General features: G+C 37.8%; 2 protein-coding genes across 6 annotated transcripts; one reads left to right on the top strand and one right to left on the bottom strand.

The window, feature by feature from the left end:
* Positions 1-13,085: 13,085 nt before the first annotated feature.
* Positions 13,086-21,496, top strand: Enpp5 (ectonucleotide pyrophosphatase/phosphodiesterase family member 5). Of its 3 annotated transcripts, none has more exons than XM_048805412.1 (4): positions 13,086-13,235; positions 15,761-16,624; positions 18,030-18,206; positions 20,303-21,496. In XM_048805412.1, exons 2-4 carry the CDS (start codon positions 15,790-15,792, stop codon positions 20,728-20,730), a joined length of 1,440 nt encoding a protein of 479 aa, XP_048661369.1. In that variant the 5' UTR covers positions 13,086-13,235; positions 15,761-15,789; the 3' UTR covers positions 20,731-21,496. The 3 variants fall into 3 exon arrangements, with proteins under 3 accessions (XP_048661369.1, XP_015343304.1, XP_048661370.1); XM_015487818.2 differs by lacking the exon at positions 13,086-13,235 and adding an exon at positions 13,242-13,377; XM_048805413.1 differs by lacking the exons at positions 13,086-13,235; positions 20,303-21,496 and adding an exon at positions 13,242-13,377 and having other exon boundaries at positions 18,030-18,480.
* A 9,851-nt stretch (positions 21,497-31,347) lies between these two features.
* Enpp4 (ectonucleotide pyrophosphatase/phosphodiesterase 4) lies at positions 31,348-47,215 on the bottom strand. 3 transcript variants are annotated; one of them, XM_015487816.2, is made up of 4 exons: positions 46,974-47,215; positions 37,851-38,709; positions 37,070-37,240; positions 31,348-34,892 (listed from the first exon to the last, which is right to left on the bottom strand). In XM_015487816.2, exons 2-4 carry the CDS (start codon positions 38,674-38,676, stop codon positions 34,528-34,530), a joined length of 1,362 nt encoding a protein of 453 aa, XP_015343302.1. In that variant the 5' UTR covers positions 38,677-38,709; positions 46,974-47,215; the 3' UTR covers positions 31,348-34,527. The 3 variants fall into 3 exon arrangements, with proteins under 3 accessions (XP_015343302.1, XP_048661372.1, XP_015343303.1); XM_048805415.1 differs by lacking the exon at positions 46,974-47,215 and adding an exon at positions 46,786-46,971; XM_015487817.2 differs by lacking the exon at positions 46,974-47,215 and adding an exon at positions 46,720-46,753.
* Positions 47,216-72,089: the final 24,874 nt, after the last annotated feature.

The following is a 72,089-nucleotide window of genomic DNA, read 5'->3' as shown; positions in this document are numbered from 1 at the left end:
AGAAAATATTTTCCACCTTCTGCTCCATAATGACCTTTTCTTCTTTGGCCTGATAATATCACTAAGTTGCTCATCCTCCGGTTATCAAATCAAGCTTACATTTTCTATTTATCACTTTTGTCTTAAAAAAAAAAAAGCATTATTCCTTGGATTAATTGTTTTGTGGGGACTCATTTTTTATGTCATTCATGCATTCATATTTATTGAATTTCTACATTAAGACAAGCACCGAGATGCTGCCTAGGGCAAACTCAGCTGTGGTTACTAAAAGAGCCCCAAAGCTAGTGGCTTAAAGATACGTTTGAACAGATAATGAACTCATTTATGCTTCTTTTTAAAATATCTCTTTTATAGTAAATATGTATTCTTGTTATTTTACAACTTAACAACTCCCTATGATTCTCTTTTGCCTACAGGACAAATTACAAACTGAGTCAGTCTGATTAGCTATGAGAGCCATCCACAGTTGTCTTTTTAATTTCTTCTCCCACTACTTCCCCACATGGGACTCAATATAGGATCAACTGGCCTATTTATTATAATCCAAACATAAGTTTTTCTTTCCTAAATTTGTCTGTTAAACATGTCAATCTCACATCCTGGAAACACTCAAGATAGTTCCACTAAAAATAAAATGAGTCTGTAGAAAGCTTTTATGAACATTGGCTGCCAGATGTGGCCAACCATTTATATATAAAACTCGCTGAAAATGTCATCCTCAATGTTAAAAAGCATCGAGTTCAGGACATTGAACAAGTCTCAAGTACCAGGCCTGGTACTATGCAGCAAGCCTAGTCCTTGTCCTCAATAAACACCAAAATTTACAATCCAATGAGGTAACTTCACTTGGATCTTTCAACATTCCTCTCTTCCACATTCGTTCATCCATTCATCCAATTAAATTTATTAAGCAGGTATTGGACATGCTTAATTTATCATGTCCACCTTGGCTACCTGGCACATTTACCAATAGTTATGGTATAAGAGCAATGACTGAAGTCAGGGCACACCGTAGTGCCTCATGTCCAGGCAAACTTGAGGGAAGAGCAGTTTGCTGGAGGAAGGAGAGTTTGGTCTTTAAAATTTTGACAAAGGAAGCCAGTCAAAGAAGCTGGGAAATATCTAGACTAGAATTCTCACCTAGTTTATTTCTTCTATAGCTGTGAAGATTATTGCTTTCTGGAAGCACTATATTTGCCCAAGAATGAGGGGAAGTGTTATAGGAAGGACTGGAGTTATATTTCTCAATTTTCTTCTCACTAGACTGCATAGCTTGACAAGAGAGAATGTATCTTATGAATCTTGCTTTTTTATAGTCTTTTATCATAAGTGGTAAGTCCAAGTAAAATATTTATCAATGGGACTATAGGATTCCCAAATCACCCTGGGTGGTGGTATTAAATTGAGAACTAGTCATTTCCAAAAAAAAAAAAGAAAGAAAAATTCATCTGTAAGCAGACATCAAGAAAATGTCATAATGGTGGCTTAAAAATGCAAGCCAATGAACTGCTTTACAATGTCCCTTTGTGGGCAGAGGATATAACTCAGTGGTAGAGCCCTATTCCATCATGCATAAGTCCCAAGTTCAATCCCCAGTACAGGGGGTGGAATTTCTTTGTGCTGTTAATGCCATAGGATATATAAAAGATGAGTGATAGTTTTAAAATGTGTACTTTAGAGCAAAACTTCCCAGGTCCAAGTTCTAGTTCTTATATCTCCCAGGTATGTGACCTGGGCAAATTGATCAACATCCCTCAGCCAGGTTCTTCATGCATACAATGGGCAATAATGATAGTGACCTCCTCACTGGGCCATGGTGAAAACTCTTTCATGTTTGATAGACTTTCTATCATTATTAAATTAATGAACAGCTCCTTCCAGTGAGATTTTGCCAAGTCCCATAGCATGTTACTTCTTTCACGTCCTGAATTGCCGTCAGCATAGGGGGTTAGGAATGGAATGCATTCAGTGGATCACATCCATGCTACTCTGAGAGTTGACAGGGACCCTTAGTGAGTTTATACCGCAGTTCTATTTTTTCATTAGAACAGACACTTTCACAACTTGTCCAACCAAGAGCTGAAGCAATAGGGAAGGTACAGCAGCAATTCACTCCTCCCCCAGCATGTCCAATTCCAATACCCACAACTACTTGGCCAGCTCCTGTACTCAGTCTTTGTCACATAATACCCATGAGTGTCCTATATTGTACTGAGCCAGTGACTTCCCTGGAACAACACCCCTCTTTTTTATGCATGGTTATTACATCCCCCCATTTCATTTCTGCCTTCCTCCAGGTGTACCTTCCTTCACATGCTCACTCCAGCGTGCTAGGTATTGACAGCGAGTGTAATATACAGCACCTAAAATTTCTCAGAAAAAAATGATGAACAGATGAATAGATGAGACTCCTGAGATAAGGTCAGTCCTGATTATTTTATTTTTCTGCCTGTCTTTATATAGAGGAAGATAATTCATCATTTGGGTGTGAACAGTGCTCCAATGGGGTCACCTAGCCATCATCTAGAATGCCAGAGGATTTATCTAGCATCATTTATTTAAAAAAAAAATCTCTATGGCCAGCTCTAGGCTACAAAACACATCATTAGATGTTCTACCCAATGTTGCTAAGATCCCATAGAGGAAATTAAATGTCACAAAATGCCCTCAATCATAGGAGCTGGCAAAATTGTTCTTCACAGAATACACAGCAGCCTAAAGAAGATCAGATGAGAGAGAAGAGCACACAAAGGCTTAGTGCAAGGTCAGAGATCTGGGAAGACTTTATAGGAGGGACGGTTAGTTTTATGTGTCAATTGATTAGACTAAGGGATGTCCAGAGGCTTGGTAAAACATCCTTTCTGAGTGTGTCTGTGAAAGTGTTTCTGGAAGAGATAAACATTTGAATCAGCAGGCAGAGTAAATATTTGTTCTCACTAGTAGACAGGCATCATCCAATCTGTTGAGAGCACAAGTAGAACAAAAATGTCAAGGAAGGGCTATTTCTCCCACTCTGTCATCTTGAGCTGGGACATCCACCTTTTCTTGCCCTTGAACATTGGTTCTCAAGCCTTTAGAATCTGGAACTTACACAAGAACACTGCAACCACTCCTGGTTCTCAGGCCTTTGAACTTGAACTGAATTACACCACTGACTCTCCTGGCTCTCTGGCCTGAAGACAATATATTGTGGGACTGTCCATCCTCCATAATCCATAATCACTTGATCCAATTCCCATAATAAAATCTGTAGGGTGTGCATGTATGTGTTATAGTTTGGATATGAGGCGAGTCCCCAAAAGCTCCTGTGTGAATGCAGAAATATTAAGAGATGAAATGATTGGATTGTGAGAGCTGTAACCTAATCAGTCCACCCTGGTTTAAATGAACTAACTGGGTAATAAGTAGACAGAGTATGGCTAGAAGAGGTGGGTCACTGGGGGCATTCTCCAGAAGGGTACATCTTCCCTGAGGTCCCCTCCCCTTTCTCTCTACTTCCCAGCATTCCTGAGCTGAGCAGCTTTCCTCCACTGCATAGTCAGGATGTTCTGCTTCATCTTGGGCCCAGAGCAATGGGACCAGTTGGTCATGATCTGAACCTCTGAAACAATGAGCCAAAATAATTTTTCCTCCTTTAAGTTGTTCTCATCAGGTATTTTGGTCACAGTAATAAAAAGTTCACCAACACACACACACACACACACACACACACACACACACACACTTCTATTAGTTCTGTTTCTCTGGAGATCCCTAATAAAATAAGGTGACCTGACTCTGAAATAATGAACTGTCCTGGGAGATGGCAAGGGAACAATTTTATTTTGCCTGTCCATTTCAAATTAAGGAATCTCTCAAGAAAATATTATTTGCTTCAGAGTTTGTCAAAGTCTGTCATGTTTTCCCTCACCTGCCTTCCTGCGAGCTCATATCAGTGTGGAACACCATCTTGGGTGGTGCAGGTCATAAAGAGAGGTGTCCACTGTGAGGAGGACAGAACTGCCAGGAGACAAAGCCGCTAGGGGTGAAGGAGTGTAATGTCGTCATTTGTGTTTGAACCATCTTTTGCCACAAGGGTACTTTAAGAGAAGACTGGGGTGATTATGGGAATATGCCCCTGGAAAACAAGAAAGATTATAGAAAACTAAACACAGAATAGTTGGAAGTCTGGGAATGTAAATACCAGGATTGATCGATCTATATATACAAATACATGAGTGTATATATATACATACACACACACACACACACACACAATATCCAGTTTTTTCCTTAATATTATTTCATTAAAAGTTCCAATTATTAAACATTCTTTAAAACTGTGCTTTCTAATGGATGAGTGGTAGCCATCAAATAAAAATACCAAATGTTCATAATGATTTCTTTTTACAAGATACTTGAGTTGGTTCCCACTGGGGAGTACTAGTAGTAAACTACCATGAATACCATTATAGTAAAATGTTTGCCCCCATCTCTGACAGGATTAATTCCATAAATGCAATCTTTAGGTATGAATTTATATTCTTCACTTAAATTATTTAATCATAACAATGAGTACTACAAGAAAAAAAAATACTGGAAAAACACAACTGAGTCTAAATAAGCCTACAATTTACCTGAAAGAAGCAAAAATACCAGCTGGAAATAGAATAACCAAAGTTTACAAAACCACGAGGTGGCAGTTAATAGGACTTGCAGAGGGAAAGAAGAACAAGGGGGGCCACTCTGGTTAGCCAAGGAAGGGTCATTAGAGTAGGAGCTTCTGCTACTTCCGGTTTATGACCCTAGCAAGGCTATGTGCCTCTCTCAACCTAGCTCACGTATTCTAAGTACTGGGGGTACTTGAAATGCCCATGCTAAGGAATATTTAACCTTGTAAGGTTGGCTATTCATGAATTGGAAAGTCAGACATACAGAAAATCTCTCACAAGGATAGAGAGAAAATAGAAACGCTAAGCATATTCCTCCCTGTCCTCATTATGAAGTATAGCCCTCTCCCCTTATGATAATCAGGATCACTCTAACATTACTACCCCTCCCTTTGGATCCACTGACATGAAGAGTCCAAACTGAATTGCTCTGAATTCAATAGAACACTTCTTTTGTCTGCTGGTGGACATATATCCATTATTGGGACTAGAGTCACCATCTAACCTAACAGCATCTAAGGAAGAATACATTTTCTACAAATAGTTTACCCCTGGGGAGTGACAGTACAGGGACCACTCCTTGTCCTTGGTTCCCAGACCTGTGTACTCTAACTGCTGGTGAAACAGGACTACAAATAAATCCTTGTTATAGTGCATATGCTCCAAAATGGAGAATTAATGCTCTGACTTTCAAGGTCTGTTCTCTAAGCAGGCCACTTAGCTGAGCCGTCACAGCTACTGTACCACTCAACTAGACCAGCTTTTATAAAAATAAAATAAAACTGGTGAATTCTGTGATTATTGCAATGTCTCCTTTGCAGCAAAATTGGCCCCTTGTCTGAAGAAATGTGGGATGGTATGTTGATAGCTCAGGCATTCTAAAACCCTCTGATGGCAGTGACAATTCACAACCAGTACAGATGAAGTTTCTGGTAATGACAAATTCCTGCTGTTTTCCTCAGTTGAGGCTTAACATTGGCCTCTGATGGTAGCATTCAGCAGGGGCTAGATAAGCCTTGGTGAACTGAGTCTTATTCTGCGAGGTGCTTGCATACCTCTATCCTTGCCACCATGGCTGCTTGTGGACCCATTTCACTAGTACTGCAATGACCAAGAAGAAAGTCTGGCTGGTATCCACAGGTTTAGTCATCTTGTCCACCTGATGGCTAGCTCCACTTCTGCAGAAGAGGTTTGGTGGGTATCACCCTAATAAACACCTGCATGCTTGGTGCCCAAGCCTCTAGGTCCCACATCTCTCTCACCCCTACCTTCTCATTCTCACTCTGCTAATTTTGGTCCTTTAAGGGCCCTAACAAATTACCTAAATCATTCCCCACTGCTCTTTTTCCACCTAGGGCCACTTCTCCTTCCATACAAAATAGACAATGTGGTGCTCAAAGCTCTGTTCTTGTTATATAGAGATTAAATATCAGTGATGAAGACTGTGGGAGGTGGTCTAGAACCTCTCCCAAACCCGTTCTTGTAACTACCAGTAATCCACATTAAGGCTAGTTTTCCAAAGCATTCATTTCAATGGTGAAAACCCTTAGAAGAAAGAGCCTTTGGCAGCTAAATGGAAAAAGAGGCATGTGGGGCATCACCATAAGACAGAAAATTGCATGCAGTTTCTATGTGCAGGCTGTTGAAGAAAAATAGTGAGAGAGCTCCCCATCCCCATGGTACCTGCTAAGGGAAATTAATTATTTTTCTAGCTGCAAAAACTTCAAATCTTCCTTTCATGGATCCAGGACTGGGATTAGGCACTTCTCTATGTGTTCTCAACCCCTCAGGCTCACATTGAGGACCTCCAGGCCTAGGAAGAAATCCAGAATCCCCAACTCTGACCATGAAGTCCTTGGAATACTAGTCAGCCCATTGGTTGCTCTGGAGTTAGGGTCGTATCAATCTTAAGATCCAGTTTTCTCAGAATGTCTCTTGTATCTATTCTGGGGTCTTACTAAAATTAACAATCTGGTTCTGTCACTTACAAATTGATCTTTAGTGAGTTACTCAATTTCTCTGAGATTTTCTTTTCTGAGCTGGCATAGGAAAGGATCCATTGGTATTCCACAGGGCTGTGGTAGGGACTAAGCCATAAGGGTATAAGTATTGGTGGACACAGTGCCTGGTATCTAGTTGCCACTGAATAATAACCATTGTTATGATAACTCTAATAATACTGTAATTTACCCTATCTCACCCCCATTTCCCACTTCACTTCCCATGCCTGAGTTATCATAATAGAGTTATGATAATCAAGGTTGTCCCTGTGTTACCTCTCTCTTCTATATTCCTCCTACTCCTAATACAGCTGCCTGGTGGAGTTGACTTGTTTTTTGTTTGTTTTTCTTCAGTGAGGTTATAGTACCCATTCTGGCAAGTTTTAAAATGCCCCTTCAACTTTCCTCTTTGTCTTGCATACCTTTTTCTATTGACTTTGTGATTAATAAAAAAATTGCAAACAAACTTCTGGCATATGACTATTAGGTCACCTCCCTAAATGATCAGAAAATCTACACCTATTCCTACTGACACACCTATTTCTTCTTACTCACACGCTGCAATTTAATGATAGGTTCATATCCCAAACTTGGGGAGGCACTGAAAATGAATAATCTGACAACATGTGCCACATGTATGACCTTCAGCTTTCTTGTCAATATGCATTGCTTCTCAATATCCACTAAACAAAAGGTCAAGTACTTTCACCTTTTTTAGTCAAGGGGATCACCAGAATGGGTTAGCCTGAGCTATGGCATGAGAACTGGCAGTCCCTGCCAAATGAGTTAGTCAAAGATACAATGTTAATTTCAGTATCAATTAAATATTCATAGTCATCAATGTCAAGGGGCTAGCACCACTGATCATTCAAAAATTATCTTCATGGTTCCAATCATGACATACATCCCCCCGAAAGTTTTCCACTGACCATCACTGCCCACAGGACCAAATCAAGTTCCCATCCCAGTTTTCAAGACTGTCCAGAAGGAAGGCAATCTGAAGAATGGTAATGCCCTTGAGGATTTTATATTTCATTTAAGTTTCTAGACCAAAAGCTACTCAAAATTTTATAAAGGACAAACCTTATTGTCTCCATAAGCCAAATGTCCTCTGTTGCCATGACTCCAAATCTCCCTGAAGTGGTCTGTGCGTAATGATGGCCACAGAACAGAAGTTGCCTGGAGCAGAATAGGAGGGATGCCAGCGCTGGGTTTGCTCGCCTTGCTTCCTTTTTCTGTTTCACCTTCCTCCTAAGGTGCTCCCTCTATGCACCTTCAAAGACCGATACCCATCTGCATTCCTCCCAGGAATTCTCTCCCCAGTAAATTATGCCAGTGGGAATGAATCAAATCGACTTAGTCACACACACGTGTGTATAAATGGCTAACAAAGGTGGATATGGCATCACCCCTGGGGGAAAAAAGTCTCAAAGCAAAGAGATTAATTTCCAGTTATGAAACCAAAGCCATCCAGGAACAGAGTGAGAACTTCCCATGACTTCCCCTGTGCTTTGCATGCCAACAAAGCCATAAAGACAGAGCCAATACTGTCTACTTTGCCTATTCACAGATTTTAGCTAATCAAAGAAATCAGTGTGCCCTTAAGCTACAGAATAGTTGCCAAGGGTGTTTATATTTACATTTTAAATGCAAATGGCCAGAATGGAAAAATTATTTTTTTTAATTTGAGAGGAAAATATTTGTAGATCCTCCACTCTGAGAGTCAGTTTGCAGAATAACAATACCCGTGATGAACCAATACTTTCAAAATAAAAGTGAGGTTAAACGATATCCAGGCATCTAAGGGACAAGAATGCGCTTTCCAAAGAACTGAGAATGTGGTCTGGAGTTAATGGCTTTACCCCCTGTACCACGAATACATGTGTAGTTTTGGATTTGGTTCCTTCTGAGAATAAGTCTTATAGAACAGGCCTCAAACCACATGCCAAAAGGCAATTGTCCCTTCTCTTGTATAAAGCACATTCCAGACTGATTTAGTTGTTCAACAAATGGTATTCAGTTCTAACCTAGAAAACAATTGGGGTTTTGTTGTGTAGTTTCCAGATTTTACTTCTTGAGGTTAAAAAAACCTGAAAACCAGCAGAACAGGGGTCAAAAGGAATCCTGCACAGACATGTTTCTGTGTCCTGCTGACTGGACTAACAGGCTCTCATACCCACAGAAAAATGACATTGCAAGTCAAACACCACCAGTCCTAATTCATGAACTCTTGAAGGCTGTGGGGGTGATCACAAAGTGGAAATTAGTTCATGTTGATGTTATTTATGGAGGTATAATCTCCATACAATAAGACATTAGAATGTATAATTTAATAAATGAAAAACTTAATTATATAACTACCACTGCAAAGAAAATTCAATCCATAAGGTTCCCTGTGCCCCTTTGTAGCCAGTCCTCTCCCCTACACCCTAGCTCCTGGCAATCACTAATCTGATTTCTGTTTCCATCATTTTGCCTTTTCTAGAATGTCAGATAAATTGAATCATGGAGAATTTAATCATTTGCTTCTTTCATTCAGCAAGATGCTTTTGAGATTTATCCATGATGCTTGTATCAGCTTCATCCTTTCTCTTTGATGAACAGTATTCCATTCATGACTATACCATGATTTGTTTATCAGTTCACCAATTATGAGACATCTGGGTTATTTCTAGCTTTTGGTGATCATGAGTAAAGCAGCTATAACAATTGTCTTTAGAGCCCCTGCAGGGAGCATGCCCTGCCGACAAAAGTTTTTCAGTAGACATCCATCTTCCTTTCTCTTGGATAAGTACTTAGGAGTGTGATTCCTGGGTTGCATGCCAAATGCACATTTAATGTTATAAGTCACTTTCAAACTCTATCCATAGTGGCTGTATCATTCCCAATACAATAGTTCCTATTGCTTTGAATCCTAATGAGCACTAGATGTTGGTGTGCTGGTGTTGATGTTGATTTGAGCCATTTTAATAATTCATGAACTTGTGATCTAGGCTGAGCCATAAAATTAAACATTCTGCTAGCTATGGGTACTGGGTTGAATAACTTTTTTTTTTTTAAGCCACATTCACCTAGAACCTCAGTGAACCATACTTGGAACTATGCTCTTTGCATGTGAAATTAAGTTTCAATGAAGTCATACTGGATTCAAGTGGGCCTTACTTCTAATAGCTGCTGTCTTATAAAAAGTCTGTATCACAGACACACACAGAATAGAACACTGTGTGATGAGGGAAAGACTCCTGCCATGCCGCAGCAAGCCAAGCAGCACTAAAAAATGCACAGCAGCTGAAGAGGCAAGGAAGGAATTGACTTTAGAGCCCCTGCAGAGAGCATGCCCTGCTGACATTTTGATTTCAGATTTTTAGCCTTCAAAAACTGTGAAAGAACCCATTTCTGTTCACAAGTCACCCAGTTGTGATAATTTATTATAGTCTCAGAACTAATAAGCTATGCCTACAATTTATAGAATACAATAATACAGTCTATAGTTATATTTGACTTATATAAAGCTTTCAGAGAATTAAAGCATAATAATTGCATGAAATTAGTTCAAATAAGGACAAATGTATCATTAGAAGCCTAAATTGCTACTATGAATAAGAATTCTTGGGCAAAGTCTTTGAATATTCTATAATTCAACTTTTCACTCACTGGGTTGAACTTTTGCGGAGTCTAAACCAGTGGACACCCACTGTTTACCATAAATTAAGATCAGTTCAGATCCAGAGTCCTGAGGGATATTACCTATTGTAGTTGAATATGTGAGACCACATTTTGCAGAATATTCTATAAAGGATTAAGGGAGACTTTCTTTCAGTTATTTAGTCCAACTTTAAATATTTTTTATTAAATTATAAAATAATTTGTTTGTTTTCCCTATAATGGAGCCTAGTTCTAAAAATGAAATATCCATGGTAGAGCCAGCCTTGATTATTTCATGGAGAACAGATTTTATTACGTTTTTAGCACAAAATTCTTCTAGCCCCTGAAGAAGAAAATTCACCTTCTAAACCCTTATTAGACTTGTTTAGGATCTTCAAAAGGCAAAAGGTCCTCCCCACCCTGACCTTGACCCCAAACCTGGGGGAAGGATTGATTCTGGCATTACTCCTTAATTTAGAAACATATCACTAGCTCAGTTAGGAGTCTACCAATTCAGTGGTATGGAATAAAAGAATAGTCATAGTGACGGGCTATGGCTTACTCTTCCATAACTTGTCAAGCAATAGTTGCAACTGGATAAAAATGGAGACAACAGACAAAGTACAGACGTGTAAGCAGGAATTCCATCAATGGATACTTAATATTATTCCTCTGTACTATTTAAACCAGATTTTTTCCCATTAGCAACATGAATTATATTTCAAGCCTACTAGTTGATCATCAGATGTTGTTATATGGAATCTAGGAGGTAACTCTGACATTTTCTGAGCCTACATGAGTGCTTTTCTGTGTTGTGAATTGTGGTTAACAGCTGTGCCATGCCTGTTTCACAGGGGTAGCTGGTAAACACAATCATGACTCCCATAAAAGTTGCAGAGCAAGACAGATTGTCAGCTGAACAGAGTCCTACAATATTCAATGACCCACATAAAGGCCTGTCTTCACTATCCTCTCTGAAAAGCGTAAGTTGTTCTTTCAATGTTTTGAGAGAACGAAGAATTTGTCTCTTTGAGGAAGGCAAAGCTTATAAGATTAGACCACTTCGTTCCAAGTATGAGCAGTTTCAAAGGACAGGGCTTTGGGGACTTGGAACAACCTGTTCAGCTTCATTGTCTTTGGGTCTGGCTAAACACAAAACCAGTCTGCCTTTAATCCCCATCCCACATGTTGAAAACTATAAACTCAAAAACAATAAAAGGTTGTGGCAGAGTGCCCAAATGCCCTTCAGGATGGTATGACCCAATTTGCAGGTAGCTCTGGCTGGAGTTGGGAATGCCCCTCTATTAGAAGATAAGAAAGAACAGGCAATGACTAAAAGGTTCACTTCATGTAATTAAATATCAGCAGCAATGTCTGTGCCCTTTACAGCTCCAGCACACCAGACAGGGCCTGTGAGCTGTAGACAAGAGGCCAAAGCCACTGTTGTTAGTATGCTCCCACCTTTATCAGCTACTTAAATTAGATGGTGACAGTCAAACAGATACTACTGCCCATTACAGATGAATTAGAATTCTATCTAATTAGGATTGGGACTTGAGTAGATGAACAGATCCTTCCAGAGTAGCTTGATGTCATTGGTATAATTCATGGTAAATACAGCTGGGGTCAAATTAGCAAATTATGCACCTCCCCATGACCTCTCAGACCTAAAAATATCATTGATTACTGAAAAATTGAGTCACTGCAATCCAGGAAAAGAAACAGGGCCGCTGTATTATTATTTTGTTATTGTTTTGGCACTGGGGATTGAATCCAGGGGCACTGTAACACTGAGCTACATCCCTATCCCTTCTTATTTTTTTATTTTGAGACAGGGTCTTGCTAAGCTGCCCACAGTGGCCTCTAACTTGCAATGCTCCTGGATCAACCTCCCAAATTGCTGGGATTACAGGTATGCATGGGCCACCATGCCTGGCTACTCCAAAGGCTGAGGCAGAAAGGTCACAAAATCAAGGCCATTCTAAGCAACTCAGCAAGACCCTGTCTCAAAAAATAAAAGGGCCTGGAGATTTAGTGGTAGAGGGACCCTGGGTTCAATCCCCAGAAGCACAACAAAAAATAAATAAAAGGAAGGAAGGAAATGAAAAGAAAAAAAAAAAAAAAGGCAGGGCACTAACGAACCAAAAACATCTAAGACTTATGGTAAGAGAAATCACAGGCCTGAAATTTGTAATTTTAATGCATATTGGTAGAGTCTGGAGCCTAGATGCAACCATCAGAGCAATTGTTCTGCCTCTCTCCCGGTGCTTGGCCCGGTTTAATTTGAGTGTTTTCAGGTGTTACTGCTAGATCTATCTCCACAGAACCCCCGAGATCTCAAATACAAAAACCAGGGCATCAAACAATGGGCTGCAGTAATGACTACTAAATCCCTTGAGGTAAGACATCGCAACAACTGAAGGGGAAAAGAAATTGAAGAAAATTGCAATGTCGGAGATGTGATGTAGGCGCGGGGACGGGGCTTGGGATGAGAGATCAAAGGAGAGAACAAAAGTAGCTTATAACAAAAAACAGCCTTTGAGGACACCAACCGCCGCGGTAGCGCTTTAACTTCTCTCAGCATCACTGACATAAGTGGTTGTCTAGAACAGGCACAGTGCGGAACGTTGTGTGTGTGAACAGGGACAGGCCCCGAGGGAGCGCCAAGTGACGTGCGTTTTAGCCTCTCCACCCGGTGGGGCCTACCAGTTGGGTCCTTGCAGGCTTTCTGGTCCCCCGGCTTCCCTCCCTCTCCATCCTCCAAACCCAGGCAGAGCCCGCCCCCGCTCCCACTGATTGACAGGCGGCGCAGCTACTCCTAGGAGCCTGGCTTCCGTGCTGCAGCCCCGCAGAGGTGACAATCCCGCAGCAGCCAATGGGAGCCAAGAAGCTGGGCGGTCGGCGGCGCGGGTCAGGTGCTTTGCGCGGAGGCTGCTGGCAGGTGAGCCGCTGCGGGTTCAGGGGGCTCCCCCTCGTTCCTCCCGCCACCTCCCGGCTGTGACTCGGTCTACCAGAGGGAGCCTCCTCCAGGCCCTCGCTCCTATTGTCCCCAACCGATGCGGACAGACCGGATCGCTGTGAGGGTAAGAGTCCGGGGGTGGACGGCCTGCCCCCCGGGAGCCCACACGGCTTTATGCGCCCCAGAGCTATCACCCCGCCTTGGTAGCGCGCACCCAGACAGCCCCCGAGGGAACGTTCGCCCGCCTCGGGGGAGGGAGGTCTGGGAACAGGGAACGTACCTTCCAATGCGAACCTTCTCGATTGCTAGCATGGAGCCCAGGTGGAGAAGATGAGGCGATGCAACCCCCTCCCCTTGCTGCCTACCTGCTCTATATATACCCACTCCTCCTTCACCTTCCTCTTCTGCCCTTCGATTGGTGCCCCTTCCCTCCAGGTTTCCAAGGTTGTTTGCGGGGGAAGGATTGAAGGGGAGGAGGAACCCACATCTAGAAATCCCAGGGCTTCGTGCAGCATTTATGCCGTAGAAAAGAAATATGTGATTTCTTTCATCCCCACCCCCATCTCTGTTTTTTGCTTTATGTCATCGATGTGATAATGTTGGTTCTTTCTTCTTACCAAACATCCCTAATCTCTAGACCACACTTATATTTGCTGACTGATTGCCCAAGGAAAGCAGCTTGTTTACCGCAATTATTGAATTTGTTAAAATAGATTAAAGCCAGGTGTTCCACGTAGTCGACTCTTTTGTTTAGCCTTTATTTGGTTGATAGGAGCCTTCTTTGTGTTAGGAAGGTGGGGGAGAAAATTGGTGAAGAAGGGAGAGGGAGGAACATATCCTCAGCCAGATACGTTAGTCAATAAATTCGCATTTTCCAATGTGCACTTTCCTGTTGCGGCTATTTTTAGCTTTCTTCCAGAAACGGAAAAATTAATAGTTTTAATTTTTGAGCCATTTTCTTGAGACCAATACCTAAAACAATTTCAGTTAAAGTAACGTAAAACCAGTTTTTGAAATGAAGTAGAATTATCGCCCTCAGCTAATAATATACATCATTTACAGATTGTACTTCTGAAGGCAAAGCAAACATGCCAAGCAGGTTTATTTACCTTTCTCTCTAAGATGTTAAGGCAAGACATAATCTGTTTTCCGGATTTCAGAATGTCTTCACCATGCTCAAATTAGGAAGATATCAAAAGCTGAATTCAATAAATTTCTTAGCCAACCTTTGGTTAAGTCAGGTTTTGATGGGCTTATAAGTACCTTCCTGCAAGATGGACCCGAGAGGGAGAGAACAAGATCCTTGATTGACTTAATGAGAAACAACAAAGCATACACATGAAATTGTTTCTCCATACTGCCTCTTATTAGCTTTCCTAAATAGAATTAAAAGGTTATTATTGGTTTTGTAGTAATATATGCAAATTAAAAACAGCAATTGTATTCCAAAGAAATCTAATCCTGGGAAATACTTTTTCTGTACATACCACTGATAAGATTAACTGTTGATTAATTGTAACATTAGGAAGGTCAACATCTAATTTAAAAATTATGTTTCTATTTATACTTAGTTTAAAATCTAATCATTTAGTATAGAAGGCTGTATTATTAAAGGAGTACAGAATACATTTGACAAATATATTTGGAAGTCATAAATTGTATTTCACTTCAAGAAACCAAGCTCAAGTACTTTCCTCTGTAGTGATACCTCTATGATGAACCAAACGGTTTGTACTTCTGAAAGCAAAGCAAGCATGCCAAGCAGGTTTATTTACCTCTCTCTATGATATATCAAGGCAAGACAGGATCTATTTTTAAATTTTCAGAATGACTTCACCATGTTCAAATTAGGAAGATGTCAAAAGCTGAATTCAAGAGATTTCTTAGCTAACCTAAGTGTTGGCTTTGAAAAGTATGTTTGTGGAGGGGTGGGTGCTCATGCATGTGTTTAAATAGCACCATTATTGGCTTTACTAATATATATCCTTGTTGCTAAGTTCCATCCATGATGAATATATTCTTAGGTATTTGACTATGTAAAAATTCCTGGTCAGAAGTCTGGATAAAACTGAAAATGTTTCTGAAAAAATTATGTAAATGATATCATATTTAAAAATGCTATTGGGGGCTGGGACTGGGGCTCAGTGGCGGAACACTTGCCTAGCATGTGTGTGGCACTGGGTTCCATCCTTAGCACTGCATACAAAAATTAATAAAAAGGCTTGCTGTCCATCTACAACTACAAAAAAAAATTCATTTTAAATGCTACTGGGAGTTAATTTCAATAATTCCTTTGAGAAAATCCTTAGAAAATAAAATGCAATTAAACTTCTTAGCTTTCTTAAACATGTGGATCCAGGTCTCTTGTTGAAGATGGAGTTCTGTCACACGTCATTCTTCCAGGCTCTGAGCTATGATGTAATTGGAATGACTAAGCAGTATCTTGGGTTGGAGTAAAGCATACAAAACAAATTGCTGCCATTAACTTCTTTATGTTTATTTTACAGATTACCTTACACTGAACTGATCCAGTACCATGAAAATGACTTCAAAGCTTCTCTCAGCGTCTTTTGCACTCACTGCACTAACTCTTTCAACTACATTTTCTCTCCAACCAGACCAGCAAAAGGTCTTGCTAGTTTCATTTGATGGATTCCGTTGGGATTACTTATTTAAAGTTCCAACACCCCATTTTCATTATATTATGAAATACGGTGTTCATGTGAAGCAAGTTACTAATATTTTTATTACAAAGACCTACCCTAACCATTATACTTTGGTCACTGGCCTCTTTGCAGAGAATCATGGGATTGTTGCAAATGACATGTTTGATCCTATTCTGAACAAATCTTTCTCCTTGGATCACATGAATATCTATGATCCCAAGTTTTGGGAAGAAGCAACACCAATATGGATCACAAATCAGAGGGCGGGACATGCTAGTGGTGCAGCCATGTGGCCTGGAGCAGATGTAAAGATCCATAAGAGCTTTCCGACTTACTACATGCCTTACAATGAGTCCGTCTCATTTGAAGACAGAGTTGCCAAAATTATTGAATGGTTTACATCAAAAGAGCCCATAAATCTTGGTCTTCTCTATTGGGAAGACCCAGATGACATGGGCCACCATTTGGGACCTGACAGTCCACTCATGGGGCCTGTCATTTCAGATATTGACCACAAGTTAGGATATCTCATACAGATGCTTAAAAAGGCAAAGTTGTGGAATGTTGTGAACCTAATCATCACAAGTGATCATGGAATGACCCAGTGTTCTAAGGAAAGGGTAATAGAACTTGACCAGTATCTGGATAAAGATCAGTACACCCTGGTTGACCAATCTCCAGTAGCTGCCATCTTGCCAAAAGAAGGTAAGTCTGACCTGAAAGCTGACCTGAAGCTAGATCTGCATTTGCCCAGTGTGTAATGAACAAGTGTTTTCCATTTCTGTGTCTATAGTTGCCTGTGTGATAGTGTTCTGGGATTTAATCCTGAAAGCTGAAAAGATTAAATTTCTTAGAGATTTTTTTCCTTTTTCATAAAATATTGAAATGTATGTTCTCTGTATGTTTATAGCAGTAGGTTTTTTAACTATTTTGGAATCACAGTGATAAAAGCCATTACCTCCCTTCTCGAACTGAGAAAGACATACACAACAACTGAATACAATTATCTTGATTTCATGGAAGCTCTAAAGCCTCCTCTAGACCTTTAAATAGGACCTGCTTAACAGTGCAATAAAGAGAAAGGCTTTTGTTACTCCTAAGATTCATTTTCCTTACATATAAGCAGGGTAAGTAATAACAATACCTTGAACTTTCTATGAACCTCTGCTGGATCCTTGTACCAAACCTGTCACTTCAGCATTGGCTCCATTTTAAGATAGCCGAAGACTTAATATCCTGAGGTCACAAAATGATTGACAGAATATGACTTGGCCCACTCTTCTGATATATTTGCTCACCTTATAAGTTGGTGTTAGGTATCAAAGCTGAGAACAGATTTTTAAAATCTGCAATATCTCACAAAATGTGGATTCTGTCCTTCACAGAGGAATTAAAAGAATCATGGAGCAGTAAATGTTAAAGTATGCACAGATGCCTACACACAAAGTTTCCAACGAATAACAAGTATTATCTTGATATTTAATTGATTTTTAGCCCACCAATTTTCTTTATATAACTGGATTCATGTTCCCTTGTTGGGGTGTGGGAGACAGGGACAAAGCCCCCAAGAAATGGATTTAAAAAACAAGCATTGAAGTCAGTGCCCAGGTGTAGTTCATGTGCAGGTCTGGGAGGACTTCTGCAACACCTCTGGGGTATTGGGACCTTTCTGTTTCACAAGCTGCTGTTTTCCATCATCTTTTCCCAGCCCCACCCTCTATATACCATGTTTTCTTGTCTGAAGATTCTGTCTCTGCACTCCTATACATCAGAACCTAGCTCTTTGTTCTTGTTTAGGGACTGTTGTACCCTGGACATTTTCCTTAGTGTCACAAATAAATACACATGTGTGCATGCATGTGTATACTCATAGTTAAGACTTTAGAGATTTTTTGGTTCTAGGAAAAATCCTCACAGTTCTGTAAGGCGACTTTATTTACAACACAAGAGTAATTATTTCTATTTGTCCCTCAGTATTCTTTTCTCCAAGGTGGTGTGGTTCTATGTCTGGCTGAATTCCGTGATGTTCATCAAGGAGTCTGCTGCCTGAGGTTGGCTGTTCATGGCGATGAGAGCCCTGTTTTGAGTGCCTTTCCTCCTCTCTCTTTAGGTAAATTTAATGAAGTCTATGAAACACTGGCTCATGCTCATCCGAATCTTACTGTTTACAAAAAAGAGGAGATTCCAGAGAGATGGCACTACAAATACAACGATCGAATTCAACCAATCATAGCAGTGGCTGACGAAGGGTGGTATATTTTACAGAATAAGTCAGATGACTTTCTGTGTGAGTATGTTATAGTATTTCTTCCCATTCTGCATCGTTTTTTGCTAACATGGAGGCTGTGGATAATACAGCAGTTTACTTGCTGATATTTTTACTCTGTTACCTTAAATGTTGAAGGACCAATGTTGTATCAGTATTTAACTATCTAGATATGTTTTTAGATATTGGTCCTTGATATACACATAAGAAATGTACAGAACTGTGGGTGTAGCTCAGTGGTAGACTTTTTGCCTAGCATGCGTGAAGTCCTGGGTTTCGTCCCCTGCACCCCCCCCCCAAAAAAAAAAAGAAAAAAATGTACACAACTTTAGGTAGACTTGGGTTCTTATCCTAACATGTTAATTCACTGAAAGAAAAGCAGTTGCATGACAATGTCATTTGTAGTGTATTTGTGACTCATTATAGCAGATGTATACTGGTACCTGGTTTCCGGTTCCTAAAAGCTGTACATACAGATAACAGAACTGTACCCCGATATTTAATGATATCAGGGAAACTGTTTCAAGAAGGTGTTTAAAAATAATTTCCTTGCCATGAGAATAATTTCCACCTTGTTATGTTCTTTTTGTGTACTGTGCAGGTAGTGTTTGTGTTAAAGAGGACTGCTATCTTTGAGATATGTATTTTACAGTTTACATAAATTTAAGAGCATTCTAAACATTTTGGTGTTGTGAACTACATATACACTAGATTGGTCACCTTTATTTTTGACAGAACACTTCAGTACTATTTCTATTATATTATGTTAATTTATTCAACAAATAGTTAAATATTGGCTACTGTAGTCCTTGTCAACCAGAGTACCACAAGATAATTAAGCGCTAAAGTCCAAAAGCAGTGGTTATCAAATTGTGTTTTCTGGCCCTGCAGTATCAAAAGTACCTGAGAATGACAGAAATGCACATTCTTGGGCCCAATCCAGATTTACTAAACTAGAAACCATGAGGGTAGAGCTTAACAATGTGTGTGTTCACATGTCTCATCTACAAAGTTTGAGAACCACTGCCCTTAGTCATCTCTTATTAAATTATTGCCTACTACCTGGGCATACACTGTAATCCCAGATACTCGGGAGGCTGAGACAGGAGGATTGCAAGTTCAAGGCCAGCCTGGGCAACATAGCAAGACGCCCATCTCAAAAGAAAGGTATTACATATTATGTACTGAGTCAAGCATTTATGATAGGTACTACCACTACAAAACAAACTCTAAAGAGAAAGGTCATATACAAGTCATACTGGTTTAATTTTAAATCTTATTTTCTAATAAGAAGTGTGATATGAGATAATTCTCTTTATCTTCATGACAGAGAATCTAGATACCAACTTCTCATAGAAACAAACATAGCAACCATTTGGTCAATTGCAGATTATATAATTTGTCTTGTATCCTGATATGCTAGGCCTACATGCCTTTAAAAGGCAGCTTTTATCATGCAGTTTTCATCCTTCAATTTTCTATCACTTGATACAAATGTCAGAAGATCCTAAAGGTTTTACTGTATTTGTAACCACACTAAAGCACTCAATGTTAAATTGGATCCAGATCCAAGCCACCATAGTCAAGATTTTTTCCACTCTACTTACAAGTCCTGACCTATTTTTTAGTAGTGAATTGTAGCTTTAGCTAAAGATTAGATTTCTGTGGCATCTTTTGTTTTTCTTTATGTATTGTTTTTCCTTTGTACTGGTAATTATGAGTTTATTGTTTTCATAATCAAGTCTAAGAACACCCTTATCTTTATAATAAAAATTAGACATAGTAGGCACCCAATAAATATTTGCTGAATATTAGTTTGCCAGCCACAAAAAAGAAAGAAATTCATGTCTCCCTGACTTGGTTTGGCTTTGCCTATGTCTTGCCTCTGCTGCTTAAGGTAGTACTGGACTGTGAAAAACATTTGTGATCATTTGACCTTTCATTTCCCGAAGTAAATTATGGGGTTGACAACAGCAGAGATTGTAAAAGATTATTTTATTTTTAAAGTCAAATTAGATCAAATTTGCATTTTAAGTTCAGAACTTGACCATACAACAGTTATTTCCATTTTAATGCCATCTGGTTGGCTAACTTATTCATGCATTTTCTCTTTACAGTAGGCAACCATGGTTATGATAATGCATTAGCAGAAATGCATCCAATATTTTTAGCCCACGGTCCTGCCTTCAGAAAGAATTTCACAAAAGAAGCCATGAACTCCACAGATCTGTACCCACTGCTGTGCCATCTCCTCAATATCACCGCTATGCCACACAATGGATCATTCAGGAATGTCCAGGATCTGCTCAATTCAGCATCTCCAAAAGCAATTCCTTATACACAGAGTACCACACTCCTCTTTGGTAATGACCAACTAGGAGAATATGAGCAAGAGGAGTCATACCCTTATTTCATAGGGGTATCTCTTGGCAGCATGATAGTGATTGTATTTTTTGTAATTTTCATTAAACATTTAATTCATAGTCAAGTACCTGCCTTACAAGATATGCAGGCTGAAATTGCTCAACCATTATTACAAGCTTAATGCTTCTTTGAAATGGAATTGCATATCGAAGTGGAGATTGCATAATTATGTCATTGTTTAAAAGTTTCAAATTCTAGGAAACCAGTTTCAGACATCTGCAAAGGCCATCAATCAGTTAATACATGTTTATGCACAGTCACGTAGACATGCACACACACAAACCAAGATACTTACACCTGCAAAGGAGTAAAGATATGAGAGTACTTCTCCATTGTCCTCTTAGGGGTAGATGAGATCTGGCTTTATTTGGACTTGGCACATATAATGTAAATATTTAGCAACTTTGCACTATTTAAAGTACCTTGTACATTGCACTTTAAATTACTCTCCTAGTGGGTACTTTTCTTTGAAATGCACTTTACAGACAATTATGTCTTATAACTTGATTGACAATGACAACTTTTTCACCCATATAGCAGAATACATGCATTTCATGTTCAAAGTGAGATAAATTTCTAGTAATTCCTGAATAATGTAGAAATCTATAAATCTATCTTCTTAAATTGGGAAAACAAGAAGAAAGTTGAAAACTTGAAAATTAAATGTAACAAACTTTGTACCTTGAATTTTGGAGAGATACATTCCCAACAGCAGGTTGCATCTGTGGGCGTTTCTTGTTATGTTTCTTTCCAAAGGACATAGGTTTTGATTCTTTTTTTTTCTTCCATACAGATTCAAATACTGACATGCATTCTAAACATAATTGTTTCTGTCATAAATTATTGCTAGTTCCTGATTAGTCACAGTACTCTGACTTTATAATAACGAAAACACCATGAATATAGGTTTCTTTTCTATATAATCCAGCAGTGGCCTGAAGAGCAGAGATCAGGTACCATCTCTGCAGTGTTTTCTCTTGTCTGTAATTATTTGCTTCTTTGAAAACTAAATCACTATTAATCACATTAAAGGTAAAATAAAACAGTGTGTGTGTTTGTGTGTTTGTTTTGGTAGCACATAGTAACATTACAAACATCTTTAGATTTGATCCATTGAAGATCCAGAGTTGCAAAAGAATACAAACCATATTAGATAAAATATAGGCCACTGGATCCCTGAAAAGAGCTGTGTGGAGTCTGGCAAAAGAATTAGGACCACATGTGGGCTGTTCACACTGTATCCAGCACTGTGGCAAAGGTTACCTAATGGCACAAACTAGTGAAATAACTAGTGGTAACATTGAAACACAGGGGCTGAGATTTATTTAATCCAGTTTCAAGAAATATTTGAATACCCACCATGTGCCTGAAATAAAAGATGAAACCATAAATAGACTCTACTTCTCAGAATTTATTACCTGCCTGGTCATCTCACCCCTCTCATTCCAACAACCTAAAGCTGTGTTTTAGATCACTAGTTAAGCTAGGGATAGGCACAATATTACATATAACTTCTTAAATAAATGAAAATACCCAGAAAATAAGAGTTTTCCTGAAAAAAAAATTAGCAAAATAGACATATGGCCTATAGATATTACTGTGGCTTTATTTTATACCAGTTGGCTAATAAGCAGATGTCATAACCAATTCAAAAAGAAAGGACAAACTGAATATGAAGTGGAAAAAACAAGTGACATAGTTAAAAAGTATAACTGAATTTCAGTGCTTCCTAAAATTAGATGAATGATTTTCAAGTGAAAATGCCAATAAAGAATATTGGCACCTAGTTGGTTTTTTGTTTTGTTTTCATTAAAAACTACTTAATAGGATAGAATGGAATAACTGGGCATAGCCAATATAGGGGGGAAAAGTTACATAACAAATTCCAGAAGTCTGGATTCTGGCTTGGGCTTCCCAGAATGTGTGAGCACTCGTTTGGCTTGCAGCTATGAACGTACCTGCATTATTGCGGGGTCAGTATAGTGACTTGAAGATGAAACTGGACCACTTTAAAGCATTACTATTCAAATGCTGTCTGTATATTTAAACTCTTTAAGTTTATTTTATAATATGCTATCACCTTAGAAGAAGGTATATTCTGTAACATTGATGAGAGCATTAAAATTGTGATGTGAAGATTATTGAATGGTTTATTTGTAGACACCTGTTTTCCTGGCAAACATCAGCAGGAGAGTTTACCTGAAGAAAAATCAATTTTAAACTTTTCTGGGAATGTCTTGTCACTCCTTACCCTTGGATAGCTTTTTAAAATTTTACCTAAAGGTCTGCATGATCAAATCAGCACATGGCAACACAATTTAGACTTGGCTAAGCCTTCTAATTGTAAATAGAAATTTTTAAAATTGATTTAATTTTTTAAATACACGACAGTGGAATGCATTACAATTCTTATTAAACATATAGAGCATAATTTTTTATATCTTTGTATATAAAGTATGATCATGCCAGTTCATGTCTTTATGCATGTACTTTTTCTTTTTGCATTACAATTCTTATTTTATATATATATACATATACATATGTATATATATATATATATATACCACAATTTTTCATATCTCTGTTTGTATGTTGACACCCAATTCATGTCTTCATACATGTACTTTGGATAATGATGTCCATCACATTCCACCATCATTGCTAACCCCCTGCCCCCTCCCCTTCCTTCCCACCCCTCTTCCCTATCTAGAATTCATCTGTTCCTCCCATGCTCCCCCTCCCTACCCCACTATGAGTCAGCCTCCTTATCAGAGAAAACATTCAGCATTTTTTTTTTTTTTTTGGATTGGCTAACTTCACTTAGCATTATCTTCTCCAGCACCATCCATTTACCTGCAAATGCCATAATTTTATTCTCTTTTATTGCTGAGTAAAATTCCATTGTGTATATATGCCACATTTTTTTTAAAGACTGGAGCTCGCCCTCACATTTCTGCTCAACACCATCCCCCTTTATAGCCATTTTATTACATTTATTAATATGATTTTTTCCTATTCAGTGTATTTCTTCTCCCTCTGCTGTCATCTAAGTTTAAATTACTTCTCAAAATGCTTTTTGATGCTTTAGAGTAAAGCCAGGATCCTACTGTTAGTTTCAGTTTCTTACAAGAGTCTATTCTTTCTAGGAAAGTCTAATGAAAGACCTAGCTCTGCTAATTGTCAAATGTTTCCAGTTACTTATTAGTTAAGAGGGACAAACTTAATAGAGCTGGAAAGGATCTGGGGCATCAGTCAACCTCTTGATTTAACAAGGGGCCCTGCAAGCTATGAAGTGATTAGCATGATACTAGTGCCAGGGCTGGAAGCAGGACCAGGTTCCCAGGTTCCCTTTAGACTCAGAGCCAAGCTCAGTACAAGTTGGTTTACTTCTGGTTCATCCTAGGAGGCCTCTTGGGGATCCTACCCCAAGCAGGAGGTATTTACCAAGGCTTCTGCCCTTGGCAGGCTCTGTACTACCGCTTTTGACCCTCAACTATGTGAGATTTGTAGCTTCCTTCCAGATAGACAGGCCAATGCTACAAGATGAAAATAGTCCTGAGTGTTGGACTCACTTCTCAGGATTTCATTCTTCACTGAACCTCACCCATAATTTCTCATTGCCTTGTGGGCAATCTGATGCCTTAAGACATTTAAAAAATATTTTAACTTCTGGTCAGAGCAAGATAAAATAGGCCCACTTTTCCTTGCTCCTTCATTTTAAATGGCCATAAACCTTGGAAATGGTGCAATAGACTCTGAAAGGTGACGAGAAGATGACAAGCTGGTTAGGGACTCAATAATTGAGGGAACAGCACAGTGGCAGGGCTCCAACATATTCTCCACCCAAGAGAAGAAAGTCACAGTTGGCCTATAATCCAAATCCTCCATCAAGCAAGATGACAGCCCAAGTAGGCTTATATTTTGCCTGGATTGAAGAGTCTATCTGGCAACATCAGATAAGCCAAGTTCACCAGTCAGGGGAATCAATGTACAAATAATGGGTATTGATTAGGGCCCTGTCAAAAATGAGTCCTTCCCCACCACCAGGACTGCAACTCTCTTCCATGGGGAGGTCCATAGGTGGCAAGCAGAACCCACAAGAGAGGTCCAGCCACAGCAGTCAGTTCTGACAAACCATTTTGTCTCCATAGGCTTTGCCCTACCCAGAGACACCTAAAAATGCGACCCAGTTACAACAAGCATCTGGGCCTGGGAAGTCACTTTCCCTTCACTGCCTGAGACTCCTCCTTTGCCCCAAAATATCATGGGCATGGGGCAAGGGTTTGCAATAAGAGATTCTTATTGTGTAAGATAATCCCACCACACTACTCCCCCACCAAGAGATACTTGGCAGCTGGCCTAGAGAAAATCCTTCTGATCCTTCAGGCAAGAACAGCAAAAGCCAGCAGGAAACTCAGCAGCATCATATTATCCAATCATACCAACATGACACCACAAAGGCTATGAAAATTAAGCTGCTATCACACAGCCCATACAAGTAAGCCAAGACCTACATGCTAACCCTAAATAAAATAAAGAATTTAAAGAAAACCACTGCGATACCAGGATATAACTGAAAATCCACCTGTTGCATCAAGAACCCAGAAAATCACTACTAGAATGAGAAAAGACAACTGATGGCAACACCAAGATTAACTAGATGTTGAGATTATACAAGAAGTTTTATATAGCTGTCACAAAAATATTTCAACAGTCAATAGCAAATTCCCTTTAAAATAAAAAATCCAGCCAAGTGTGGTAGTACATACCTGTAATCTCAGAGGCTCAGGAGACTGAGTCAGGAGGATCACAAGTTCAAAGCCAGCCTTGGCAACTTGGCGAGGCTCTAAGCAACTTCGTAAGACCCTGTCTCTATAAATAAAATATAAAAAGGGGTGGGGATGTGGCTCAGTGGCTAAGCACCCCTGGGTTTAATCCCCAGTACCAAGAGTAAAAAAAATAAATAATAAATTAAAAAGCTGGGCACAGTGGCACACAACTGTAATCTCAGCAATTTAGGCAGCTAAGGCAGGAGGACTGCAAGTTTGAAGCAAGTCTTGGCAACTTAGTAAGACCCTGCCTCAAAATAAAAAATAAAAAAAAGGGCTGGAGTATAGCTGAGTAGTAGCGTACACCTGGGTCTCAATCCCTAGTACCACCAAAGAAATAAAAATGATAAAATGAAAAAGTAGCAGTAAAGAGAAGTTATTTTTAATAATGAAAAATATACCACTGAAAAATATGACAAAAACACCTGACTGGATGGGCTCAATAGTAGAATGGAGTTGGTGGAGGATGACGTTAGTGACCTTGAGTTTAGAATAACAGAATTAAAATACTTTTAACAACCCTTAAGGACCTGCAGAATAGTAAGAAAACATTCAACATTTACATCATTAAAGTTCCACAAGGAGAGGGGAAAGGACGGGGCTGAATGACTACTTGACAAAACAATAGCTAACAACATCACACACTTAACAAAGACACAAATCTATAGATCTAAGAAGTTGAGTGAATCTACCCAAAGATACACACCTATGTACATTATAGTTAAACTTGTGAAAAGATAATGAAAGACTCCTGAAAACAGCCAGAGAGAAACAATGCATTTCCTATAGTGAAACCAAGTCTACTGACAGGAAATTTCCTATCCAAAACCATGGACACTCGAAGGCAGTGACACCATGCATCTCAATAAAATCATTTTCAAAAACTGGCTAATACAGTTAGACTCTCAAAATACCACAAATAAATCAATCATGAAACTGAAAAATGTTAACCCACAGGAAGACAAAAGGAGACATAGAGAAATGAGAACCAGGAGAACACCTAGAAGTCACAAAATGGCAGAGATTAGAAGAATGGAGAAAAAAAGATGCTACAATGTTACTTACAAGAAACTCACTTCATATTTAAGACACAGGTATGTTGAAAACAAAAGGATGGAGTTAGATACAATGTACAAACATTAAACAGCAAGAATAGGTATGTTAGTATCTGATAATGTAGCATTTGGATCCAGAAAATTACTATAAAGAAAGATACAGCATAACGATAAAAATGATAATTTCCTTTTATCATTATAAAATTATAAAACATTTATATAATGTAATATATAACCATTTATAATGATATTCATTCTGGTAGAGGACATAGAAATCCTAAATGTCATAAACTCTAAGCAGCAGAACCTCAAAATGAATGAAGAAAATACCAATAGAATTCAAAGGAAAAATAGGCAAATCACAATTACAGGCTAATACATCTCATTGAGTTAGATGCAAAAAGCCTCAAAAATATTAGCAATCTAACAATGAAAAAATACATTTATACAACATAGCTGAGTGGGATTTATGTCAGGTGGCAAGACTGGTTCAACATTAAAAATCAATGTCAGATTCATTCCACTGCAAATTTCCAATGTACATATATGAATATACTACAGTGAATCTCATCATTATGTAAATCTACAAGACACTATAAAAATAAAGATTAGTATAATAATAAGAAATGGAAGGCATACATATTTGAAAGGAAGAAACAAAATTGTCCCTTTTTTTAGGTAACACAATCATGTTTGTAGAAAATCCCAAAGAACATAAAGAATAAAACAAAAATTCTTAGAACTAATAAGTTCAGCAAACTTATGAGATACAAGATAAACACATCCAAATCAGTCATATTTCTATATACTATCAATGAATGTGTGGATAGTGAAATTTAAATGTAATCCCATGTATATCCACTCCCAAAGAAAATGAAATAGATATAAACATAACAAAACATACAGAATCTGCACCTTGAAAATTGACAAATACAGATGAAAGAAATCAAAGAAGACTGTAAAAAGTAAAGAAACATACTACATTCTCGGATTGGAAGACTCAAAATATTAAATATATCAAGTCTCCAAATTGATCTATAGATTTACTTGAATTCCTATTTCTCAAACTTTCAGCAAGGATTTTTATAGACATAGACAAGGTTTTTCTGATAATTGTATGGACAGCCACAGGCCCTATAACAGCTAAAATGAACTTGAAAAGAATATATTTAAGAATCACTTTACTGGATATTAAGTCCCAGATTATAGATCAAGACAGTGTAATAGACATAGATTAATGGGACAGAAGACAGAACCATAAATAAACCCACATAAATATTCTCAACTGATTTTTGACAAAAATTTGAAGGCAATGAAATGGAGAATGTGCAGCCTTTTCAACAAAGGGTGGGTGGAGAAACTGAACATGCACAGGTAAACAAAGAAACCCTCATGCCTTATATAAAACGTATCTCGAAATAGATCATAGACTTAAATTAAAAATAACAACTTTAAGGGAAAAAATAAGACAAAGTCTTCAGAACCCAGAGTGAGGCAAATAAAGGTACCATCCATAAATTAAAAAATTGACAAGTTGGCCCTTATTGAAATGAACTCTCAAAACTCAAGAGTAAAGTACAAACAATTCAATTCAAAAAGAGAAAAAAACATGAATAGGCATCTCACCAAAGAAGTAGATGGCAAACAAATTCATGAAAATATGTGCAACATCATATCAGCAATTGGGAAATGTAATTAAAACTACAATGAAATATCACAACATATCTAGCCAAACAGCTAAAATCAAAAAGTGATAATATTAAATACTGATGAGGATACACAGAAACTGGATCACTCATGCATTGTTCCTGGGAATATAAAATGGTACAGTCATGGTGGGAAATAATTTGACAATTTCTTATAAAACTATATGTGCATTCCAGCATTTGCAGTCTTGGGATTATTTGAGAAAAAATAAATACTTACGTCCATGAAAAACCTGCAGACAAATGTTCATAATAGTTTTATGTATACCTACCAAACACTAGAATTGGATACCCTTCATTTAACTGAACAAACTATGCTACAAAAATTCCATGAAAAATTTGTCAGCAATAAAAAAAAGAACATATTATTGCTATGAACAACAATTTGGATGACTCTCCAGGGAATTATGCTGAGTGGAAAAACCAAAGCCGAAAATGCATTTTATTACCTGTATATGATTGTGTGTGGATTCTCCATAGATAGTGTGTATCCATCACAGTCAAGAATCTTGTTATGGACTAACATTAGTTTTATCATTATTAGATTTGATAAGTATCATATTCACTTCAAAAATTCATATTTCTGTTTCTAAAACTTAAGCTGTATGAGGCAAATAACACCATGACAAGAGGCATCGAAAAAAAATATTGTCTGTGGGGCCTGATTTTTTTTTTCACAATAGCTTACAGTTTTCCCAATCTTTTGGGACATAGAAATTTGTATGGGTGACTGTGTGAGATGACGGATATATGTTAATTTTCTTCATATGGTAACTACCTTAATGTCTACATTTATAACATTTTTCATAACTTATACAATAAGTTTTATTTTAAAAATAAAAATGATCAGCAGGTAAAAGAAGAAATTGGTCTGTTTTAATTTAATTTCTCTATGGGAGTGATTTCATTCAATATTTTCCTAGGAAATTATCTTTCATTTATATCTGCAAGTTATTTGTGCTAAAGAGTATAAAGTAGGCTCCTATGGTTTTTAAAATGTATTCTTTTTAAAACATCCACACCTTCTCTCCTTCTAACACTCCCTCTTTGATTAGTTTAGCTTCTCAGACTCTCAACTGCCTCTTCCAATGTTCACAGATGACATCAGGGACTCGTGTCTATAGTTTTCTTCTTTCTTTTGAATTTTGGCCTCTTGATTCACTTTCTTTGAAGTTCCTCAATGCTCAATCTTTTATATTTGTAATATAAATAGTAAGAGGACTCTTTCAATCACATAGTCTATCACATAGTTTGCCATTACTGGAAACACAATTACTACATATCCTTTTAAGAGTTTAAAAAAGAAAAAAAGTCCTGAGGAAGGTGCAGGATAAATCCTCACAGAAATTCTGAGTGTAAATCAACATTTGTTCTCTTCAGTGGATAATTCAAATACTTAAGTCTTATGGGTCAGATATGAGGTGCCCCCAAAAAGCTCATGTATATAGGTGACTGTATGACCAATGTGATTCTGCAACCTGTACAATCAGAAAAATGAGAAATTATACCCCATTTGATTCAAATGTATGAAAGGTCAAGATCATTGTACTGCCATGTGTAACTAATAAAAAAAAGACAATGCAAGAAAATTTAGAGGTGAAATGATTGGGTTATGAGAGTCTTATCCTAATCAGTGCACTAATCGCTGACATGGATTAATTAGTTGATAACTGTAGACAGATATGATATGGCTAGAGGAGGCAGGCCTCTGGCGGTGTGCCTTTGAAGTATATATTTTGTCCCTGGTGAGTGGAGCTCTGCTTCCTGATTGCTATGTCCTAGACTGCTTTTCTCCTCCATGACCTTCCACCATAATGTTCTGCCTCACCTAGGGCCAAGAGCAATGGAGTTGGCCATCTATGAACTGAGACCTTTGAAATTGTGATCACCAAATAATCTTTTCCTCCTCAAATATTGTTCTTGTCAGGTCTTTTGGTCATCAGGGCCAAAAAGCTAGCTAAAACTCTAAGTGCATCAGCCACACTATGTCTAACTGCTAAGAACCCCTTTATAAAATGTGCATGTGCATAGTGCGGTTATCCAGGTTTGTTTGGCAGTTAATTTTGATTGATCCTTTCCATCACCCCTTGTCTATGAAAGTGAGGTTAAGCATGGCAGAAATGAAAAAATGCTGATTAAATAACTAGCAATCCAGATCTTTCATATAGAAAGGAGGACTGGAGACATGTATATATCTGTCTATAATTATCATAGAGCTGTCAGTAGAAGAGTTCAGTAAGTTCAATTTATTGATGGAGAAAATCAGATTTTAAAGGTCAAAAAGAAGATGTTTGGAAATGCAGAAAGTATGAGTGGCAGTTTGGCTTACTCTGTCGGTGAAGACTGCCTTTGCCTCCCAGGAAATTTTGACTTTGGGACATGAGTTATAAGACAAGTAGATTTGACACTAACAATCATCTATGCATGCATACATTAGGGTAGAAATTAGAATATTTGTATGCCCACATCCCAGGACCCAGTTGGAACATTTGGATTCTCACATACCCTCCCAAGCAACAGCTATGTGTGTTGGTGGGAAGAGAGAAAGCTGGTACAGGGAAGCACAGGGCTTAGAAAAATTACTCTTAATCCAAGGATCTCAGAGGCAAGAGTTAAGCCATAAGTAATTTGTTGGTATAAAGTTTTCCCACTTTTTAAAGAACTCTCTTTCAAAGTAAAGAAAGTATCTTTTATGTTTTTCCCACAGTTCTTAGCAGCGTTCACTGAACATAAAAACATAAAATGAATTAATCTCTCTTCTCCTAAAGGGAACTGTGGTTGAATCTACGTTCGTCTGAATAAGTTATTAAGTACTTTTAGCCACAAATGAAACAAAGCTTAAATACTATAACCACTCCTCTACTGTTTGGCAATCAGCTTTTAAAACTTCTTCCCTTCTACTTTAAGTCAATAAATTACAGTTCTGGAGGCTCTGCAACTTCTTTCCAATGATGTTTTTGTACTGGACTGTACATTTTATACACTGTTTTAAATTTCTAGTTAAATGTTACATTTTGGGTCCAGGGTTTAAAAAAAATAAAACCTGTAATGAATGACTGTAGAGGTTTTTGCAGAATCACTGAAGTCTTGACAACATATCTATCCTAATAGTAGGTATATTTTGCAATTGGACAACAGATTTAAAACATAATGTTTTGGTAGATTTTATTCACATAAATTTTTTAATCATATGCAAAGTCATTAACTACAAATTCAAACAATACAGTAAAAATGTTTAACTTAAGGTAGTACATACAAATTTCCTTAAAGCATACTCATTTTATTTACACATTTTTTTAAGAATTGATAATAAATACTTTACATATAATCTTTGTCCTCCATGTCTAACTTTGCATTAACAATTAAGTAAAACCCTTCAAATGAGAGGAATTAAATGTAATAATCCTTAAAGATTACAAGATTTGGCGGGGGGGGGGGAGAGATACAAAAACAATGTAAAGGCATTTCATTCCTTTAATATTCTAAAAATTTACCTGTAAATTTTTAAAGGAAGCCTAGTACAATAATATTTTTATTCTATTGCTGTTTACCAAACTTGTACACTATCAACAGCAACACAATTGTCCCTATACTATAAATAAATATATTTATGTTGAACTCACACTGAATTAACAAAAGTTAATCCAAAGTTTTCCTAGTACCTTTGAGAGCTGTCATTAATAGTTCTATATTTCCATATTGAAATGCTTTCTAATACCCAGAAAACAAAACAGCACATTAATCATTTACCAAAATACACATTAAAACCTTAATGTAAAAGGCTAATTTTACTAGACTTTTTCTCAGACTATTACATTGGTTTTAGCAGTGATAATTTTTGAAATATACAAGTGAATTACCACAAAGTTCAATTTAATGACATATAAACTTCTCTTGGATTAAACAATTACTATTCTTCTTATCTCATCAATATACATTAAAAATTTACCTAATATAGTATTTTGAGAATGGAATGAAAGACAAAAAAGTACATACCTCTTAGTGAAGGGATTAAAACATTGAGAGGACATCCCTTTCTATTTCATCCTATGTAAAATTCACACAAGGGTTGGACACCCTGTAGAGTTCTGAAACTCATAACCACCAATCAAGTTAATGCAATCACTAAAAATCATAACATTGATACTAGTCCATTCAACTAGTATCAAATATTCTGAAAATATTAGACTTTCCAAAAATATACACAATTTAGGGGAAAAAAGTTTTAAATGTGACAGTTATAGCCATTATTATTTTTTAAATGAGAATTAAGGTAGAAAGGAACTTTTAAATTACTTTATTGAGATCAATTAAAAAATCAAAAAATTTATCAAAAATCAAAATCAGGTCTATACTGTTCTTAATTCAATTTATAACCAACAGCATGGATTATCTATACAGGATGTAGAAATGCCTCTCAAAAATCCCAAATATAATGGGCACCAAATATTAGGATCAGGAAATTAGCAGAGACCCCACAGATACATTATATATAATGTTTTAAGAGTGACACCAGAGTTGTTCTTTATCATCACAGTCATCAACATTTAACTGAGCTGTATATTTACTACAGATTATCTCTGTTTCTGAAAACAGTTACCAAGTTTGTTTTATACTGCCAAAACATTAAAGACCACACACTATTAACTGTTTTTCTCAGGTCCTGATGAATGATCTTTAAATCCAATTTTTCCAATGGATATAATCTATACTGCCACAACTCAGTTTCTTCAAATTAATTTTAATTATTAGAAGGTGCTACTTAATAAAGGTAGGATGACAGTTATTCACATAAATTATTAGCTCTGAAGAAGCATATTTAAAGATATGAGATTGATTATTTCTGTGATTCCAAATACTAGAGGAAAAAACAGAGGCAGCACTAAAGCTATTCTGTCACTTCACATAGGAATGGTACAAAAATTAGAAGAAACTAAATTTATTTTCTTTAAAAAAAAAAAAAAAAAGTTTGTAGTACCGAGGACCAGACCCAGAGACTCCCACATGCCAGGCTAGCACTCTAAACACTGAGCTATGTCCATGGATGGTCCTTTTAAAAAAATTATTTTGAGAATGGGTCTTGCTAAGTTACCCAGGTTGGCCTTCAATTTATAATCCTCTTGTCTCAGCCTCCAAAGTAACTGGGATTACAGGTGTGTACCAATGCACCTAATCTCCAAATTCCATTTTATAAATGTCTTACCTACTCTACTATCAAAAAGTAAGATATAGAGTCACAAAGTAAATATAAAAATCTCCCTTCATCATTATGACCCAATCAAATTCAAATTTGTATTCAGGTCACAAATTTCTCTATATTTGAATAGTTCAGGAAAAAAATTTAAAATGGAAACAAAAAAATAACGAGTTTTTCTAAAGTTCTGGTTTTAAGCTGTGAGTCAGGTGAAAGTAAACCAAAATGAATTGCAAAAATAACATTCCCTTGAGAGCTGTGCTCTACAGGATCATGGAAACCTCTCCACAGTCCAGTCCCTTCTAACCTCCTCCTATAATAACACCTACACACCTATACACGCAAACACACTTGTGCATACACACACATCAATAACTTATATAAAGCCAATAAACACAAATTGAGAAGAGGACTTTCCTCTATTTTCTTCTGAATTTCTCATTAGCAATAATCTTCTTCAAAAGATATACCTTTTGAGATTTCAACAGCTTAAGGGACTTAAACATACACCAGTGACAACTCAAGCTTTGTATCAAATGGTCTTAGTTAGTTTTTATGTGATTTTTAATAGCTTTCCTTAAGATGATTTCTTTGTATGATAGAACTTTTTTTCTGCCTGGCTAACCAATTTTATTAACCATCACAGAATTTCCTACCTCAAGGACTTACTTGGGATACAAATTGAATAAGGGTAAATATAAAAATATAGGAAATTTTTCCTTCCTGATACATAAAATTCATGAATTGCATAAAGATTTCTGTTTTTTTCATTTACAAATATATAAATTTATTAGAAAAACACATCTACTAAATTTGGTATATTTTCATTTTAAAGATGTATCATCTTCATTGCAAAGAGAAAAAGAAAGCAGAGTATTTTTCTCAAAAGCTTTTTCTAATTAGAGAAATAGGTGGTGTTAACTGATTTACTAGCATTTTTACTATGAATAGGGTTATTTGTATTACTAATGAACCAAAACAAAACACAAGGGAAAAAAGTAATTTTAGCATGTTTGGTCTAAGTTGTCTTTCAAAGTATACTATTTCAGGGTTAAAAGGTTAAAACATCATTCCTAGGATATATCCTTAGTTTTGAGATTATGCAAAGACACTTTGTATAAATCCCAGCACATGTTACCCAATTAAAGGATCATCATCATCTTCTTGTAGCTGAAGTCGGGAAAACGGATGGGGTACAGACAGTCTGTTCTGCATGATTATTATGAGGCATGTTAGAGTGGTTAATGCTAAGAGTGCACCAATAACAATTCCAATGGCTTCTGGGAGATTAATGCACCACTGGTCAACCAACAAGCACTTGGTATGACTAAAGGTTCCATTATTGGGATGTGGTTTTAATCCCAGGATGTGACACATCATTGGATAAATATCCACAATATTAATGGTGCTATACTTGTAGCCTTTGTGAAATGCAGGGCCGCGGGCAGCTAGGAACGGATGCATACTGGGCAAAGAATTATCATAACCATGGTCACCTACTGAAAAAGAACAAAATGATGTTAGTAAATATAATCAGTCATCTTATTATTAAAAAAAACTCACTTTTAGTGTAAATATACTTCTTGATAGCCTAATTCTCTTCTATTAAGATTCTGGTTAGTTGAACCAGACAGGAGCCAGAATTAAAAATTTGTATTTTCAACTCAACCGTGTCCCCTATTTCACACACACACCCCTTAGCCCATTGCACCATGGCCTCAGACTTTAACACTACTTCTCAACCTAATGTACTTACCTTTTAGTACTAGTCCCACTTACTTAACCTCTCAATCTCCAGCTCTATTTGTAAAAACTCACTTAAAAACAGCACCATTGATAAAAAAGTGTGGTCAGGCTGAATAGGGCAGAAGACCAATGAATAGAAAAGTTAATTTGCAGCCTTACTCATCTCAATTGCTCCTGCAATTAAGAAATAGGATGACATAATGTACTGGCTTACTAAGAGTTAATAAATGCTTGAAAACAGGATGGTAAGATAGGTGAGAATTTTACAAGAGGGATTCTTGTATCAAATGTAAAATGCAACAAGATTTACTCCAACTTGTAATTCCAGTAAAAGTCTGACTCAAAGAAAAACAGGGCATGGTCCCTAATGGAACTCCAATACCAAATTCACAAGTGTTAACTTTGTTTTAACAAATATTGTCTTTTAATGTACATAAGTTACATTTAATAAATTCCCACTTTCAAATAAAGTATAGATGACTAAATGATATGTATCAATGTATGCTACATTATTAATTGTAAATTTAGAATATTTCAAAATAATGAATTTGATCAATATGACAAAAAGCAAAATATAGACATAGATAGATGTTACGATTTTAATAATATTAAAATCTGCCTACATATGTAATAGAAAAAAAGAATAGGAGAGGAAAACTCCTACAATTAATATTTGTCTATATCTGTATTGAGGGATTATGGATAGTTTTGTTCTCTTTCCTATATTTTCCAAGTTTAAAATAATGAGTTTATAAAATAGCATAAATATAAATACACAGACCCCACTGACTCCAAGTCTGTGTTGTCCTTGCCTGATTCTCCTAGATTGCTATACATCAGAGATCTGATAAAATTGGCCCTCCACTTGTTTGTGTGAACCATGTTTCACTGCAGCACACCACTTCAATTGCTACATATTATTTGTAGCTGCTTTTGCATTATAAAAGCAGAGTTGAGTGGCTCAGACAGAGACCAATCAATGGTTCACAAAGCCTAATATATTTACAATCTGGCACTTTATTAAAAAAATGTTTACTGACCCCTGCAATGGAGTATAATTTTTTTACTCTTTTTTTTTTACAGATTATTTTTTAAAGTATTAAAATTGAACATAAAATATGGACAAATGAACTTCAGTTGCAGCATGACCTAAAACTCACTCCTACATATTCTCTGTTTAAGGAGAGATTTTGATACACCTGTTTACTTGGTGGGTTTTTCTGTTTGTTTACTTTCTGATTCTTGTCTAGTATTCTAAATAGCTTATTATATTCAAGGAAATTATATCATCACTGGGGAAAGACTCGGGGTTATGAAAAGGTCTTCAATTCACACTATTAAAAGGAATTTGAGGGCTGGGATTGTGGCCAGCAGTACAGCGCTTGCCTAGCACGCTCGAGACCCGGGTTCGATTCTCAGCACCACATAAAAATAAAGGCATTGTGTATTATGTTATGTCCATCTACAAAAAAAAAAAAAAATTCTCTCTCTCTCTTAAAAAAAAAAAAAGGAATTTGAAATAGCTAATCTCTCTCCTTTAAATTTGTTTCTTTAGCTTCCCTTCTTTTTTTCTATAAATCAAGAAAACTATCTTGAAAATTGTTGACAGTAACTATACTTTTGATTTTTATTTTTAAGTAAATTGTGGGCTGGGGATATAGCTCCATTGGTAGAGTGCTTGCCTAGCATGCATAAGGTGCAGGGTTCAATCTCCAGAGCCATGCAAATCTACAGCTTCATCCTTCTAATTGAAAAGTGAAATTATGGTTATTGTAAATTACTATTGAATGAAAACCTGACCATCATCTAATAGGAAAATGAACTAATAATACTGTGTGAATATATCTAAATCAAAGTACCCTTTTAACAGAACAGTGTCACAATGTGTGATGTATTCCTAGGATACAACAGAAATACCCTAAATACTTACATTTTGATGATGATTTATTTAGTACAATTGTCCAGCCTTCATCAGCAATCAAAATAATTGGCTGAATTCGATCATTATGTTGGTAATAATATCTGTTAGGAATGTCTTTTTTGAGATAAACATTCATGTGAGGGCTACAGTTTTTCAGTTTCTCATAAACCTCTGTTATATCTATAAAAAAGAAATAGCAAAGGAAAAAAGTCATACCTGATAAGGAAAAAAAATGTCTAACTAGATTAGCTGGAATTAGATTCTGGACAATGTCATCTATTAAATAACTGAATTCTTAAAACAACAGAGCAGAATTATGTAACACTGTTGAGGATGAATGGACACACACACATACACACACACCCCTTTATCAAGCATTCACATACTCTTCTTCGTTTTGTGGGTAATCCACAAAATGATTATCCACCTTTATAGAAAGAAACAATATTTATGTGGAGATTCCCAAGTAAACATAAGTTATGTATTACTACCAATTACTAATTTTATGATAAGTAGAATAAAGATATATCTCACACTAAAATCCAAGATTTCTTTAAAAACAAAAATATCCTTTTTCCCCAAGTGTAAATAATTTTAAAATAAATAAAAAGAAGAATCCAATCGCTCAAAACTTTTAAATTAGGAAGGAAAAAAAATCCTACTCTATTTAGTATTCTGAGTACAATGCTGAACTACAAAAAGCCAGCATTTCATTTTTTAATACAACTCTCCCTCCTCAACCAAATGCTCCACTCAAATAATAGTATCCCTCAGCTAAAAGTCTACTTACTTATTTTGGGGAGCACTGCAGCAACTGGGCTCAAATCTATAAGACTGTAGTTTGAACGATCGATGCAGAGATCCAAGTTTATCCATCTGTTCTCAGAACACTGAGTCATCCCATGATCACTTGTAATAATCACATTAAGATTTTCCCACAATCCTAACATCTTGAGCTTTTGGACTAGGTAACCAATGAGGTCATCTATTTCTTTCAATACCCTGCGCATGTTTTCTTTATCTTCTGGTCCATATTTGTGTCCACTTGCATCTGGTTCTTCCCAATAGAGTGTTGCAAAGGTGACTGGTGGGTTCGAATTGCTGAGCCATGTCGTAATGTTATTTACTCTCTCCTCAAATGACACTGACATGCTATAATTCATAAAATAGGAAGGTGTGGTATTGTGAATGAGTACATCAGTACCAGGCCACATAGCAGCAGCACTCGATCTGTTTTCCTGAAGCTGATTAGTCACCCAAATAGGTACTGCCTCATTCCACCAAAAAGGATCCTTGTCATTAGAATCAGAAAAATGTTTTTTTGTGACTGCATCATACATGGAATTGGCTACAATGCCATGGCTTTCCTCATATAAGCCTGTCACAATGCTATAGTGGTTTGGAAATGTTTTTGTGATAAAAACATTTTTAACATGTTCTACCAAGACACCTTCTTTGATAAAATTCTGGAGATGAGGAAATTCATAGTTCTGCAGATAGTCAGCTCTAAAGCCATCAAAAGACACCAGCAGTAACTTGGGTGGCAAACTATATGAAGAGTTACCTCTACAACCAGTCATAAGTCCAGAAAACAAAAGTATTACTAATAACTTCATAATGAACACGTTGAAGGACAGCAATCAGGGTTCCTAAAATATAAAAACACAAATCATAAGTAGTAATGCTATTTGATTTGGATTACGATTCATAAGTTCAACCAATAGGTGATGAGAATCAATATTCATATACCTTTTATATGCCAGCTTCACCTATATCAACTTAAAAATTATAAAATGTCATTTAAGGTTAATTTACTAAAGCTAAAGTTGGAAAAAAATTAAAATTGCCTTTACTTCTCCAATTTCCCATTATACATGTCCTGCTTCAGCCTTCATGCTGTGAAGGTAAGATGGGTCATTCTTTCCCCCCCGGTAAACACTTGTGCTTGACAGCCCTTGTTCTCTGTAGCAGTAGAAATTATTCTAAAGGCTTAACAGAAAGCGTAAAAATAAAAGCAATTCTTTTGTACAAAATACAAACAATATCAAGATTTCATTAGCTCCAGAGAAACATATTATTTTTCTAGTTTACCGAACAGTATCCTATAGTTCAATTCACAGAAATAACTAGTGGAAATTCTACCATTTTGGCTCACTGACCATTCTTATTAAAAAATACTGGCTTAAAAAAGGAGATTAAGAAATAAATGCTATTTAAGAAAAATATCTCCACTCAGTCTGTACTATCCCAATATTTACATGAAGTTGACTAACAAAGAACAAAGTCTACAGGGACTAACTTCTGAAGAAATTCAACAGCTGCTGAAATCAATTTCATCATCACATCCCTCTTAAACTTCCACTTTACTGTGGAAAACTTAACTATTTGTTATTTTTGAAAATAATTCATTGATATCAAAAACTCCTTTCATCTAATAAATATCCTTGCCTTCATTCTCCACCTTCTTTAGTCTCTAAGAAAATAGGATACATGGTTTAAGCAGAAAGATTTGCTTTAGATGGACAGGATACACCTTCCATCGTCAGGACAGAAGGAGCAAAAGCTAAGGGTGAAGGGAGTTGCCCTCTCTGCATTGCTGGAAATAGGGTCAATTATTGAAAGAGAGTAAGGTGGAAAAAGGTTCAGAGATTTGAGGACTACAGAAAATGTATGAAATGGTCAATGTGGAGAATGGGAGAGAAAACGAAGAAAGAGTAATATTGGTGGGTAATGCTAATAGCTGGTATCATGGATTTTCATAAGTGACATTGTTTTCCCTATCAACTCAGTGGCCCTGGCACAGGCATGAGCAAAAGGCAGCTGATCCAACCCAAGCTTCAGATTCTGGCTGAAACTGAAAGATGATTAGGCTGAAGATGTTGACTAAAGAATAGCTGAAGCCAGTAGGGTGGCACATATCTGTAATCTCAGGGACTTAAGAGGTTGAGATAGGAGGATCCCAAGTTCAACTTCAGCAACATAGCAAGGCCCTAGCAACATGGAAAGATCCTGTCTTAAAAAGAAGAAAAAAAAAAGAGTGGCTGAAATTCAAGTTGCAGCATCTAGGCTGAAACTTGAGATATGCAGGAAGTAGAGAGGTTTTTGAACTAAAGATTCTGATGGAGTCAAAGAACAGATGTCTTAGGAATAACTTTCCATGAAAGTTGCAAAGATGCAAGATTGTGGTCAGAATGAGATATACAGTTCATTATTTCAGAGTAAGAAACCCTTGGGTCTGGCTACAGGAGCATGAAGCTTTAATAGCAGCAAGCTAACTAATAATGATTATTAAGTTCACAAGCCATTCATTGTGTATTCTTCTTTCTACAAACTAGACTGCAATTTCTTGAATGCAGAGACTTTCATCTTTCTTTCAAAGACACTACCAGGATGATCTGTATCCTGGTAGTCATTCAAATACTTAGGGATTGAAGCTGTGATTCCCTGAAAACCAATGACTTAAAGTTCTGGAATCAAAAGGTACAAAATCATATTTGTGAAGGTCTTTTGTCTGGAAGATCCTCTACCATATCAATATGAGATAGGTGGCAATCTGAATGTGGTACTTTGGACATCTGTTGCTGATGCCATCAAAGAAACCAGAAACAGTGCAGAATAACAAAATCAAACTACTTTTCAATAGGACAGAGTGACAATTCTAATGAGTAATAGATGAAGCACACTCCTACAGATACAGCCCCCATTGTACTGTGCCAGCAATTCCAGCTATCAAGAATCCATATAGTAGAACTTCCATTTTCATTCAGTGTTTTGTGTTGTACTCTACCATAGAGTTTATGCATAACTCAACTCCTCTCTCAGAGGAGAATATTGTTCAATCAGACAACACTATTATGTGAGCTGGTGCTGTAGGTTCCAGAAATTTGAGAACTTACGTCAAAGACACAAGATCTCCATGAAGTCTTGGATTCTGTAGATTCCTAGTTACTCTGAGTACAGGTACTTCCTGATACTCAAATATTTGTCCAATAAGAGTAAATTAAAATAGCAAAGATATGACACAGTATCTTTTCAAGGACAAAAGATAAATATACTTTTTAAAAAATGCATTATTTACAACCTGGCTTTATCCCTAAGTAATCATTCCATATTCCCAACCAATCCACTGCACAAACTATTCTGCTGAATGTACAATCAGATATATATCAGAAGGAATGCATTCTCTACACTTCTAAATTTTTCCACTTCATTAGTGGAAATAACTTCACCATTCTCTCAGGCACACAGATATCTGAGTACCCTGTCAACCAGTCTAGTCAATCCTCACTTTTTATATCATCTAGTACAAGACTGTAGCAAGAATCACTGAAGAAAGCTGTTAAAAGTGCAGATGTCCAATCTACATTTAGAAAATTATGATTCAGTCAGTCTAGAGTTCAGGCCAAAAATCTGCACTTTTAACAGCTACCCACTCTTTCCTGTCTCCACTGCTGCTGTACTCCTTAAAGTCCTCAATACCTCTGTCTGTGGCTCTTCTGTCTTCTAACTCACCTTCTTACCTTAATCATCTTCCCCCTTGTCACCCAACATCTGCTGCCAACTTAATCTTCACAATATTTCACTAAAAAAAAAGTTCAAAGGATACTGAAGTCCAAACTCCTCCCATACCTAGGTCAAACATGCTTGTAAATTACTGTGAAATGGGTACTGAAATAACTACCAACCTTACCTCTCATCCATTATACTGCACTGTATTACAAAGACATGTAAAAGATAATTGTTACTTATCTTGGTAACTTGTAAGTGACCTGTAACCACTCTTCAGTAATAGTTTGTGCTTCCAGAACATTTTTAAGTTATTTTCTACACATGAAGCCTTGCTCAGACACTCTTTTAGATAATTTTTAAACAATCATTCAACAAATATCAAATATAACTAATTCTTTTTTTTAAAGAGAGAGAGAATTTTTTAATATTTATTTTTTAGTTTTCGGTGGACACAACATCTTTATTTTATTTTTATGTGGTGCTGAGGATCGCCAGGCGAGTGCATTACCGCTTGAATCACATCCCCAGCCCCCAAAATATAACTAATTCTTGAATGCAAATATATAAATATATACATATGCCATTTAAAATACATAATACTCAAAACAGGGGTACAAATAATCAAAATAATCAGGCTGTCATCTTGGAAAGATAGATAGGATTTATACTTAAATCAACTTTGTTATACAACACCAAGACTTCTTTACAACACTGTTTGAGCTTCAACACAATAAAGTTTTATTTTTAAAAAACTAAGCCCTAGAGGAATGACTACAAATGGAATATCAGAGTATGTCCAAAATTTTTCCAATACAGTTACCTCTAAGAGTAGAGGGGTGCCACATCAATTCAGTAAATGGTATAAGGACAACTGAATATCCACATGCAAAAGAAGGAATTTGGAGAATCCATCTTCTGCTGCATACAAAAATTAACTCAAAATTGACCATGAACCTAAGGTTAAGAACTAAAGTTGTAATGCTCTTAGGGGAAAATATAGGAATGAATCTTTATAATCTTGGATTAAGCAAAACCTTCTTAGATACCACACCAAAAGCACAAATAACAAGAACAACAACAAAAGAACTGGACTTCATCAAAATTAAGTTTTGTGCTTCAAAGGATCATCTAGCAAGTGAAAGACAACCCACAGAATTGGAAGAAAATAGTTGCAAATCATATGTCTGGTAAGAGATTTGTACCTAGAATATATATAATAAAACTTATAACTCACTAACATAAAGTTAAATAATCCAATTTAAAAATGAGCATAGGAACTAAAAAGATATTTATCCAAAGAAGATACAGATAACAAACACTTAAAAAGATGCTTAACATATTAGTCATTAAAGAAATGCAAATTTAAAAATCACACTGAGATACAACATCCACTAGGATGGTTAAACAGAAAAGATTAGTAACAAGTATTGGAGAGTATATAGAGAAATCTGCATTTTCATAAACTGCTAGTGGGAATGTAAAATGGTACAGCCACCCTGAAAAAATAAAAACATCCAGGCAATTCTTCAAAGAGGTTAAAGAATTACCATAAGACCCAACAATTCTAATATCAGCTATTTACCCAGGAGAAATGAAAACATATATCCACACAAAAACTTGCAAAGGTTCACGGCAGGATCATCATCAGAGTCAAGAAGTGGAAACTATTCCACCAAAAACTAAATAAAACGTGGTACACCCACATAATACGATATCTGGCAATAAAAAGGAATGAAGTACTAAAATGTGCTACAACTTGGATAAACCATGAAACATTAGGGTAAGTGAAACAGGCAGTCACAAAAGATCACCTATTACATGATTCCATTTAACTGAAATGCCTAGAACATGCAAATCTATAGAGAAGAAAGTATACCAGTAATTACCTAGGGCTAGACACTGGGAGAGAATGGGGAGCAAACGCTAGTGGGTATGAGGCTTTTTGGGGAGGTGATGAAAATGTTTTAAAATTGATTGTAGTGATGGTTGAATAATTCCATAAAGTTGCACACTTTAAATGAACAAACTGAATGGCACCTGACTTATACCCCAATAAAAGTATTACATTTTTAAAAGTAGAGGGAAGTGAAATTATATTCTTAAATGCCCCACCACAGAACAGGAAATATCTTTTGTCATCTCATTTTTACCACAAAAAATATGTGAACTGTGTATCCCATAATACAGATTTTTTTCTTAGCTATAGTTGGACACAATACTTTTATTTTATTTTTTATTTTTATGTGGTGCTGAGGATCAAACCCAGCGCCTTGCATGTGGTAGGCGAGCGCTCTACCACTGAGCCACAACCTCAGCCCCCATAATACAGATTTGAGTGCTTAAATGTGAAAATACTGTACACCACTTCCCATATTCAAAACACCACCACAGTAAAAATCCTGTGTTTGTCCTTCTCAAAATACAAATCAAAATCCTACCCCTAATCTTGAGTATAAAGGATGCTCAAAGAATTCTGGCTATTAATTCTAGGGTTCAGTAATCTCTCAGCACACACTGCTTGGACCCAAATGTGCCTGTCCTTATCATTAAGCTCAGTAACATGGACAAAGCAAAAAGACTATAGACTCTGAAGTCAGAAAGATCCCAGAATAATGAGCTTAGTAGATGGGTAATCTTTTTCAAATCTATTTTCTTTCAGTTTCAGTTTCCTTGTGTTTAAAATTGGGAATGCAGAAAAGTTACAGAACAGGCTCTCAAAATTAGTTTCTATTATCTACTCTAGTTACAAAGCTGTTATGTTAGAAAAAAAAATCTGTACCATGACAGGCAGAATAATATTATTATAAAACTATAAAATAAATTATGAATAATTTAGGCTAATCTCTCTTTAAATATGATAAAGTTGAAGTCCAGCAATTAGTAGCTTTATTGTGCTTTTACTAATTTCATGTTCTCAATAACTGTACAAGTCTAGTAGTAGCAAGTTAACAAATCCAGTAATATGCTCCAAACTGTTAACACAGCTTTACCTGCCTAGATTTATGTCTACCACATTCTGTTTCATTCTAACAGCAAATGTTAAGCTATAAGCAAATCACCAGTGAGAAGTTCTCAAGTAATTTTTTTGGGTGGGTGGGAGGAGGACCAGGACTTGAACTCAGGGAACACTCGACTACTGAGTCATAATCCCAGCTTTCTTTTGTATTTTATTTAGAGAAAGGGTCTCACTGAGTTGCTTAGCACCTTGCTTTTGCTGAGGCTGGCTTTGAACTCCACATCCTCCTGCCTCAGCCTCCCTAGCTGCTCAAGTAATTTTTAAGGAACGAAATTGTTACATTATAAATGACTGGGAGAAACTGTTATTTTTCATCACAAAATAAATAAATTATATATATATATATATATATATATATATCTCAAAAGGAAAGGAAAAAAGAAGACCTATTTGCCCTATATCCCAATAGCAACTGGAAGTTCCTACAATGTGATATCCCAATTCAGGGGACTCCTACCTCCTCTGGGATGACTTTCTTGCCTGGATGGAAGGCCTGTCAGTCAACTCTCACTGGCATTCTTAGCCCTTGTGAAGTTGGGAAAGGATATCTGTCACCATGACCAGACCACCTGCCCTGCCGTACAATGAAACACCTATCAGCTTTAAAACAGCATTATTGTCTGTCGCAACACACGACTAAACCAGTCAGAGTCACTCCAGATGAACTGGGCTGGCATGAAATAATCACACACAGACAGAGAAATACCTTTTTCTTTGGGTTCTGTGACGGCTTCTCTGATGCAGCTCTCACAAAGGAGGCAAGTCAGGCAAGAAAAAGAGAGCATGCCTCGAACCCAGGGTTTTATTGGGGGAGGCTGTTCCATGGAATAGTCTATCCCAAAAAGAGCAAAGGGGTAGGATTACCAAGGAACAGGTAAGTGTAACTTAACTCCACAGATGACTGCCTACTCCTGGAGCCACGCCTCATTATCCAAGCAGAGGTAAAGTTCAAGTTTTGCGGGGTGCAATAATTGTTCTGAACCCCCGGTGCATCAGGACTTTAAAACCTCTGCATCCAAGGCAGCTCCCAACAATTGTCTGTGTAGATAATATCAATGACTACCTTTAGATTATCTCTTCCCATATCTTTCACCCCGCCACACACACATTTTTTTTTTTTTTTAATTTTGAGATAGTGTCTGGCTAAGTTGCTGAGGCTGGCTTTGAACTTGTGATCCTCCTGCCTCAGCCTCCCCAACCATAGGCATGCACCACCATGCCCAGCTATTATAAGTTAATTCATTAACAGTCTGAGGAAAAACTATAACAACTCCCTAAAAAACTTTCTCAGTCTTAAAAATCTAGGATTCTAAGTTATTCTCCAATTTTCTAGCATGCAAAATTTTCTACCATATTCAAATCAGTAACACTCATCTGACTTCTGACATTGCAAAATACCACTCTGAATGTACTCTTTGTTTTCATCAAAATTTCTTCCAAATTATATTTTGCAAGTTGTGTAAGGTAGGAGAGAGAAGATGAGGGAGAGGGATAAAGGGGAAGGAAGGAGAGAATGAGTGTTTGCAAGCTCATTTCTGTAAAATAGACTGAAACAATCTCTGGGGAGTGGAGAGTGGGGAGAAAAACCATAATACAGAAATAGGCAGCTGATGTCCTACAGTATTTGTCAAGTCTTTAGATCGCCTGCTGGTTCAGAAAAGCCCTTCTGGAGTCAGACCTCATGTAAACCTGCTTGTCATTAGTTGTACAATCCTGGACAGGTCCCTTCACTTCTCTGAGTCTGACTTTCCTCATCTGTAAAATAGGCCGCTATTATCTCAAGAAGTTGTAGCGTTGTTTGTAAAGTACTTAACACAGTACTCGGCCCATAAAAAGCACTTAAATGGTATCTTTTTACTGTCTGGTTTGCTTGTTTTCTAGAAAACTAAGTTTTAAACACAATTAAATAATCATAGGTAGTACCTAAACCTAATATGCAGACAGACGCACGTCCCTGGATAGTGTTCCCTTAAAAGCAAACGCCTTCCGTCCCCGAGCGCTGCACCTGGCCACCCCGCCCCGTCGCCCTCCACTTTCATCCCCGGCCCAGCCTCGCCCCTTCCACTGCAGTTCAGCCAACTTCCCTCCCCGCACCCCAAGCACTACAGCTCCTCTTCCCCGATTCCGCGTCCACCTGCTGAGTTTTCTTTCCTCTTCCCTCACTGCTCACCGCCTGCGTCTCGGCCCACTAGTTCCCTCCCTGCCTCTAGGGGTTCTTCGCCGAGCCCCCGCCGGCGTCCGGGAGTGCGTGTGCGCGTGCGTGCGTGCGGTCTCGATCGCGAGCGAGGAAAGAGTCTCGCCAGCTTTATTTTCAACCCCACTAGCCCACTCCGGAGGGAGCGAGTGGCATTTCCCACAGGACGCCAGGAGGACGAAGCTCAGACTCACCCGTCGCCGCCGCAGCTCCCGCCGCTTCTTGCCACCGCACGGAACTCGGCGCTAGCGGAACCCGGCACTGGCGGAATCCGGTACTCGTGGGTACTTGCTAGCGACAGGAACCGCGAGGGAGAGGGGCGAGGCCGAGCTCTTCCTGAGACGCCTGCGCAGTAGCGGGCGTCCGCACCGCAGTTAACAGCCCGGACTGCCCCAGATCCGCGCTGCTGCCGGCGCAAGAGTGCGCAGCTGTCCTGCGAGCGACTGCGAACAAGCTTAGCGCTAGCCGGCCCCGCGGCGGAGTCCGAGACATTTTCTTGGATTGGATGCCGGAGCTAGTGTTCATTGTAACTCCCTTTCTGATTGGTTAGATTCACGTAGCACCTGGAGACAGGTGTTTTGATGGAGTTGAACCCGACCTAGGAGAACAGGTTTTTTCCTCTCTCCCACTTCGCGCTTTCCTTATCATCCTAACGAGTGCCTGAAAGTCCTTTGGCAGTTGCCAAATCCACCGCTTACCATTCCCCTAGTTACTCTGATCTGACTCTTTAGGTGGCCACAGGGAATATGGCTTTGGCTGTACCACACAGTTCTGCACAGGTATAGAGAAGCTTTAGCCAGTTCCAAGGTTAATAGCTAAATTCCCAAACTGAACAGTTTTAAAAGAAAAGTCCCTCAGCTTTCAGCTTTACAAAGTAAAGAAATAATCCCCCCCTTTGTACTGTTTCTACTTTCCTGCACCCTTTTCTTTGAAACCACTCTTCAGCTCAGCTTATCCGCACATTCATTCTGCTGAGAATAAGGTGTTGCCAGATTCAAGAAGTTCAAATAAAAGCCAATCAAAATCTTCACGTTAAATTTGTTATGGTTTGTCTTTTCACACAATTGGGAAATGAGCATTTTTTTGTTAGATGTGTGTGTGTGTGTGTGTGTGTGTGTGTGTGTGTGTCGGGGGGTGGGGGGTGCTGCTGCCTTTAATAAGAAAGTAAGTCAAACTGTTAAATAATGTAACTTACAAGCAAAAAGAGAAATTAAAGAGGTAAATTTATTTGGGTTGCCTAGGCACAAAGAGAAAATAGTGTATTTTTTCTCTTATCTGCAGTGCCAAACACAGAACCTGGCATAGAAGTACTCACTAAATCATTGTTGGATCTAATGGGATATTTTAAGGTGCTCTAGATTTATTGCTCACACTCATTAAAATGCAAATTCTAGGATAAATATTTTCATTCTGGTTCACAACTCTGTCTCCACCAGATGCCCCCAGCCAGAAGTACAATTCAATGAATTAAGAATATTAATCACATGCAATATCCTCAGGTGTTAAGGAATTAATAGTTATAAACCCAGTACCTGGATCGGTTCTTTGCAATAGTAACCCTAAATATCAAAGTCTGAGCTTGGCCCATTGGTCTGAGCTTGAAAGTAAGGTCATTACCAAGAATCTGGAAGCAAATGGGGATACAATTGGGACTAGATGTATTCTGTTGATCGTTAGTTTGTACCTTGATAAGTTATTTCCAGTTTCAAGCCTCAAGGCTAGCCGGTGCATTGGGGAATTGGGGTACCATACATAGGTCCATGGGCTGTCAGATCAAGCTAAATTCTTGCATCTGTTAGGCCTGAATTTGAATACTTACTCTGCCACTCAGTTACAGAAAAATATTGGGAAATTGTCTCAACCTGTTTGAGCATTTATTTCCTCATCTGCACAATAAAGTATTACAGTACCAACCTCTTAGATAAATGAGGTAAAGCAAGTAAGGTACTCAGCACAGTATTTGAACATTTTAAGTTTTAGAAATGATCATTATGACCTGAAAATAAATATTGCCCAATTTGAACAATAGGGTAAGCCTGAGTTCTAGGAGAATTTGTATCATATCCAGTTCAGTAGAACTTATATTTTCTGGGCATTTGGGGGTATGATTATGCACATCATGTTTTTTCACTCACTAGGGACATAATTATTTAAATAGTAGACAAAATTGACTGCCATATAGATGACGTGTAGTCCATACCTTAAGCACAGCAGTAGAGAGGAACTTTGCAAACTGTACATTTGTTTGTTTGTTTCTGTTTCTTTGTTGTTTTTGTTTGTTTGGGTCAATGATAGATAATAACTGGCCAGTCATCAAAGAAAAGGGCTACCTTCAACCACTGATACTGCCTGTGTGGCTGGATCAGATCCGAGAGTCCCATGTAGTCTGGTCACTTCCTTTGTAAGAATCAGTGGTCAAGAACAGAGGGACAAAATGACACATAAGGACCTTCTGGCACCAGGCTTCTGTTATTCCCCCATATATTACTATTCAACCAAAAGAAAAATATGGTTTCAAATGGGATTAAATAATAAATACTTACCATGTTGTGGAACAAGGAATCCAAAGGAAGGGGAGACTTCAGGGCTGGTTGAATTAACAACCAGACAATGTTAATCATGCCCTAGATTCTTATACAGTGACTTCTGGCTCCTGTACTGGTGAAGATAACTACCAGTACCAACAGGAGCCAGATGATTCATTTTTCACCTCTACTGGGTGACAGAAGTGGCTTCTGGGATTTTTTTTTTATCTCAAAAACCTCTGGCAACATCTCCTTCAATCAGTTTGACTAGAATAGTGCCACATGCTCAAATCTAAGCTGGCAGAGAATATGCAGTTACCAGTAATTAGGTCCACACCTTGAGCACAGCAATGGACAGGATTTCCCGAACTCTATACTTTTTTCCTCAGTGGTAGGGAGGTGGAAAGGATGCTTAGAAGTCCACTATAAAGTTTACTATAAATTCATTGTAGGAATTTAATGATAAAATGTAGCAGCAATACAAATTCATTTCTAATGTGGGTTTTAGACATAGATGATGTATTTAAGAATATTCACTTGTGTTCTTTAGCTCAGCTTTTGAAAAGGGAATTTTACACATAAAGCCTTTGCACCCATTTTGTGTTATAGACTGAAATGAGTTAAAGGCAATAGTCTGAATTCATTATTTACAAATGAATGTTGCATTCCCAGAGAGCACTGACTTGGCTAAATTCACACAAACTAACCCAACTAAAGTCTTTGTCTCCATTTGTAATGTCAGATTTGGAAGTAGTCAGAGTTAGTTTCTTTTTTAATCATGAACTAGACTCAAGATTTAGTGTTTATTAACACAAAATATGTTTTAAATCGAATCCTTTTCAAAGTTAAAGATAAAGCTCTTTATGCAATTATTTCTCCTTTAAATTCCTAATTGTGACGTATAACTCATTGTTGGCAGGAGTTAGGTCAGATGTTAGAAGTTACAGGAAAAAGGTTTCAGAGCAAAAGCCACACCCTGCCCAAGAAAAACAACTTCTGTCCACTGCTTAGCTCTAATTAAATAACCACAAAAATGAAACTAAAGAATCAAAGTTCAATCACTAGGAGCATATTTTAAGGTTCATTTTTAATAGATATTACTATAAAGAAAACAAAATGCAGGTTTTTAACTTAATATAAGAGAAGAAAGAACCTTAGGAAATCATCGCACATTAGTGACTTGGAAAGTTCATTTAAGTAAAACTCTTCACTTAGTCCTATTTTTAGCAATATTATATTTAAATAATCTCAGTTAAGATTGATACTACACTATGTTTTTAAAATTTTTTTCTGTGTAACCTTCATTAAACTATATTTTTTTCTGATATTTAATAAAGTTGTGAAAAAAGCAGCAGAAATTCTTTTGAGGGTTTTCTATGTGGAAAGCATTGTGCTCAATTTTTTAAGGATACAAAAATAAGTAAAATTCAGCTCCTGTTCTCAAGGGGCAACTCATCTAGAAAGGCAAATGAAGAGGACATTGCTGTGCTGCTCTTGCCTGTCCGGCATTTATTCCTCCATCTTCTGGTGGGTCCTCTGGGAAACCACTACCTTCATGCCAGTCTATGGGAGTCAAACTGGGCTGGCCTTAACTCCCCACATCTCTAAGCTGGACTCTGAAGGAGCCAACTGTCCTGGTTTGCCCTGAACTGAGGACTTTCCTGGGGCCTGAGACTTTTAATATAAAACCAGAAAAGTAACAAGCAAATTGGAATGAGCTGGTCACCTAACTCTGACCAAAGTCTGGCTTATTAGAGCCCATTCCACTCTATAGACCATAGGAATTGATTCAGTGCTAGGGACCTGCTGCAGACCAGTCCAAAAGACTCAATCCTAAAACTTTTTTAAACAATTGAGAAAAATTATTTCAGCATAATAGTTAAATATAAGCCTGGAGGTGCTGGTGATATCTGTTGTCACTGTAAAGGGAAAATCTACTGGGTAATGAAGCCAATGCAGAAGAAAGCAGAGCCAAAAGATGGAACCCAATATCTGACAACATTAAGCACTTGGATCCAAGTTTCCCTTAAGCTCCATCCCTGAACTTTTCAATTTACATGATGATAAATCCTCCTTTTGCTTAAATGAGGTTTAGTTGAGTTTCTATCACTTACATCTGAAAAAAGAATAAGAAAAGTAGTCTTGTGCCTATGTCATCAAGTAAGGTACATGCAAAAAGACAGGTCCAAATGAGGAAGAGAATGCAGGAGTGAGGAAACTGATCTAGGATGAGCTAGCATTTAACTTTCCATGTCAGATGGTGCAGTCATTTCCTATGATTGCTGTNCTAATCATTTAATATTCCTATAGCTTTCACCAAAGATACTCATATCTCTTTTAAACTATAGAACTACCAAAAAAGTGTATGTAGACTTTATTTAATAAGCATTCTTCCTAACAGTATGATTAAAGGAATTCTCTCTCTCTTTTTTTTTGGGGGGGGGAGATTGAACTTAGGGGCACTCAACCACTGAGCCACATCCCCAGCCATTTTTTGTATTTTTATTAAAGATAGGGTCTCACTGAGTTGCTTAGGGCCTTGCTTTTTGCTGAAGCTGGCTTTGAACTCATGATCCTCCCATCTCAGCCTCCTGAGCCTCTGGGATTACAGGCTTGCACCACATTGTCCAGCAGGAATTCTCTTTTCCCGTAAATCTCCTCTAGGGTCCTACCTGAAATCTCTAGAATTTAAATATCCCTTTAATATATTTAAAGAGCAGTACATTTTAATTGGGTTGAGTTCAGATAGAGTAATATGTTACTTAACTAACATATTTGCATTCTTTAGTTTTCTGTTCCCCAAATTTGCTAAGCCACAAAGTCACTGGCGGCTTCTATTAAAAAATGTCCTGGTTCTCTTCCCTGAAGATTTACATCCAGGAAATCTTGTGTGGTATCAGAAAACTTCTATTTTTTACTGGAAATCTCATGATCAGGCACATTCAGCAGATACAAGCCTCAGCTTGGCTAGGGACTTGCTTAAATTAGGAAGGGAAGTCAAGGGCAGTAACTGGACTTTGAATTTGTTTAGTACCTTACAGTCCACATAGTGCTTTTACATAAGGATCTTATGTGGTTTTCTTAACCTCTGAGGTTCTGTGGGAATTTCAGAACTGAGACCTACAGTGCATGAGGTAGCAGAGGATGAAGGGATCCCTTTCTCCCAATGACCTGCCAGCTGCTCTCTTCACCATACATGCCAGCTGTATGGACATCAATTTTATCTACTCTTTACAGTCATGCACCTAGTGATTGAACAAACAGGATATGCATAATCATAACCTCCAAATGACAGAAAATGTAAGTTCTGCTGAATTGGATATGATATAAATTCTCCTGGGACTCCAGCTCACCCTGACTATTGTTCAAATTCAGCAAGATTTTTCAGGTTGTAATGACTATAATCTCTAACATCTATCATGGTCAAATACTGCACAGAGTACCTTACTTTCTTTACCTCACTTATCTGACAATAATCCTAAGAGGTTGATACTATAACAGGCCCCACTGTGCAGATGAGGAAATGAATGCTGAAACAGGTTAAGACAATTGCCCAAGATTGCTCAATAATTTAAGTGGCAGCTTAAGTAGTCAAATTCAGGCCTGGCAGATTCTAGGATTGAACTTGATGGCCTCTACCATTCCTTCAATTCTTAATAGCCCATAGATCTAAGTAGCCTGTTTTGGTTTGCACATGAGGTGTCCCACAAAACTCCTGTGTTAATGCAGGAGGTAAATGATTGGATTGGGAGAGCTGTCAATCATTCCATCCTAGTTTGAATGGACTTACTGGGTGGATAACTGCAGACAGGTGGGTGTGGCTAGAGGAGGAGTGCATGCCCTGGAAGAGAGCATCTTCCCCATGCCCCTTTCACCCTCCCTCTCTCTGCTTCCTTGCTGCTATGAGATCTATTTTCTTTGTCCTTATCTTGTCATGATGTCCTACATCACCTTGGGACCAGAGTAATAGAGTCAGCTGACTACCTATGAACTGAGACCTCTAAAACCAGGAACTGCAGATAAACTTTCCCTCCTCTAAGTCCTTGTCAGGTATTTTGGTCATAGCAATGCAAATCTGACTTGAAAAAATGCTCCAATTCCCCAATGCACCTGCTGGCCTTGAAGCTTGACACTGAAATTAAATTATCAAGGCACAAACATCATCAGCATCAACAGAATACATCCAGTCCCAATTGTCTTCCCCACTGTTTCCAGATTTGAGATCTTGGTGCTCCTTATGCACTAATGCTTTGGTAATGATTGTGCATCCCTAGGAATGGTTCTACCAATGGGGTCAGGGCCCAGCTCTCTTAGATGCTGAGGCCCACAATCCAACCATATAGCTATATTATGGAGGAAGATGAAAAAAAGCATAATTTTAAAATTATGCCCAAGATTTCCAAGTAATTTCACATTGGCTGACTGTCTTAAACTGTTTTAGCCAAACTTTCATCATTGAATACCTGTCCCTTCTTTACCATGAGCAAAACTGATGAATCCTGCCCTATTTTTCATCTGTCACAAATATGATGTGCATTTTTTATTTAATGTAAGTTCCTAAGTCAATTATATAACTGATTTTGTTAGACATATGTAAATATCTTTGCTCCAGATAGAGCAGCCTTGGGTATTGCAATTCCTTCTTCCATCCAATAAAGTAAAAGATACTTGCCCTGTTGGCATCATTTTTCAGAGATAAGGAGAAGGCTGCTTCCATTGACATCATTTTCCTAGTACAGAATTGGTTAGCAGTAATTTGATTGTGTCAATGTTTCCTGAAGATAAAAACATGCAAACAAAATGAAATGTTTTAATAACTGTAACTCCTTATAGTAAAACCCCAAAGTTAAAAGCAATTATTGTTATAAAATGATTGGGCTAGAAAGGAACACAGAGTTGGGAGCAATTCATCCATCCATCTGTACTAGGCTTAAACCACTTTCTAACAGATTCTGCAGACCTACAAGCAGATTAGGGAACAAGAAATTTGATAGAGCAGAATCTATACTCAGCCCCAAAGTACAGCCTCAGAGAAAAGGAGGTAGAGTCACCTGGTCCCTTTTTTCAGGAGCCAATCAAGTTCTGACTTTTCACAAATTCTGACTTTTTACAACTGCTATTTTGATGATAGTGGAATCATTATTAACCCCCAGGCCCAACTCCCCCCAATTACACCAGCATCATGGTTGCCAACCACCTTCCCATGCTTTCTTGGGGAGAGGCGTACTGGAGACTGAACTCAGGGGCATGCGACCACTGAGCCACATCCCCAGCCCTATTTTGTATTTTATTTATTGACAGGGTCTCACTGAGTTGCTTAGCACCACGCTTTTGCTAAGGTTGGCTTTGAACTCATGATTCTTCTGTCTCAGCCTCCCTAGTCGCTGAGACTACAGGCATGCACCACTGCACCCAGCCTTCCCATGCTTTTAGCCATAGGTTCAGGTCTTTAAGTTTAGGAATGATTGAAGAACTTAAAGCCAAAAAGGAGCTCAGAGTCACTTGTTACAACTCCATGCTCCTTCTGCCTGGTCTCCAGCAGCCAGACAGAACTTAGAAAATCACTTTCCAATAGAAAATCACTTCCTATAGCTAAGCTGCTCAGCTCCCCCCGCCCAAATGATCACTCCTCATCTTCAGGATTACTCTAGACTCCCTATTTTTGATGCCTATATCATCTAACCCCTGAGTATTCCTCAGATCTCAGTTCCCAACTCATTGCTTCACACACATTGTGGTGGACAAACTTTCCTCCTCCTTATTTTTTATTTCTCAAGATTTGAAGTTCTTTCCTGCATTAAAAACCTTCATCCTAAGCCCACTGCTGAATCACCTTCTTCACAAACTTTTGCATGTCTCATTCCCTATATTGCTTAAATCTCTGCTTAAATGGAATTCATCTTGGTAAATGAGCCCTACAAGCTCTTCTGTTAACCTTTTCTTTTCAACCTATACTTTGAAGATGGCCAGAATCAATTTGCAAATGAAGAAGCAGAAAACATAAATAAAAAATAACTCAGGATATGAAAACTAAAATTTAATAAAAACAAAATTATGGGGATAGAATTTGTGCTAATTAATGCTTTTTTTCAGGAAGAAGTACATTTAAGGCACTCAAAGATAGATGCTTATTTAAATTTTTAAAGTCATGCAGGAAAAATGATATATAATTTTCAAAAGCCCATTTTTTTTGTTTAAAGGTCCTAATTATGAACTCTGCTCAAACTATTTCATTATGGGAGAATTAGTGAATCCTTTCAAGTTTCTATCAATCCCCTTATAAAATGGAAAAATCTGTTTATCATCCTCAGAATGATGTGTGACGCTCACAAAGGACATGCTCAAATGACAGAATACTTTGAGAAATTGTTGAGCAAACTGAAGGAGAGCGAAATCCTAAAGCTAGGCTGCATATTTCATGCTATACTTGAACACGTGGCTTCAGGACGGGGAACTTGCCAGTAATATTACTGATCTGTTACATGACATCTTTGTTGGAGTTTGTCCCAACTTTGCTTTTCTTGCTTCTTTGATTTTTACTTTCAGTTTATATCACATAAATCTCTTCTGGAATAAAGTGAAGTTTCATATAAACACATTTTAAAATAGGACTCCTCCATCGTGTACTTAACATCATGCTGAAAAGACTGATTCAGATGTTCAACATCACTTTAAGCTCTTCTGTTAACCTTTTCTTTTCAATCTATACTTTGAAGATGGCCAGAATCAATTTGCAAATAAAGAAGCAGAAAACATTAAAATAACTCAGGATATGAGTTTCTCCTCCTATCACCTCTCTCCATCTCTTTCTCTTAGGGTGTACACAATGATTATTTCTTAGGGTCTTTAAGTTTACCATGACTGAAGAAAGTTAAAGCCAAAAAGGAGCTCAGAGGTGATTTAATTCAATGCTGCATTTCACATGGTAAAAGCTTTAATTGCCTACTTAATTATGAATCTGAAGACATTATAAAGCTGTCAGGTTAGCTGGCTCCTTTGAATGGCTTTCTGAGGCTTGCTGTACTTGCCCCTTGGGTATTCTATAAACTTCCCAAGTGGTGGAAACCATCTCATAACCCACGTATCTTCCATCCAAACACATTTCTGTTCACTTAGTAGCTAGGCACAGGCTCCATGTTAACCCTGGGTCAATTAGTTGAGCACAGAGATTTTTTTTTTCTTCTACGAGATGCATTTCTAACCTCTGAAGCTTCTACAGGGTATTCTTTGTTCCATGGTGAGTGATGTGGGAAAAGACAGGGAATTTGCATCCAAATCTGTTCATGGAGTATATTATCAAAAGTTTACTAAGTATATGAACTCTGCTCAACCACAAAAGAAGAACAATGTAAGGTTTATTCCCTGTGGACTTTGTATTAGCCAACTAGACAGTTATCACCATGTAAATGCCAGGATGGTGTGGAGAGAAGTATCATCTTGAGTAGGTGTATTAATAGATACTTTCCTGCTCTTAATAACATCACAGAGTGGCTTGCGTGAAAATGAAAGTGGTTTCTCCTGTTTCAGTAGTGGAGGAAAACAGACTCATCAAATGTTAAAGCTGGAAAGTACCTTAGAAAGTATGGAAATCCATCTCACTTAGGGATGTCCAGGTGAGTTGTGAGGCCTGGAGGAGGGGCTAGCTCATGATCACAGCTTGAGACTGTCAGACCTGGGACCTCTTCCCAGGTTTCCATTCCAAGTGCTGAGTTCCTTTCTCCTCCCTTTACTTGCCTCTGCCTCTGTTTAAGTAATAATAGTTCAGTGTTCTGTGACAATGGTGCTGAAATACCTAATGGTGAGGACCAGAAGGAAGACTTTAGGGATCCTCACCAATATTCAGGCATCCCAGGAGAGTATAGGGCAGGTTTTTAAATCTATTTCTATCCCCTGTCAGGGTAGTAGTATTCATCTTAAGGCAACTTTTAGGATTGAAGCTCTCTGAAGTTGCTTCCCAGCTGGTAGCCCTCCTCTCTGGCCCCAAGGTACCACCCCGACTTGTCCTACAATAGCATACATGGAGCACACTGGAAAGATGGAGAAGAAAATACCACCAGCAACATGGGTGGTCAGCTGACACTCTTACCATGGCCAGTACCCAGGCTATAGGGTATGCACAGAAAGACCCAAGAGGTCACCAGTGACCTAAGCTCCTTTCCCAGCTCTCAAACAAATGTTCTGGACCATGGACGTCCACCACTGTGCCTATGATGTCAACTGATGTGCACAGGTAACTGACAGCACGTGTCTTGGCCACACATTTCTTTCCTGCTGGTGTGACCAGCCATATTTTAGAATATAGCTAGTTAACTGGATCTGTTCACAATGGGACAAAGCACCAAAGAGATGAGTTTCAGATGGCAGAAGGAAGAGTCCTGTGCTAGGGAGGTCCACCACACACCCGGGTTCCAGTGCTTAGGCCAGGATGTAAGGACAGGGGACAGGAGGGCCAAGCAGGCCACCACCTCACAGGATCTGATAGGCTGGGCATTTTACCAGGAAAGTAACATGTGATGGGCCCAGGAGTCAGATTTAGGATTTAAAAATCATGTTTGGCTCCTGGAGATCCACTGTAAAAACCAGGATCAAGTTTAGACCTAGACCAAAAGCAAGGTTCACTTGACATTGAGACACAGAGTGCTATGAAAGAGCTTATCAAACCCCCCTTCTTCATGCCAGCTTCAGTTCTAGAGAACAAGGTAAAGGGTCTGTCTATGGTGAAAGATGGGTTGAGAGGTGGAGGACAAGACTGGTTGGGATGTGATCATAGACACCTGAGGCTTGATGAAGACTGTCCTAACAACCCGGCTGTTTCAATTGTCATTGTTGTCAAACCACATTGCCATTCCTCTGACCTTGAATTGTCCTCCTTATGAACTAGCCTAGCCCAGTCCCTGAGATTAGACCCACATATTTATGGAACATTAAACTGGAAAGAACTGGAAGAACAGGAGGCATTTAGCAGTCACTGGCCCATAGCAACCATTTGACAAATGTTTTGCCAGACAATGCCAGTGATGCTGGTGGTTTCCTACAGGAAGGCAAGTAAAACTTGTGTCTTGGGGAGGCACAGAGAGAAGTTTACATTCTTTCATATCACTATATTTCTTATATCGTGAATTCACTTACGTATTTCTTGATTAATTTATGTATTGATGTACTGCTGGGATGGAACCCAGGACCTTGTGCATGCTAGGCAGGCACTCTACCAGAGAACTACACCTTCAGCCCCGTTCTTGTATAATTTAAAATAAAAAGCCTTTAAAAATTATTTTTAAAAATCAATAAAGTAATTGTTCATGAGTGGCACCAGTTCACTTGTGTCCCCTGTAAACTGTTGCCGCTATGCGTTGGCAGGCCAGAATGGGTATAAATCTATAGCACAGGTAAGGGAGTTCTTGCAGCCTATGCCAATGCAGATGGTATCACCAGCCACCCTCTGCCACCACTATGGTGCAAGCAGCCTTAGGGCAAAGTCAGGGAACTGCAAAACTCAGAACAGGTTCCAGAAACTTTCCATATCTCAGTTTTCTCATCTTCAAAATGGAAGTAAGGACAATGATACCAGTCCCAACTAACTCACAGTTCTTGTTTGGTTTTGGTTTTGCTTTTTCCTGGTTACTTGATATTTCCATGCAGTGCAGCCCTAACCAAGTGACTGGAGATTGAAACAAGGTAAAAGTTCAAAGAGAGACAATGAATGACTGGAACCATTTGGGATGAGTTAACAAACTGATACATATCTCATGGCCTACTTCTGCCTGGCATCTTCAGAGAACGAAAAACAGGACCCAAATAAAATGATTTCCAGCAAAATAAAACTAGGGCCAAATTTTCAGAGCAGCAGAAGGGCGGTCTCAGCACTGTTTTGTATGGTCTTATGAATTTTAAATAGCCACAGGGAAATGTTGCATGTTTTTCTTGAGATATCAATCTCACCATCTTGTAGAAGACTCTGTGGACAAAATGTTAGGAAAAGGATTCCTATTCTGCCAGTCACGTTAAAGAGAGAATGTGCAGTTTAATAATTTCCCCCTTTCCCTCTTTCCATGGAGATAGGGCACAGAATGCCAGCTCAAAAGCCAGTGGATCCACACAGCCACCCCTAATTCATACTTTCCCTAAATTGTAAATACATGCATAAGGCAGAATGTGTAAAAAAGGAATTAAAATTCTTCCACCATTTTGCCACCACTCAGAAATCCTCTCTTGACAAAGCTATGTGTGTGTATTTGTAAAAAATCGTGCTTTCTTTTACATAGATTATCTTCATGGCTCCACCAGGAAACCAACAGCTATACAATGTTTCACCACAGCAGTGCATAGTGATAACCAAGCAGATTACTTTTCTTTCCCGAAAGTCCTGCTTCAAGGGAGGCTGCCTTCCGGAGGAGGCTTTCAGTCCTTCTCAGCTGCGGAGGCTCAGCTGATAAGATTGTTCCATGATATTCCTGAAAATATGTTCAGGTCATTTTCCCAGCCCTCCTCCTTGTTGGAGGTGAAACATCCTGAACTCCATGCAGAGTCGAACATTTCAGCAAGACTCCTCCTCCCGGGGAAAGTCTGTACATGTAGTGGGATGAATTCTCTACCTTCTTCACAAATTTTGTGTTTCAATTGGTTGCTGCCCTGACTTTTAGCGTTTCTCTAAATAAAATAAACTCGGTCACTTCCTCTACTGAAATAAATTCTAAAACCTAAAACATGGGGTAGAACCTGCTCAGTAAGTTCTCCCTGTTTCAAATCATCTGTTAAGCACTTCCTTTGCTCCCACCTCCACCCACCCCGGAAGTAAGTAAAGAAAACAGCCCGTGGTGGTGCCCCACACTTGATCACTGGGATCTCAAAGATTCTTAGGGCCAGTCAGTCAGCTCTGCACTGGCACCAGGCCCCACTCAGCAAACAAAAAACAATCAGCACATTGTTCTCAATCAAATCCACAGTGCCCAGCCCTCTGGACCAGGCACAAGCCCCCTCCGATCCCAGCGTACTTTCTAATCATCTGGATACTGGGCAGGGACACCGGGCCTGGGGAGCAGAAGGGAGGGTGGGAAGTAAAGTTGATGTTCTCAGTGCAGAGACACCTCCCAGTCTCTGACCAGGCTGGTAAAGACCTTCCATGGCCCTAATACTTGCAAATGCTGTGGTTCCTACTACTTCCCACCACCAGAACAAGTGGAAGAAATGTCAACATAATTCTGATTTTTTTTCCTCATCCCATAATGACTTCTTCAGTGCTACTTTTGGAATATCAAATATGAAGCTTTTTCTAAGAAAATATTTTGGTGTCAACCCTAAGCCCATCCTTAGCCTTCCTATGAGGTAAGCCGGCCATGCTGACTGGACAGATATATTTGTCAGAATTTGGGAAGCTAGTAGTGTTTTCATTTACTAGTAGCATTTTTGTTTCAATTTGAATAAGATTCAATAAGATTAAAGTAACTCGTTCCAATGAGACTTACTGTTTCTGGAAATCTGAAACTGAAATTCATTTTAATTTTTTATGAATGTATTGACCCATCACACTTTGACAAGAACTTCTAAGAAGTGGAATAAAAAGATTCACACAAACCTGAAAAAACATTGCCTTAATATCATTTTTAAAGCAAAACAGTATTTTCTTCAGTTTCTTTGAAGATATTTTTTTAACTTTAGAAATTAAAGTTCTAGTTATGTGACATAACTAGATCAAATCACCAGGGGAGAATTTTAAAAATAGAGATGCCCAGGCCCCCTGTCTACTCACCCTCCAATGTTGACCAGTTGTCTTGAGGGTAGGCCATAATACTGGCACTTTAAAAGCTCCCAGGGGATTCTAAACAGCTAGCTTTGAGATCCCAGTAAGATGATCTATTATGAAATCATGCAATAACTTGTCTGTGGTTTTCACTTGAATTCAATTAACAGAAAAGTTTACATTTCAGATTAACCTAGCAGAAAAAAAATAGAAAAATCATGGGTTAAATTATTATGGTTTGGATATAAGGTGTCCCCCAAAAGTTCACGTGTGAAATAATGCAAGAATATTCAGAAGGGGAATGATCATATTATGAGAGCTAATATGGATTAATTGGGTGGTAACTATACAAAGGTAGGTTTGGGCTGGAGGAAGTAGGTCACTGGGGGCATGCCTTTGGGGTTTAGGTTTTGTTCCTGGTGAAAGCAGTTCTCTCTCTGCTTCCTGGATGTCATGAACTGAATAACTTTCCTCCACCACACTCTTCCGCCATGATGTTCTGCCTCATCTCAGGCTCCAGGTAATGGACTCAACCAACCTTGGACGGAAGCTCTAAAATGGTGAGCCAAAATAAACTTTTCCTCCTCCAAGTTGTTCTTGTCAGGTCTTGTGGTCACAGTGACACAAACTACTAAAATGCTATCAGAGAGTTAGATTTTATAAGAGAATTTCAGGCATTTCTAAGTAAAAGATGTCAACATGTGATGAATCTTACCATGAGGAGGTTTCATTAGGGTCCTCGGGAATCAAAGGACTGGATTGGAGAAATTCAGGTTTTGGAGTGTTTCCTTTGTACTTTTAACCACTCCAGATGCCATTGACAGCCTCAGTCCATGTTGATATGTGTTTTCAGCCAGCAAAAGCCATTATTCTCTGGCCTGTGCCATGATTGCTTTCAATCTGCCTAGAGCACTTGTTTTTTTGTTTTTTTTTTCTTCTTTCTCAGCACAGATGAAAGGCAGCATAGTGTCTCTGTTACCTCTCCAACTGTACATCAAAGGTACCTCCCCCAGGCCAGGGTCAGTGCTACCGATATAGGAAGAAATGTCCCCTCACTGTTATTTTTTTTCTTTTAAACATTATCTTATGAAATTTTTCAAGTCTACAGAAAATCGGATGAATACACCTATGCCCACCATCTAAATTCCACAATTAGCATTTACTCTGTTTTATCTATCTATCCAGCTCTCCATTCATCAGTTTACCTTATTTTCTTAGTACATTTTGATGTCCATTATAGAAATGAGTGCACTTCATCTCTAAATATTTTGGCAGCATGTCATTAATGACAGTTGAGAATTTGTTTAGGGTTCCTTTTTTGTTAAATAAAATTTGAAAAGAATGAAATATATGCATCTTAAAGATTATATTCTTTGAGTAACCCATGAGCCTGTCAAGATAAACAATGTTCCATTCCCCTACAAGTTTCCCCCACGAACCTTCTAAGCAATCTTGTCTACCTGTGTCCCCACACAACTCGGTTAGGACTTCTCTGAAATTACAGATTTCTTTCACCTTCTATAGCTTCATATAAAAATATAATCACATAGTAAGTACTCTTTTGTGTCTGCTTGGTTCCCTCCACATAACACATTTGAGGTTTATCCATGTTGCCGTGTATCTGTAGTTCATACTTTTTATCAGGAGCCTTTGATCTTCAAGGTAGGACTGGAGACAGCTTGCAGTCAACCTGAGCCATAGTACTTCTCTCTCTCAGATCACTCATGTAATAGAAGTCAGCAGCCATGACATAAGAACACTCAAGCAGCACTGTGGAGATGATTACCTGGCAAGAATCTGAAGTCTTCTGTAAACAGAAATATGATTACATCATCCTGGAAGCAGATTCTGCAGCCCCAGGGGAATCTGGATGTAACCCTACCATACATAACTGCAATCTCATGAGAGAACCTGAGCCAATCTTACAAGGTATAGAAGCAGGAGCCAGCATTGTGTGCTATAGATAGACCACGGCTTATTTATGCATTTACCAGTAATAGACATCTGTGTTATTTTCATTTGGGGGCTCATATGAAGAAAGATGCTATGAACATTCTCATACAGGTTTTTCTATGGACTAGTGATTTTATTTTTGTTTGGTAAATAACTAGGGGAGGAACTGCTAGATCCTAGGGTAGGTATTTGTTAATTTAAAAAAAGAAGAAAAAAAGGAAGACCAAAACCCTACCAGATCTTTTCACAAGGTAGTTCCACCATTTTACATCCCTATCAAAAGTTTATGAGAATCTAGGCACTCAAACATCCTTACCAACACTTGCTGCTATCAGTCCTAAATTTTAGCCCTATTGGGCTAAAATCTCACTGTCATTTTCATTTACATTTTACTTTATAATTTCTATTATATGAGAGTTAGCACCTGTGGTGGGCAAAATATCATACAAAGTATAAAAAGTTCTTGTTACTCAGAGTGTGGTTCATGTATCAGTAGTACCTTCAGGGCACATATGATAAATGCAGAGTCCCAGACCCCACCCCAGATTTGCTGGTGTTAAAGTTTAATGGGTATTTTTTACTTTAGGAAATAAATGAAGCAGGGCAGGAAAATATATATATATTCAAAGCTAGTTTGTAGATTGACTTTAGGGGGAAATATCATTAAGGAGAGAAAAATAAAGAAACTCTAGATGGATTGTAAAAGATTTTTGAAATTGGCATTGTTAAAAAATACTTATCCTGATTGTTTTTGGTTTTTGAACAAGTCTAAGATGACATCATTAGAAGTTAATAATAGTTTCCCTAGGAAATCAAGTTATTAAAAAGTGAAAAATAAAAAGCTGTGGGTCTCCATTCAAATTTGAGTTCAGTGCTGGCTTTTTTGTTTACTGTCTGCCTGACCTTGGGCCACTGCCTGACCTTGGGCCACTTCCTTTATCTGAAACAACATTTCCTCAGGTATAAAATACAAAAACCGATTCCTTTAGACAGGTCCTGTGATGACTGAATGTTCCTCATGAGCTACTTTCCATCACTTCCTCCCCCCTTTTTTTCCCCTTTTGTACCAGGGACTGAACTCAGGTGTGCTTAACAATTGAGCCCCATCACCAGCCTTTATATATTTTCTTTAGAGATACAGTTTCACTAAGCTGCTTAGGGCCTCCCTAAGTTGCTGAGGCTGACTTTGAACTTTCGATCCTCCTGCCTCATCCTCCCAAGTCACTGGAACTAAAGGTGTGTACCTCCAGGTTCAGCTCCTTTTCCCTTTTATTTTTAAAATATAAGAGGTATAACCCAAGATCTGTTAAAATGCCTATTTTCAAAAATACAAAGATAAAAGTGCTGACAAGGATGTGGAGAAAAGAGAACCCCTTGAGCACCATTGGTAGAAATGTAAATTAGTATGGCCATCATGGAAAGCAGTATGGAGTTTCCTCAAAAAAAAATTTAAAATTCTACTATATGATCCAGAAATCCCATTATTGGATGTGTATTCAAAGGTTATGAAATAAGTATGCCAAAGAAATATCTGCGCTCTCACAATCATTGCATCATCATTCACAGCAGCCAAGATATAAAATCTATCAGTTTCCATCAAGAGATGAATGAATTCAGAAACTGTGTATGTATACACAATGGAACACTACTCAGCTTTTAAAAAGGAAATCCTGCCTTTTGCAAAAACATGAATGAACCTGAAGAGCATTAGGCTAAGTGAAATAAGAGGGTCACAGAAAGTCAAATATCACCTGATCTCACTTTTATATGGAGTCTTAAAAAGTTGAATGGAAAACCATGGCTTGAAGAGATGCTGGTTAAAAGATAGAATTTCATTCGAAAGGAGATATAAGTTCAGAAAATCCATTGTACATCATGGTGACCATAGTTGATAATAATGATATGTTATGTATACAAAATTACCTAGAGAATAGATAGAATAGATATATAAGATAAGGAATGTGCTAAGTGGCTTGATTTGGCTATTCCATAATGGACACATGTATGAAAGTGCCATGTTGGACACCATAAATATATACAACTTTGCTTGTTAATCTTAAAAAAAATAAAAAATTAAATATAAGAGATGTTATATGAACCCCAAGGGGTAAAAAAAAGGGGGGGGGGAATAAGCCTTTCCCCTTTAAGGAATTAAAGTGACACAGACAAAATATTTTTAGTATATGTTTAGAATTCGAGGCACCTATCCTCGAAGCAAAATAATTGAGAAATGGCGGTGGCAGGGGAGGGGGAGGGAGGCCATCAGAACACCAAGAATCTGTGAATTTCAACATTTGAAGAAAAACAGCGCTGAGAATGGGCAACAGTGCCTCCTGGTGTTCCACGAATGCAGAAACATTCAGGTTTACAGTTCTGAAGATAATTTTGAATTTGATGGTATCTTGCATGCTGTAACTGTTTGCCTTTGATTTTAACAAAAGGTCATTATGATTCTTGCCTAATTACAGACATTTTTTATCTTCCTGATTCTACAGACCTATTTCTGCAAAGCAAAATTTAAGTTTTTTGAAAAACGATGGCAGCAAACCTTAACAGTCTAAGCCCAATGTCAGCTGTGAGGGGATCTGGGACTTAATATTAGTGCTTCAAGCATCATGAAAGCATTCTGATCCCTGGCTTTTATCTTAAGACGGATTCAATAATACCCAACTTACTGGGAGCACTCGGTGAAAATCATTTTAAAAATACTGTCAGTAAATGTTTTTTTGATTGAAACTACAACAAAATGGAAATGCAATTATGATTTAGAATAGGTATTAGGGTTTTGGAAGAAAATAACTCCCCAAATGCATAATTGTAACATGAAATAGAACAAAGTTTCATTAACATGCTAATATGTTGTGACTACTTATATTACTTCTATATTGCTTTTTTTTTCTCTCCAGAATCTCTGCATTCTGAACTCTCAAATGGATTAAGAAATAAGTTACCTATGAGAAACTAATACTGAACATGCCTATATAATCTGCCAGGCCTCAAGGCTTTACAGTTTTTCAATTACTCTTTTCACCAAAGCTTTGAGGAAGCTACCTCCTTTTTACAAATAAGGAAACCAAGACTTGGGAAGTTTAGAGGACCTTGCCCAAAATCCCCCAGGGAGGGACGTGGCAGAGTCTACATGTAAGCCCAAGTTCCTTGGCACCAAAGTTTCCCCTACCCCATGTCTCATGTCACTAAAACAATATGAAGTTCATTCTGCTTCCATCCTCTTGATTTTTATTAAACAAGAAACATCTCAATAATCCTGGACCCTTTTTAATTATTCCATCCCATGATTTCATAATTTGTCCTCTCTGTCCCCTTGGTTTGTCTACTCCACTCCCAAATGTAAAGCAGAATCCAACCGGAAGTTCAGTATGTGCACATCAACTGAGTATGCTATCTGCTGAAAGGGGAATTTAGAAGGAAATCTTTCATCACCTGAAGACACCATGCAAAACATGAAGCAAGCTCCTCACCACTGTATTAATTACCTCTGTTCTCTTAAGAGCCACAGGTCACAACCTGGGCAATGCACAGAGGTAAGGACAATGAAAGAGTTTCCCATTTATTGCCAGATTTGTTGGACCAATCTCTTATGTAACTTTAAAGTTGAATTTTTAAAAATTTATTTTGCTCAACAATAAAGACTTTATGACTTCTAGATCTGCAATTATACCAGCTAATATTTAAGTATTTACTATTTGAAAAATATTTGCTGGCCTTGTAAAATATGCTTAAATTTCACAGATATCATGTCATCATTTTAAAAATATAGTGAAGTATACAATTCCAAATTAGCAATATGTATACTAAATATGTGCATATACATGTACATACAAATATTTAAAAAGAGTAAGGAAATGTTAACATAATTACCTTTGGAGAGTAGAATTGCAGACGGTTTTTCTTACCTTTTTTATATTGAGCATGAATTACCTGTATAATCAGAAAAAAAATCTTAGTTGAAGATTTGCTCTTAGCAGTCCCTGGCCAAATAAAGCTCTCTTTTGTTTGAAAAAAAAAATTCGGTCTTAGACTGTTAAATATAAAAATACATACACCTTAGATATACAACAGGAACCCAAGAAACTCAAAATGACATATAATCATGTATCAATAATGGGAATATGTTCCGAGAAATTCATCCATGCTTGACAGAAGAGGGTCCCATTTTTCTCCTCTACACTGTAATGTTCCCCTCTTTCTATTTCCTTTCTTCATCTTCTCTGAGTAATAAATTATTATTGATGGCTTCTACTGACTCCTCTAGGACCTTCCACACACATATATATTGTACAACAGCACTGAGGTGGGCCCGTCGATAGAGGTATGGGTGACTGTTTGAAATCTGTGAAGAAAGAAAGTGTAGTTAAATTTGGGGGTCTTAGGCAAGAAAATATTTATGGAGAGATACCTATAATGGGTTATATTGGAGAGTCAGAATCATGAAGAATGATATTCAGAAGGTGGGAGCAGCTAATCTGGGTTGTGTAAGTGAAGAACACACAGCAAGTGGCTGGGAATGGAATTTTGATAGCACTAAAGGAGAGAGTGTAAGGGGGAATAGATGGAGAAAGACATGTGTAGTGACCACAGTGACCCAGCAGACCCATGGTGCTCAGAGGGCTCATACAAGTCCCCTCCCTGTGCACAAACTGAAATGTGGGTTTCAGTATTGCAATGGGCCAGTAGACCAACGCCAGCTACTGGAAATGGTTTTCTCCAAGCACCTGTCTCTGTCTTCAATCCAGCTGGAATTTAAATGATTGTGAAATTGAACTATTTCCTTCATTCTGTGTCTGCTCATCCTCAATGTTATCCTATGAGCATAAAATTCAACAACCGTGGTCCTGGCATTCAAGGTCAGCCACAGTCTAACTCTGTACTGTCATCTTTTCTAATTCCTCCCACAATCTGCATCCTCCCTTCAAATTAGGTGACAGCCCGTATCACAGTGAATTCTCAATTCTGCTATTATCTTCTCCACTTATCCAGGTCTCACCTACCACCTAGGACACATCTGTCACTACTCCTCATCCTCAGCCTAGAGTGTCCTTTCCCTCTCTCAAAAAATTATGGTCCCAAGATTAGTCAACTTATTTGTCAATGAACATAATACTTCATTTTGTCAATTAACTTCTCTTGCTTGAGCATTGTATTTTATACAATTAGATTTTAAACTTTTGAGGTTTAGGGTGAATCTTACAGCTTTTATAATCTGTATATTCTCAGATATAACATATTTAGATGCATCTAGAATGTTTGATTATTCCTCAAAAGAAGACAACAGAAGGATTCATATTGCTATCTGAGGGATAAATTCTAATAGCAGTGGTGGCAGTACCAATCAAAAGCATCCAGGCATAGCAACAAGGTTGTTATCTGCATTGTTTAAGTAAATCCTCCAACATCACCAACTGTTACTATTACTTTACCTATAGGACAAGTGAGAATTAGTAGGGAAGACAGAGTTGAGAAATAGATCTTCTTTGGAGAATGGGAAATGAGTTTTGATCATTAACCATTCATTCCATTGATTAGATTTTGCATTCTTTAAAATGAAAATATTGCTAAGATGGTAACCCATTAGCCTCACAAACTTGTTGAAATTGAGTGGCTCCTGAGAGGGAAGAAGCATCCATGAGGAGAGGTCAGAAGTGGGGGTGAAGAAGTCAGGAAAACAAGGTCAGGTATTGGCATTGGAACTTGTCCTTAAAATAACTTATGTTTACTGGCCTTCTGTCACCGTTTTCTTGCCCCTCTGAGGCCAACTGGTTGTGCTGATTTCCCTGAAGCTCACATGGCTAACCTAGCTACTTCAGGTCAGAATCATGCTTTAAGTCACAGGTAACCAAATTCACCTGGGTCAAATCAATCATGCCAGAACCTTTTGTTGGATATGACCTCACTGTCTCTTCTGATTCTAGGAGTCTGTGGTTTGATGCCTTTCAAATTGACTGGAATGAACTGATATTAAACTCAACTGGGCATTCCTAGTCAAAGTCAAATATTTGAACTCCAGTGCAAACTGAGGCCTAGAGCAATCCTCACCTTCTCTGCCTTGAATGATTCTAAGACCTTCTCATTTATTCTTTTTGACATATCCTCATCCTCCTTTCCCTGTCTCAGCAAACCACTGGTGCAATGACCTGAGGAGGGCCATCTAGACAGAGCAGCCCAGGGCTGCTCCCAGAGTCTGAGGTGCACTGGCCAGGCCCATTTCCTCTGTGAGTTGAGCTTAGATAAAACAGTTCAGAGATGCTTCCTTTGTTTGGAAGTTCATGATCACTGGTTCAACAGATTCCCCCAAATCTCATCAGAGTTGCCAAATCAAAACATAAATGCAACAAGATGGGGAGCGTGGTGTCCATCAGAATTCTCTTCAGAGAAGGTGATGTGTGTGTTCTGAAGACACTCATGGAGAACCCTGCGAGGGAGGGAGGTGAGGAGACCCCAAGTTCTAACCAAATGTGAGTGCACCTGTCCTGCAAAACAGTCGATAGGAGAAACTTGGAGAATGGATGGCTCCTCTGAGGGTGGAAGGAAAGAGGAACTGAGAAGAGAGGAGTAAAAAGGAGGGTGTGAGCAGGGAACAGGTGACATGACCTGTTTTATAGGTCATGTCATGACCTCCTAAAATGTCCATTGAAGCTACTTCCTTTGTGGAATTTTTGGATGTAAGTGAATTATTTAAATTAGAAACTGAAAAAAAAAAGAATGAAATTTTTGTGTTTCGGTGATATCTGGATGGACCCAGCTCCAGAGAAATAGGTGAGAAAGAAAGCCATGAAACTGACACTTAAGGCATACTTACCCAAGTATGTGAGGAATGGGGAGGGCAGATGGTGTCTGAGCTACATAGCTGGTGTGTGGTGCCCTGAACACTTAGTAATTATACTGTTGAAGGTAGGTACCTATTGGCATTGGAGGTCAGGACATTGCTGGCACTGTGAGCTCAGTGCAGGATCCTGGCTGCTTGGCTGGTCCAGCCTGCCAGTGCTCCAGGGAATATTGGGTTGGATTCAATTCCCATAACTTAGTGACAGTCTAGAGAAAGAGGTCTTAGGCAGCTGTTAAGTAGGACTTTCCTTGCCCATGGGCTCTAGAAGTGTTTCTTTTGCCCCACTACTAGAAAGAATTGTTAGAAACCACATACTTTTTGGTATAGTTTTGAGTGGACATAATTATTTGGAATAATTGCTATATGCTCTTTAATGTCTGTATGTCTGTCATCTTTCACACAGCATAATGTCCAAGATTCATCCATTTCATTACATATGTCAGGATTTCATTCTTTTGTTATTGTCAAATGATACTCATCATATGAATATATCACACTTTGTTTATCCATTCTTCTCTTCATGGAAGTTTCAACTTTTTTGAGATTATGAATCACGTTCACAAAAGTATTCTTATTTAATTCTTTTTTGCTGACATTTTTCACTTGGATAAATCTTTAAGGCTTGTTGAAATAGCTGAGTCATAGGGTAACTATATGTTTAATTTTATAAGAAACTAGCAAAATAATTTTGCAAAGTGATTGTACTGTTTTATACTCACATGACTAATGTGAGAGAGTTCTGTTTGTGCTAAAATTATCAATCTTAATTTTAGTTGTACTAGAAGTTTGAAGTGATCTTATTTAATTGGATTTCCATGATGACTAATAATTTTGAGCTCTCTTTCATGAGATCATGTATTGTTTTATGATAAAATGTCTATTCAAGTTTTTGCCAATTTTTTAAAATAGGAAGTGTAAATAGTATATTTAGCTCAATCTTATAATTATGTTAGATGTTAATAGATTAACTCGAATTAAAAGACAAAGATTGGCAATTTCTATAGAAAACATAACTATTAATGTTTATTTATAAGGACACAAAAAGTTGAAAATAAAAACATGGAAAATATGTACATAAACACTAACCAAAAGAAAGCTGATAACAGGGAAAGGCGAAGGTACTAATAGAGATAAAATAAGACATTCTCTGTCGAAAAATCAGTCCCCTACCAAAATGATATAAAAGTTCTAGATTTATGTGTACCTAATGATTTAGCCTCAAAACTATACAAAAGAATAATTGAACGAACTGAAATATGAATTAGACAAATCTATGACTGTGAGGAAGATTTTAACTTTCCTTATCAGTGACTAATAAAAAAGCAGATGAAAATCAATATTAATATAAAAGAATTAAATAATAAAAATGAATAATCACAACCTAATTATAATCTATAGAACTCTATACCTGACAATAGAGGAACACATGTTCTTTTCAAGTGCATATGGGAGTATTTCCAAAGTTGCTCATATGCTAGACCATAAAGCAAGTCTAAAACAAATTTCAATAAAGTCAATGAAGACTGTTTTCTGGCCATAGTACTTAATTCATAATCTCAATTGAGATAAAAAATAAACAAAAAGAAGATAACTAGAAAATTTTCAACTGTTTAGAAATTAATCAGTATGTTTCTAAATAATCCATGAGTAAGGGTAGAAAAAAATCTCAACAGAAAGTAAGAAGTATTAAAATTGAATGATAATCAAAACATATCAAAATGGGTGGCAGGTGGATAAATCTGTATTTTGAGGAAAATACATAATCTTTTCTTTTCAAATTTATAAATTGTTGTATAAATTCAGTATCACACAATGAATTGACATTTGCTTCTCCAGGTATGAGAACTTAAAAGACAAAACAATATAGCATACATTTATGTTGCTTTCACAGCTAGTTTTTTAGACCATCCAAGTATAGGATAATTAAAACAATATCTCTGTATGTGGTCAGTACATAGTGCATTCCACCTCTGAGAGAAAGTGTTGAAATTTTTTTTCAATACTGATAATCTAGAATTGGGCATCAGTTTTTGGACTTGCCATGATTTAAATCTTGCCAAAGCCACAGATTCTGCAGCCAATGTCCTTCCATGTACAAAGCTGCCTTCTCATTCTCATCAGTAGAAGCCTAAAATTCATAGTCATAAATCATATATTTAAAAGAAGAAAAACCAAAAACCAATGATTAAGGTATCCATTACTATGTCTTAGGATTTTTAAAAAAACATCAAAAGAAAACCAAAGAGAGGAT

Source organism: Marmota marmota, unplaced genomic scaffold (assembly GCF_001458135.2).
Source record: "Marmota marmota marmota unplaced genomic scaffold, marMar, whole genome shotgun sequence".
NCBI classification, from domain to species: domain Eukaryota; kingdom Metazoa; phylum Chordata; class Mammalia; order Rodentia; family Sciuridae; genus Marmota; species Marmota marmota.
This window is presented reverse-complemented; position numbering and strand designations above follow the sequence as displayed.

Bases quoted from the DNA above. Each gene is read 5' to 3' on its own strand.
- Enpp5 (XM_048805412.1), top strand. From the start codon at position 15,790: ATGAAAATGACTTCAAAGCTTCTCTCAGCGTCTTTTGCACTCACTGCA. The intron at 16,625-18,029 runs GTAAGTCTGACC...CTCTCTCTTTAG, and splicing joins TGCCATCTTGCCAAAAGAAG to GTAAATTTAATGAAGTCTAT. The intron at 18,207-20,302 runs GTGAGTATGTTA...TTCTCTTTACAG, and splicing joins TAAGTCAGATGACTTTCTGT to TAGGCAACCATGGTTATGAT.
- Enpp4 (XM_015487816.2), bottom strand. From the start codon at position 38,676: ATGAAGTTATTAGTAATACTTTTGTTTTCTGGACTTATGACTGGTTGT. The intron at 37,241-37,850 runs GTAAGTAGACTT...TCTTTTTTATAG, and splicing joins TGCAGTGCTCCCCAAAATAA to ATATAACAGAGGTTTATGAG. The intron at 34,893-37,069 runs GTAAGTATTTAG...GTTCTTTTTCAG, and splicing joins AAATAAATCATCATCAAAAT to TAGGTGACCATGGTTATGAT.